The sequence below is a fragment of the Phocoena sinus genome, chromosome X, assembly GCF_008692025.1.
Source record: "Phocoena sinus isolate mPhoSin1 chromosome X, mPhoSin1.pri, whole genome shotgun sequence".
Classification (NCBI taxonomy): domain Eukaryota; kingdom Metazoa; phylum Chordata; class Mammalia; order Artiodactyla; family Phocoenidae; genus Phocoena; species Phocoena sinus.
Window position 1 is genome coordinate 30,942,722 of NC_045784.1, and position 72,089 is coordinate 31,014,810.

At 37.6% G+C, this 72,089-nt stretch overlaps 1 protein-coding gene across 2 annotated transcripts; it reads right to left on the minus strand.

Moving 5' to 3' along the window:
• Positions 1-8,009: 8,009 nt before the first annotated feature.
• Positions 8,010-37,435, minus strand: TMEM47 (transmembrane protein 47). Of its 2 annotated transcripts, none has more exons than XM_032619839.1 (3): positions 36,914-37,435; positions 21,406-21,546; positions 8,010-11,393 (listed from the first exon to the last, which is right to left on the minus strand). In XM_032619839.1, the coding sequence occupies exons 1-3, from the start codon at positions 37,137-37,139 to the stop codon at positions 11,215-11,217; spliced, it is 546 nt and encodes a 181-aa protein (XP_032475730.1). In that variant the 5' UTR covers positions 37,140-37,435; the 3' UTR covers positions 8,010-11,214. The 2 variants fall into 2 exon arrangements, with proteins under 2 accessions (XP_032475730.1, XP_032475731.1); XM_032619840.1 differs by having other exon boundaries at positions 21,277-21,546; positions 36,914-37,384.
• Between the last annotated feature and the right edge of the window lie 34,654 nt (positions 37,436-72,089).

Genomic DNA, 72,089 nt, shown 5'->3' on the forward strand with positions numbered 1-72,089 from the left:
CTTTTAATCACAAATAAGTAATAACCATATTTCCTTAATCCTAAAACATATTTTGTCACACCTGTGAAATCAAGGTCCATCTTATAATCAACTGCATCCTCAATCTTTGTCAGCCTGGATCAAAGTTAAGGTCTTCCAGAGAGAATTTTCACTTACTTTTGCCAGCCAACTTCCGGCACTACCCACCTGAGACCATTTTAAATTAAATTCTCTGCTTGAAGTTCTTTGGACCACACTGGAATTGTGAATTCAGACCTCAAACTTGCATGAGTACCAACTAGTTGTTCAAATTCTCCACCCAGTGCCAAGATTGAGATATTAAGCTTCCCTTGCTGTTCTTTTCTCTGTGGCCACTGTATTGAGTAGCCTAGTTTTAAACTGAAACTAATATAGCCTTTGGTGACCCAGTTTTATTCAAAGGACTCCTGTTAGACCATGCCTCCACCCAAACTTGGTTGTGTTTTTTCCTTTCTTATTAAAGTACATAAATTCTTACAATCCCTGGTATTTTAGATTATACAGGTAGAGAGATTTTCTTTTTTTCCAAAAGAAAATATTTAGTCTACAAGTGCACAGAAAAACCCAGACTGATTCTTCCATGTATCATTCTGTTTAACCACATTTTAATTTTGGTCAAAATCTTGCTACATACTCTATATTGTTAGTAAAATATTAGGTTGCAATTAAAATTAATGAACTTACTTTGAGAACTGTAAATCATATCACCATGTGAGGCAGAATTATTGTTTCTATGTGCACACTTTGTGTTCCCTACTTGAATTATAAGACCCATGAAGTCTCAAATTATACCTTTAGTAATGTCCCATTGCCTTGTACGTTTTGGGCCCATATTAAAGATGCAATAAAACTTAGTTTGGAGGGCTGAAAAACAACATGAGGTTAGCAAGAAACAAACAAAACTTCCATAAATAGGGTGTGTGTGTGTGTCTGTGTCCATGTGTCTGTGTGTGTATGTGTGTGTGTCTGTGTGCACCTGAATGCAAAGTAAAAGTAAACATCTGGGCACAGAATCAAAGAAAGCTTCTTTGTTGGTCTTCATTATGAAAATATTTCAGCTTTGTCAGGATTAGATATTATGGAAGAGTGCTTGGGAGGGGATTGGGACTCCTATCTACAATACTTGCTCCAACAGATTCAATTCATAGCCTTAGCAGGTAATAAAAGAACTTTGCCTCTGGACCATGTAAGGGATTGCCCAGGCATAGCTAGGTGCACTGGCCATTTTATGTATTAATGCCAATCTCAAATAAATCACTTTTCTGGTCTGCTGTGGAAGGAAAGAGGATATTTCTGTCAGTAAGTGAATGGAGGATTACTGACTTGCCGACCTTTCCTGACTGTGATAAAAGATGACTTCTTTCCTTTTAGCAATACTTCAAAAATGGAAATTGCTCTTTTAAACGTACAATGTGAGAATGAAGTAGGGAGCCCGCTATTATTCCATAAATAGATCGTGGCAGAGGGCACCCCTTGGGAAAGGGAGAAATTCTCATTAGGGCTATTTTTCTGAGAGCTGTCAATATGCATGCGTTTGCATTTAAAGAATGGAGAAAGGAGGAAGCAAGTCCTGACCGGATGTATTTTTAAGACTCTATTCTTATTCCTGCAGCATTTAAATATAGTGTGTAAAATACAGCACTCCTAAATGCCTCATGCTATGTTTGTTCTGCAGATTCTTATGTCACTTTCCTGATGAAGGAGTCAGGAATGCAAAATTATTTTGCCTTGCATTGTTAGATCCAAATAAGAATGGAAATAACAAGGCATGCACTTTCCCTTGACCCAGGTTATGTGACAGTTGCCTGGTATTTCAAAAACAAATGGCTTTTGCCGCTCAGGCCACAGGAAAAAAGGATGTGCTAAAGGACTGGACTTTTTGTTAAATGTGTTTGAGGGTCTTTAAAGGCCTGAGAAAATTAAACAAGTGAGAAAATAATGATGCAGAATATTTAGTGATATCAAATACTAAAACAACTCAAATGGTCTAGAAGTCACACCGTATCTCTGGAGTGTTCTATCAATTAAGTCTTAAGTGACCTTTCTTTCAGTAGTACCAGTTGTCAGAACCACTCTTTTGTTTTATGTTCTGTGTGCATGTGGCTTCTCTGGACAATTTGAAGGTATTGTTCACAAAAAGCAAGGATCCTGTGTTATACCAGTGGATGCTTCTGGTGATGAATCAGTTTGTCTTAAGGGCTCGAGGCCACCTGCTGTCATACAAAATCACAGAAAAATGTGAAAGCTAAAATCCACATCAATCAATAGAACTTTGTTTTGAAATTAAGTAGGGAAAAAAAAAACTCTGAAAGTGGATGACTTAGCCCCTGGATGAAAACTGTGGAGATGACAGATAATTTGACTGCCTATAACACTTTGCTCTAAGAACTAAGAAAAAATCATGCTAGCATATTATTTAAACACCTAAATATTTTGGTCTCATCACAAGAAAGAATAATCCTCTTTTTGAAGATATTTATCTGTCACAGTGCATCTGATATTGAAATACATATTACATCAGTGAATTTTCATGAACAAGTAATGATCTTTTCTTAAAACACACACACACACACACACACACACACACACACACATTTGCCTTTAGGAGGATGCAATAGCAAGAAGCAGGAGGGAGGGTTTCTTCCCACCTCTTGTTTAATCCTAGGTTGAGTTGGAACACAAATGTGGAGGAGATTAAGTCCTTGACCTTGGGCTCAGTTGTCTGTGCTTGTGTATAACTGCTTTTTCATATGTGGAGCCACCATTTTAGCCAAAGGATGATCCAAAAATAACTGGAACTGTTAGGTTGACTTGCTTAAGCAGCCATACAGATCAGGTGTCCAGAAGAGTTGGATGAGTAGACTCTTCTACCAAATACAATTAATGTGTACACTCCAGCATGCTTGATTCTAATTGGTCCTGATTCACCTGAGCCAAAAAAGCACCAGAGCGGAGGCAATAGAAACCTTGGTTGATAGTATTGTGTGTGTGAGATATTACTCTGAAATGCTCAAGAGAAGCCGTAAGTGCAAAGAAACAGGCAAAATCAGCAGGACCAGCATTCTTGGAGAATGCATGTGAATGGTGCTGTCTGGAGTTGTGCAGCACGACAGCTCTTATGGGCTAAGGTAGATTGCCAGTGCATTTGTGATGTAAGATGGGGGAGAAATTACCATGAGTGGCTTCAGAGATTCCAGGACAGTTTTCATGCCATCTAATAATTATTGATCTTTCCCCCTTAGCATATGACTTTGATCCTGGGAAAAATATACACACAGAAGGGAGTGTTTACACTAAAATATTTTCACTTCGTTATATTTTACTGTGAATGAGAGAACTGGGAGCAATTCTGATGGGGAAATAGGAGTGTTAGGCACGCTGGGGTGGGATAGGAAGTATGTCAAGAAATCTTCATGTACTTCCCAATTCTTTTTTGGAGATTTAGCACAACCTGAATATTGAATCCTCTAACAAAGGGTGCTTTGTCTAACAAAAGGTTCTATTGGCTCCAACTAAAACTAGTTTAATCAAAACAGGAAATTATTGGAAGGACACAGGAGTATTTCAGGGAACACAAGGAAGCTTGACCTTACTAAGAACTGGGACCACCCACTGTTATTCTCTCTGCGTCTTACAGGGTCCCTCTTGACTGCTTCTCTCTGCATATCTATTTCATTCCTTTATTCTCTGCAGTTTTTCTTTGCCTCCCTGCACGTACCCCCAAACTCCATAGTTTATGCATTTTATTACTAGCTACATGCAGAGACCAATTCCAAATCAATAGGCAAGGGAAACAGAGGGGACTAGCTTAAGGCAGGAACCATCTCTGCTGTATGTAATCACCTCTGACCAGGGGTGCAGGGTCATGTGGTGCAAATATGGCTGCCTGCCAAGTCCTCTACTGTTCTCAGAAAAATCATTATGGGTGAAGCCTAGACTCCAGAGCTAATCAATTACATCAACCTGTCAGGTTTCTACTCTCATAACTGCACAGTCTTATACCACATAGTTATGACTAAATGATAAAACTTGGAAGATCCAACTGTTAGATCTCCTTGTCCTGTATATATTTTTCTCCAATCTTTATGCTCACTTTAACTTTGTATTACATAGATTGTAAATAATTCTAAAAATGCTCTGGTTCCAAAATAAAAAACATATATGCAAACCATTCTAAATATAAAAATGCACAAAATTTGTACATATTTATACTCGTAAATCAATACGAGCCTCACTTTAGGAAGAGCATGTCACATGTGTTTTCCCCATCCAGAGAGCATAGTAGTCCAACAAGCCTAACTGAAGTCAAACACTGCTTTTGATTTGAATGGGCGTAAGAAGTCTTAATTGTTGCCTCAACTTTTAGAGCATTTGTGATTCAAACATGTCATGCAGTTAGCAGCAGCAGGAGGATGTTGATGTGTTTAGGCTCATACTTGAACTTCCTAAAGTTCAAATACCTGCCCAAATATGTACTAATATTTATTGACTTTCTGATACAAATGGGGAAAAATAATTTTATCCATGCCTGAAAAGAATGCGGGAAAGAAACTCACAGCATTCCATGTCTTTAAAGTTGTCTGGAAGGATATGCTAAATATTGAGGTTTGCAAAGAAATATTCCAAGAATGGATTTTCCAGAATTCTGCTTCATTAAGAAGCATTTAAAAATATCAAGGTCTTCAGAAAATATAACTGGAAATTTTATATGAAACATTATGCCTCCATATAGATTTCTGTATTATATCAAATTTATGCCAAATTTGTTCCAACAGTGAACAGCACCCATAGCTTGGAGTTGAATGAGAAACATACTTTTCATTCCTACTGTACAGCACAGGGAACTATATACAATATCCTATGATAAACCATAATGGAAAAGAATATGAAAAAGAATGTATATATGTATAACTGAATCACTTTGCTGTACAGTAGAAATTAACACATTATAAATCAACTATACGTCAGTAAATTTTTTAAAAAATATACTTTACATGATCATTAGTGTTAAATGTTTTATTACAATATCTCATTTTGCTTCTTTCAGACACACCATGGCTCAAATAAATGACACAACCATAATGGCTAGATAATGTTTAAGATGAATCACCTACAAGTTAAAAATGGTAAAACTTGTTCTTGATGTCAGGAATTGCCACATTACCACTGAGCAGTGAAATGGCCACAAAGGGGAACTTACTCTCCAAAAATGCTTTGATCCACAAGTTTCCCAGAGAGAGGCTGCCAAGCATGATAGCATTATCTGTATTTTCAGTTAACACACAGTATCAGAGGCCAGCGAAGCAGTGTTTCTCCTCCATTTAACCCTTAATAATTTAATTCCCCATTCATAATCATCTTTTGTTGTTGTTGGATTTTTTTTAACATCTTTGTTGGACTATAATTGCTTTACAATGTTGTGCTAGTTTCTGCTTTATAACAAAGTGAATCAGCTATATGTATACATGTATCCCCATATCCCCTCCCTCTTGCATCTCCCTCCCTCCCACCCTCCCTATCCCACCCCTCTAGGTGGTCACAGAGCACTGAGCTGATCTCCCTGTGTTATGCGGCTGCTTCCCACTAGCTATCTATTTTACATTTGGTAGTGTATATATGTCGATGCCACTCTCTCACTTTGTCCCAGCTTATCCTTCCTTAATAATCTTAACAGAAATGTCTTCTGTTCAGTTTTAAAACAATTTCTTTGAACTCTTCCTTGTGAACTACATTTTTATCAAAAAACTAAATAGGTTGTATGATATTAATTTCTTATTTTACCTTTCTGATGATAAAGTCAAAGCAACCAAGGGTCCGTCTTCAGTACCATCATGTATATGCAGTGTTTGAAGTTAAAGTCTATGCCTGTCTCTCTTCTGTGTATAAGAAATGCCTTCCGGTCACACAGAACATCCTCACCCATGCCAAAATTAGTATATAAATTATATATATAGTTTAGATACTATTTTCTTCATTAATCCACGTCACACGCAGAAATTGAAGTATTCAAGGTTTTTGCTGGTTTGATGACATGATTTTCCAGTATTTGTTCCAAGCTTCTTTTATAATCATTATTTCTATGAAGTCATTCAACTTGGAAATAATTGCTTGCCAAAACTGAGTTTCTCTGGTGAACCACTCAACACAGCTTTAGTTTTACAAAGAACACCATTCTTTGTATGCTGTTAATCTTGGCTTACAAACACCACATATTATCCTTCCCACTTGAACAGTTCAGCTCCTGTTCTCTTAGTTATACTTTGGAACCATTAGACTTACGGCTGGAATATAAATGTGTGAGTCACCTAGCTGGTGAGTCTTTGAAAACAGATTTTCCAAGTATGGATATATGGACCGTCTGCTCGTGGCAACATCTAGTAGTTATTAAAAATGTGAGGACTTCCCAGTCTGCAAACCTGCCTTATATCAGAAAAATTGTTGGCATTTTATCTCATAGAGTTTTGTTACTTAGTCTGATTTTAACTTTGACATTAAGTATCTCTGACATTGTGTTCCCAATACTTGACACAGAAGTTATTCAAGTTAAATTATTCAAATAAATTAGTGCTTCCTGTGAAAATACTAAGCGCTTAATTCTCATTTTTATTTGCTCCTTTAATCTTATCTCATTTAAGGTTGCACTTCTGAAAAGCTATTAACAGAAGGTCGTAACATGAAAATTTGACCAATAAATTAAAAATCCAGGTATTCAGTGGATTATTCTACAGAATACAAAATAATTTCGCTATCAGTTAATTTTCTAACCAAAATGACTTAAAGACCACCAAAATGGAACATTGTGTTGACAAAGCATGGGCCTGACTTAATAAAACAAACCACAAACTGACTATATGGCCACTATGGCAAAGCAAATTAAAATTGTTTTCCTATTTCCTGTTCACAATGAAATATCTGAAGGCAATGGATTTTCCCTTGTCTAATCCTAGTGAAGTTATCTCTCCATGTCTTCCAAATTCAGAGAAACTGGGTCATGGATAATTACCAGGCAGGACATGACTGTAAAGGTGTTTTGCCTGTGAGAATTCTGTATGAAAATGAAAGTACCTTATACTGAAAATATAATACATCAAATGAATGATGCTGCTCCATCGAATTAGAATAAGGTCATCGAAAAGGAAAATTTCTACGATAGAAAATTTGTGAAAATGTTAGAATTCATAACTTAAATGTGCATACTTTTGAACATCTGATATTAAATACCTCATGGATTTATGAATGATTTACAATATTTTTTTCAGCAGAAAAATATACTGTGAACCTGTCAAGATTTGAGCGTTCATGAGAAATGAAAGACATGACAAAAAATATATATTTTATATTCAAACTGATTTTATCAACACAAGAAAATTTGCTCAATTATATATGGCTCTATTTCTACCTTCCAGAAAATTTTCTGACAATCATACAAGTACATTTTTTGCTCTAATATATATTTCTTTCCAAGTATACTTAACATTTATCTAATACACAAAGGGTGATGGGAAATTTGGACTTTATGAATTTCTACACATATGCACACTGAAAATTTAGTGTCTAATTAAAAAATAGAAATAATGCAGGAAAGCCTGCTTTAACATACCTTGCAACTACTGAAAACTAAACAAAAACCAAATTAGAGTATCAAACCCTTCACTACTCCTCTTTCTACTTGTGTGATTAGACAATAGGAAAAAGGAGAGCCTACACTCTATCTCCTTCTCTGTGCCTTTTAAGATAGAAAGTTAAAAAAGACACTTAATAGTCTTTCTTTTATTGTTCATATAACTCAGCTGCAGAAGATAGAAAGGATTTGGGAGATAATTTGAAACAAAATATAGTTTAAAAATATTTTACACAAAATGAACATGTCATATCAAGCTATGTTTTCTAAATAACATATACTTTATAAAAGAGAAAATGAACTGAAGACATGTAATTTAGAAACCTGTTAAAGAGTCCACACAGTAGAGAAGACACAAAGTCAAACCACATCAGTGAAGCCACTTTTATTTTTATTTTTTCCACATAGATAACTTCATGTCAGCTACAAAAATCATGAAATTAAGAACTGATCGTGAAACTGCAAACTCAAAACCACTGGAGTGATAAACAGGTTCCCCCCAGAGGACTGTTAAAAAAACAATAACCAGAATAGCATGAATTCATATTTAAGTATTAAACATGTCATATATTTTAAAATAATAAATATATAACAGCAGTAGAGAAACTAATAGCATAAACAGCATGGAGTATATTTTATTTTTTAAGACAGATGAAATTTCTAGGCACAGTTTTAGGCATTAAAGAGGACACAGAGGCATAGGTTTGTGTGCGCTGCTCTGTACAAAAATACAGTCTGAATAAATTACATTGCTAGCCATACAATTAGACGTCACTTACCAGTCAGTTCATTGCATGTTTAATAATATACAGGTACATGCTAATCCATATATATCATTTATATTTCAAACACATAGGTCTCTCTATATTTATGTCTTTAAAATTTACATGTTGAACTTACAAAAAGCTAAATTGTTGTGCAAGAAATCCAAATAACTAGCCCTGCTGAGTACTTTATGCTATATGTATGTATGTATATCTCTCTCTCTCTCTCTAAGATAAACAATGGGATTGTAGTTAATAGTTTGGCTTGTAAGAAAACATTAAACAAACCTAAAGCTGCAAAGACATAATGTTACTGTGGGTGAAAAATTCACTTGTGTTGATTCTGATAGACAAAACAGTATTTTGGATGAGCAATGACAACTTTCATGTTATATTGAACTTGTTAGTAATGAAACACTTTCAAATATTAGTGATGGTAGAAATATAGCATAGGGCTCTTCACTGGGAAGGGGAAAAAAGTTATATAAGAAATCTACTTCTCAGTAAACAGCAAATATGTGTGCCTTAGCTTATACTATATTCTGTCACTTTCCAGCTTTTCATATTGACAGAGAATGAAAACTTTGTAAGACTCAAGATATGATATTGTTCTAACAGCACACTGCATCCTCTACTAGGACTAAGAAAAGTGCCTCATTGATGTCAGCACCAAAGTACTGTTTGTCCATTATTCAGGAATAAAGAGATTCTCTCCCAGTAAAGAGTGTTTAGTAGCTGAAATCCCTTTCCAACAAATACCGTTATTTCTCATGCTGCTCTGATAATACGCAATTAACAGCAAGATAGTCTGGCCCAGATTTTACTATTTCTCAAGAAAATTGCTTCAAAAGATTCTATAATAGTAATATCTTTCTGGAAAATTTCCACTCATAGTTTCTTATGATTCTATACAGAATTATATACTTTTATAAAGGTTTCTCTCTAGGATGCATTTAATCATTTTTGTCTGTCATCGCTAAAATAAGAATAAGCCTGGTTCTTCAAATTTACTTTGTGATTCCATAGAAAAGTCACAAGATAAGAGGGTTTTTTTTAAGCCTTTGAATAATAAAACAGTTTTGTTTTTTTCCTGTTGTTTTGGCAACAGTTCTTAAGACAAGCTGAAAGCAGAACTCTGCTTTGGGAGGTAAAGCAAATTATTAAATACTATTGATGTGGTCCTGCTCTTAACAGATTTTGCAATATAACAGAACACAGGTACATTTTAAATGATTTCTCCAATGCTTCTTTCTGCAAGAGGGCCAAATAGTGTCTTTGTTAACAAAAATAATTATTTATATTAGAACTGTATATTTGATATAAAAATATGTTTACAATTAAACTAACCAAATTTGTATATTAAACAGGATTAACACAAGTTTGCAGTGTAAGACTCGTTGCAAGCTTACTCCCTATTATTGATAGTTCCTTCCATTTGACCAGTCAATAAATGATTCCCTTACTATAAATCCATCATAATTGTGTGCACAAATCAGTTAGCCCATTAGTTAACTTCAGAGGACCAGGTGATAACCAGATGAATTCTACTCCTCTATTGACATTTAGACATTTATATAAATCACTATTCCTTTATTTTTTAATGAAGACATTTAAAATACTTGGAAAAAAAGCAGCCTTCTATTTTAATGAATTTTAAACAAAATGATCATCCTAATTGCTACTCTCTTTTGAACTACAGGGCTTACAGAAGAATCATTAATTTTCAGATTAACACCATTTCAGTTTTTCTTCTTATACAATTCTATTAACACTTTCCAGTGAAACAGTAGAGAACATAGAGCAAAAGCTTTAGGGTATATGCACTTTTGTATGGTAAATAAGTGTGAATACCAATCTAAGCCTCTTAAAAACGTGTACAAGGTTAGTGTTCAAATCACTTCACTAGAGCAAACATTTATTTTATGTGCAAAAGGCAAATGCATGTGTAGGGCTAGGGAAAAACTTATTACCATTTATACTAATGGTTCACCTTCTATAAAAATATTTAAGCTTGTTACATATGCACAACTGTTTGCTGTAATGTTTGGTAAGTGATTTAAAGGGTACTTAGGACAAAAGCAACTCATGCATATTTCTTTCTAGTTGCCCCAAGGAAAGTAGAGACTCAATTTTTCCTCATTCTAGATATGGCTGAGGCAAAATTTCTAACCACATAATGAAAAGCACATGTCTCCAAGTCTTGACTTCCTTCCCAGGGAGACGCTGATTGCCAAAGCATAACCTCCCTTTAAAACAAGTATTCTTGAAGGTGGAATATGTATCATTAACCAGTTACATTCAGAACCCCCATTAGATGCTGAAGGGAAGTTCACTTTTCAAGAGTTCACTCAAGCAAATAACCAACGGCCAATGTAGTCACTGGGTGGGATAAGCAGGCGATAAGGACTCTAACAGAGGAATCCTTGTCAGCACAATGGAGCTTCTAAACGTTGCTTATGCCAGCTGCTCCCCTGCAGGCAATAGAAGATTCAGGCATTTCTCATTCCAACTAGTTTCTCACAATGGTTGCTGTCATATAGACCCTTCACTTCTCAAGAAAAGTGACATGAACATATTGGAAGTTTGCAGCATTTGCCTATGTCTAATCAGCTCTCTTAATTTGTGCAGGTCCCTAAAATGGATGTAAAAGCTGGTTATGATGTTGACAGCCAAAAGGCAAAAGATATTAAATCAATTGAGCAAACTGCTTGATGCTCCACAAGTGTTTTAGAAAATAGTGACTTAGAAAAGATGCAGATGTAATCCTTTTGTTGGATGGTTGATTTTTTTTTAAATTTTAGACTATTGGTTCTAGTAGTAGTCTTCGTAGTTCTTAGGGTTCAGGCAATAAAGGATGGCACCCCCAAACGAAAATATAGTTGCACCCCAGGCCAAGCCATAACCCCAATTGAACTCATGGTAAATTTTCAAGCTCACAGTTTCAATGAACTTGATTGGGTAAAGGACCAGGCTGCAAACCTGTAAAACAACTAAAAAAAAAGCAAATCAAAATTAGGAAAATGTTATTTACAGGAAATAAAATGATATACAAATATACATATGTATGAGAATTACACTTTAATCAAATAAACAAAAAAGCCAAAAAATTTGAAGCATTGCTTATTCTAGATGGTACACTTTAAAATATTGACAACTTTTTCTGTTTAACACTATTTCACAGTACAGTAAGAATTACTCTATTAATAATTAGCAAATCACGATAATAGTATTTGATGAAATAATTAGTGTAATATAATTTATATGAGCATACAAAATAATGGTTCTCACTTTACAAACACATATATAATTATCACTATTATGGCAAGTAGTACTAGTTTAGCTAAACTGTTTCACTATACAACACCTGTAAATAGCTTCCCAAGAATAGTGACCCCAGATAGCAGCTAAAAACCCTTGTTATTTATTTATACTCTTGAGAAATTGGGGACTTTGAATTCATCTGTACTGATGAAACTGGTGTACCTGTGATTCAAGATGTGCTTTTGTTGCTGTCACTTCTCAATATCATCTAACTCAGCCCAATATTCCAAGTCCTACCTTGATGTCCTTACTCTGATCAAAAACTATTTTTATTCTTTTCTTTTCATCCAGTCCATACCTCTCATCTTTTAAAATGGGTTCAAAAGTCATCTTTGTTAAGAAGCCACACCAACTTACACCCTTATTAGATATAACAGATATAAATATATTATATATTCATTCCTCACCTACTTTCAAAAAAGAATTAAGTCTATGAAGGCATGGGAGGTAATCGTACTAGAAAACCTAAGTTAATGATGTCTACCACAATAGGGCACAAAACTTAGCTCTTACTTCTTAGTTAAACCTTAGTTCTTAGGCAGGGCTAAAGGGGAAATGTGATGAGTTATACTTAATAAAATAAAAGAAACCAGTTAATCGGGAAGGGGGAGGTGCTTTTTAAAAAAATATCTAAAATGCAGTCGGTATTTATCCAGTGGATATTTTTATATGGGAGACACTGGATTATATATGAGGTGATGTCTTCCATTCAAAATCATAACTTTCTATTGGATCAACTATTATATAATTTCTTTTTTTTTTTTTTTGCCCACGCCGCACGGTTTGTGGGATCCCCGACCAGGAATTGAACCCATGCCCCCTGCAGTGGAAGCACAGAGTCCTAACCACTGGACCACCAGGGAATTCCCTTCTATTTTATTTAAATCAATTTAATGAGAATTTATGGGATGCATCTGCCTTATTCTCTACTATATGATGGCTTCCACCCTCAAGAGACAATCTTCACCCTGAAAAATCTGAGATATAGTAATATGTGACAGGGATTGGCAAACTACCAAATCTGGCCTGCTTTTTGTTTTTGAAAAAAAGTTATACTGGAACACAGCCAGGCTCATTCATTTATGTACTGTTCACACTACCATGGCACAGTTGAGTAGCTGCAACAGAAACCATGTGGCCCACAAAGCCAGAAGTATTTACTATCTGGCCTTTTATAAAAAAAAAAGTTTACCAACCCCTGATATATAATGTAAATTTTGGGTTAAAATAATTATTATTTAACTCATCTTAAAAATACCATAAATTCCAAAAATGCAACAACGAAAATGTGAATGATTAAGGTGTAGGAGACAAGAATAAACTTTGACACAGTAAAAATGATACAGCTTATTACATTTTTTGAAAACAGCAAGAGGATGGATAGTGTGTTTAATTAAACTGGAATTTCGTGCTTTAAAATCTACTCTCATCTATTCTCAGTACCTGTAAAATATCATTAATACCAATATGACTAATGTTCCTAGAAAGTCTACATTAACAGTCATCTATCTCTGGCATAAGACTGATGAACTACAGAAAACTCATGAGGGGGCATGATTCCTAAAAATTATTACTTCCGATAACGCTCAGACTAGGCGTGAAATGACCTTTCTGGAAGCAGATATAAGAATTCCAAACATTTTTGCCATGTAGCTCAACACTGCTCTGGGCCAGCACTAGCCTACCATACTTCCACATTACTACTGACAGTGGATGGATAAGTAGGTCCATATAACAGGAGAATCTCTCAACATTCAAAACAGAAATCACACCTTGTTTATAGTTTAAAAATCTCAGAAAAAGTTTTAAGTCGTTGTTAGAACAATTAACAGCATATTATATAATCCACACTTCTATTTCCAGCCAGTAAGTGCTAAATGTGTATTAATTTAAAAACTGGCTGGCTCTGTGCCTTTGTGATGGAAAGGGTGCTTTCATGTTTTAAATGTCTTAAAACTAACAAGAAGTCAATTACTATCAACCATGAACTACAGAAAAAAAAATTCCAAAGTTACTAAGTAAATTAAAAAGAAAAGCATTTTTCTCCTTTGGTTTCTATACTCTGGTCACTAGATCCTGCCAGGATATGATTGAAATATGAATGTGAATTAGAAACAGTAAAATTCATTTACTCATTCAACAAATACTTGAATGTTTCTAAAGTGACACAGTTTAAGGCACTGGTAACACAAGTTGCTACCCTCATGGCTAGGCACACCATTATCAGTAAATAAATATAGAATACGGCAGGTATTGCTAAGAGACGTGAAAATACAAGAAAACAAGACAGAGGGATGCAGGCTGCTCTTTTAGATGAGAGCTGAAGAAGGCCTCTCTGGGGAGGAGTCATTAAAGCACAGACCTGAATGAAGTGAGGGGTGCAGGTCAATGTAGTGGGAAGTGAGCAATCTTGGGTAGAGGGCACGGGCAGTGCAAAACTGATGCAGGAGCACACTGGGTACAGTGGAACATCAGTAAGGATGCTGTGGATGCAGTACAGTGGTACAGAGAGCAAGGAAGGGAAACAGCATGAGATGAGATAGAAAAGACAGCCAGAGGCTCATTCAGGAATGGCCTTGTGAACCATGATCAGGGGTCTGGATTTCATTCTAAATGTGATGAGCAACTGCAAGAGGAATGTGAACAGAGAAGTAAAAACTGATCCGAATTATATTCTAAAAGGATTATACTGCTTCTTTTGTGAATCAGCCAGTTCCTGGAGTGAGGTGTTCACCTAGCCTGCTTTTAATATTCATTTCAATGTGTTCTATTTAGCAAATATTTGGTCTTCATGGTATAATATAATGATATAGTTTCCCTCTAGTGGGAAAAGTAGAAACACAACTCCATTAGGCTCCACTGGCTTCCTTCTCTCTCTTGAGCAGCTTTCTTAGAGATGGAACTTTATTGTGTTGTTTGCCAGATGAAAATAACCCTAAAACGCTTTATGCTTCTGAATTATTTTACTCTCTTTGGAATCACTGAGAAAAATGCATGTAATAGCAAAATTGAGAAAAAAATATAATCTTGCATTTGTAAATAATTTTCTTCATTTAGTATAATATATAGATGCAGGTTAAAATGTCTCCTTGCCTTTCACAGATGCTGCAAAGGAAACTAACAAACACACCTAGAGTCCAGAACTCAAGAAAATAACACCATACTATGTTTCTACTTTATCACCAATCGATGAAACATAACAGGCATTGGCTGTGGTATTTTCTATGCTCTATCTCAGAGGCATAAGTAAAGTTGTATAGCGTTTTAGAATTTGAAGGGAATTTGAGGTTCATTTTATTCCCCCTCCCTACTTTTTGGAAAAGAGGCAACAAAACTACCAGCCATGAAATTGTGCAGACAGAAACATGACAAGAACTTAGAGGTTCTTGTGTTATTTCTAGTTTTCTTTAAGGGGATCTTTTTCAATGTTTTCAATATTGAAATATTCAAATTATTCAATAGTCAAATAGTCAATATTTTCTAACATGGGGATATTTCAATATTTCAACAAACATTTATTGGATGCCCACTGCATTCTAGGTGAAAGAGGTAAGACAGATAGGACACGGCCCTTGTCCTTTGATATTTCATACTCTATCGTGGAGACAGACACACAGATACAAACAAATGTGTTCAACAGTAGTAGTAGAGGCATGTTCACTTATAATCCATTCATCATGTTTATTGAGCTCTAATGATATTCCAAGTACCACTTCTGCCTGCAGAAAGAAGGGAGGGCTTCAGAGACGAAGCACTATTTGAACTGGTTCTTGAAGGATGGACAGTACTCGGTCAGAAGAGAAACATGAAAACACCTCTAGGAAGAAGAAGCAGTTTCCATAAAGCTTAGAGATATAAGAGGCTGTGCCCATAGAAAATTCACATGGGTAGAATGAAGGGCACAGTCACATGGAGATGTTTGGTTTAGACTATAAAAGACTTATTAGCATGTCATAAAAATACAGACTGGTTTCTATAGGGAGACATTTCAGAGGTTATTTGAATTGTAGATGCTGTTGGTACCCTATCCATATACTCTCATCCTCATAATTCCAGTATATGTCAGCCTGACTTTCGATTGTCAGCACCTGCACTTCTTTGCCTGACTTTTCCTCTGGCCACAAAAGCTACTTTGCCTGACTCCGAGGCAGGTACAGTGTTCTGGGAAATTACCATTGCTGTTTCCCCATCATCACCAACAGCCCTTACCAATGACTATCAGCATTTGGTTTATAAATACTCCAATTCCCTAGTCCTTCCAGTGAGGTAACTCTGAGGGGTGTGTTCTGCACTGGTTTCCAAAATTTTTCCAGGAAGATTAAGCTCCAGATGCTTACAGTGACCACTGGTTTGATAATGTACTCTTTATTGGCTGCCTTCTCTTCCCTGTCTCACTTTCTTTCCATATCCCTTCTTTTACCTCCCAGATTAAGTACTTGCACTTGATTCCTTGCTTCAGATTCTGCCTCTGGGGAAACCAAAGGAACAAGTGACAAGACCAGATTTGTATTTCAGAACTACATCTCATGTGTTTGTATGCAAGACAGCCTAAAAGGGAGGAGACTGGAGGAGGACAGACCCCTAGGAGGTTAGTCAGTGCATGGATACCTACCTGTGCACAGTGATGACTAAGGTAACATCAGTGGGAAAGGTCAGGGAAAGTAAAGACTATAAAAGAAAAACTGAGTAACTGGATTCCAGGAAAGGCAAAGGAAGGAGTCACATAGACAGTTTAACTCAGACATTACCACAGAAAAATAAATTAGGGGGAAGTTCAAATTTGGGAACTGAGATGTTGCACTTGAGGAAGAGTTATATCCTCAACTAACTCAGTAATGGTGGTGTATAAAAAGAAGCTACAGACTTAGAAGATAATTTAAAGACAGAATTGATAGGACTATCCAGCCAAGTCCCCTAAATATCAAATTTACATAAAGGAAACAATATTTGTAGAATAAAAATCATTTGCCCATGAAAGGTTAACATGAAGCTATCAATTTCTCTCCTTTTTAATTTAATCTATAACTACTTAAAATTAAGCAGTACATATGAAATGAATTCTTGATGGCGATACTGTAAACTGTTCTAACCAAAGGGTAGTTTGATATGGATAAAGATCTGTGAATAGAACTCCTTTTTAGTTTGAAATATAAGCTGGACACTGATTTTTCTGTCAAAATCTAGACTTGAAATACCTCCAGCCATCTCCTTGTGCCTGACAGGATGGAGAGGAGGGCTGCAATACACAAGCCTCTAATCAGAGATGGAAAGCAGGTGCAGGACCCCCTCCCAAAATATCCCCATTCTGCATAAATAATCATTTAGAGGAGGCTTTCTGCAGATATAACTGAAAGGAACATCCTCAATAATACAATTAGTGGGGATTCTGTCATTTAAAATCTGTATTATGAGAGACTCAGATTTTTCTGCAACTTGTCTTAAAGGCCATGGGGGAGAAAAAGGAAACAATCATCCTAAGTCCCAGTGGGGCACAAAAAGATCTGCAAAACCATACAATAAGAGAAAAGGACCCAGAAAAAGGCAACCCCTCTAATTTCACCAAGTCTTTAGTGAGAACTAGATGTCAGGTATCAGAATCTCCTCATGCATTATCTGTCATTGTCAGTTACACAATAAAAAACATGCTATAGTCAACTGTACTGGACATGTGCACAGTTTTCATGATGTGCTATGTTTCAGTCATGCTGTACTGATCAGTTTGTGACACCTTGAGTTGCTGCCATCCTTCAGGTGTTGCTCCCAAGAGATGGAGTAACTGGAGTTACAGGATGGACTCCAACTGCAGTACACAGTTGGCAGCTGAATTAAAAATTCAAGGCTGGGGCTTCCCTGGTGGCGCCGTGTTTGGGAGTCTGCCTGCTGCTTCAGGGGACACGGGTTTGTGCCCCGGTCCAGGAAGATCCCACATGCCGCGGAGCGGCTGAGCCCGTGAGCCATGGCCGCTGGGCCTGAGTGCTCGGAGCCTATGCTCTGCAACGGGAGAGTCCACAACAGTGAGAGGCCCGCGTACCGCAAAAAAAAAAAAAAAATTCAAGGCTGATTCGGCTTTTATTTTTCTATGTGTTATATGTACCCAAGTACAGATAACTCGTGAAACCTCACTTGGGCTCTCAAATTAGAGAGCTGCCCTGAATTGAAACCCTGGCTCTGCAACTTACTAGCTGGACAACAGCAGACAATTACTTAACCTTTCTGAGGCTGCTTCTTCACTGATAATATGAGGAAAATAAATACCTAATCTTACGACTGTTATAGCAGAGATAGCAGTGTGCTACAGGTCTAGCAGTATGACACATGGTAGGTGCTCAGTTAATTATTATTATCATCAACAGTATCATTATAGATAACATCTTATTCTGAAGTCTAAATTTGTAGGACCGAAGGTAGAAGAGTTGTGGAACATAGGACAATGTTTTAGATGGGTTGCAGCGATGGCTACCTCTTAGATCTTCTAGCAATTATTCAAGCAGGTAGCAAACCCACCCTAAATCAAGGACCTCAGAGAAAAAGAGAAGACAAGAAAACCTCTAAAATTTGTCTGGCTGTGTTTATAAGACTTAATCATCAGCTTTTAGTAAAAACCCTTTAAGAGTATATTATCTAACACCAAGATAGTGAAGTTGCATACTATAGGCACCCAACATACATTTGTTAAATAAATGAATGAAAATATGGATATATGAAAAATAATCTCTACAACTGTTACTTTTTGAGCTGTTTTGGTCTTAGATTTGTGGTCACAGGGAATTTGCTGCTTCATAAATTGCCAACAGAGAAATGGTTTAAGAAAAAACAAATTACAGTTAGCTAGCTGTTTTCATGCCTGTTTTTCCCTATCAGATTATAAGCCACATTCCTCAGTCTTCTTTCCGTCATTCACTCAGCTATTTACTGAGTGCCCCAGAGTACCAGGCACTGCATATGGTACTGAATTAATGATGTAGTTCTGCGTAGAAATGTTTCCAAGTGGTAGTGCTATGTCTGTTTTGATTTTATGTACTGCAAGTTTCAGCAGAAGCAAAAAAAACAAAAGAATATTTCTTAGTTGAGATAAGTATCATTCCCTATGTGTGTGAATACCAAGATAAAGCTTAATATTATTTGAAGAAGAAAATATTGTGAGAAAAGTGGAGAAATACAGACCATTTTCAAGCAGACCAGGATGAGTAAAAAGGGAAAATAGTCCCAAATACACATTTACAAAGAATCACTAAACTGGTGAGACAAGCCAACCACTCGAATAAGTATGTTTCCTAAGAAGCAAGCAAGATAAACAACCATGATTTTTAGCTAGCATTGTTTCAAGTAGGCAGATTTTCCAACTTTGTTAATCTTACACCCAAATCATAAATGGATTATTATGTTTAATAAATATCTTTTCCAGAAGTCAGCTACAGGCAACTCTTTAATGGCTTTTGCAGATGGGAGAGAGAAACTTTTTCATGACATGTTTCAAATAACCAGTAAGTTTTACCTTGCTTATATGCAAAGTGAATGCTAAACTAATGGTTATTTCAAGAAAAGCTTCCATAAGCAGTCTCAAAAGAGAATGAGTAAAATTAAATCTCAGCACATGTACAGTTTTAAAATGTAGCAGTATAATGCTCATTTTCGGTCTCAGCAGGTAGAATAATACTGTATGAATGTTGCTTTAGGGATTCATCTCGTTATTTTATAATTTACTAATATTTGTGGCAGCGAGAGTTAAATCAAAATCTTTTTTTGAACAAATCCATTACCTTTAACTTATACTCATTTACAATATGTTTTCTGTTACAACAAGTGCTTATTTTCACATTTTCACAAATTTTGCTATACTTGGGAAAAACTATAGAACTTTTTAAGAAAAAACTGGAACTTCCAGTTATTTCTGTAAGAATGTTTATAATAGGTGCTTTAAACAACAGATTTCTTTATAGATTCTGCATATGCCATTATAGAGTAAGTTAAAGGCTAAATGGGATAGTAACTAGGTAGCACAATAATACTGGGCATTTATAAGAGAATGTCTAGACTGTCTCTATATCTTCATAAATCAGAAATATGAGTATTCTAAAAATTATTCAAAACATAATTCCAGTTTTAAAGAACTGTATATCATTTCAGAACAATTTATCAAGAAATTCTATTATAATTGACTCTAATCACTATGTTAATAAATCCTAGCTGCAAAGATAAACATACTATAATTAAAATATCTAAGTTATTTCATTGTAAAAATAGGAAAAGAGCCGTGGCAAATCCATGAACTGAGAAATAAACTGCAGAATGATGGAATCTTTAGGAGAATCTTCATGTTATACTAAATGATTCACAATAGAGACCTTTTTTATTACACGAGATCAACAATATAATGATATTGTCGCCACCGCCTAAGACTTCAAAATATTTTTTGTAATAGTGTTTTCTACTCTATTAGAAAGTATCTGTCATGCTATTTAGCCAGTTTTATAGGTGTCTCAATATAATGTCCAGTCCATAATAGGTACCCAATAAAGAGTGAATGAATGAATGAGGGATCCAGTAGTGAATGAACCACCCGTTTAGGATTCAGTAGCCTCCTAGCCCCAGGTCCACCAGTAACTACTATGTGATCTTGAGCACATCACTTAAGAGATTTTAATTAGATCTATTTCTACATTCTTTCAGCCCTGTGGACCGTTGTTTTCATGACCCTTGCATTCTGACCAGTCTTCATGGGTATAAGAAGATGAACACAAACAGCAGGGGGCAGCAGAACACTTCTGATTGTATAATTATAGACCAAATGACCCTTCAAATCCTGAGAAATTTCATCTATCCCCATCTTTAAACAGCTTTAAAAAATCCATCTAACAGGCTAGATGGTTCTCTCAGTGTCTTCATTGTTGACAGTCACAGGGGCTTATTTTGCAGTCTTCAAATCAGATATGACTGACAGGATAAGTTGAAGGCACCAACAAGAATATTTCAGTTTCAGTCATTTATAAGAATATTTAAGGAGATCCTTATAAATGAAACTTAAACTCATATCAAATAATATACTGGGCTTTTAGTCTTATAAGCCCCTTTTCTAAATAGCTCCCTGACTTTTAGTAAAAGTTCCATTTTACCTGGGTTGATATTTTAATCCAAGCTGTGCTTCATAGAAAGATGGGTTGCTAAATTAATGAATATGCCATTGAACTCAAACGATTGAGTTGTCTGACGGGTCATGTTAAACATTATGATTTTTCAGTATAACCATGTTTATTTCAAAACAGATTTATACCTTTAAGAGTACACATATTGGAATTTTTTTTTCAGTTTTATGTCAGAAAAAAACAATTTTGCCTTAAGATCACCAAGGGGGCAGTAAAAGGAGGAAAAAAATACTGGATGTGAAGAAAGACTGTTGGTAAACACATCTGCTGCAATTCCTAAGGCAACAGCCCTTGTCAAGAGCCATTATTTATTCGTGTTTTAGTTTGAAGTTTAGAAATTGCCACTGTGCTCTGTGAAATGCTTAACACGTTGAAAACGGATACTATGATAAACCTGTAGCCAATTTACCTTAAAATATAACAAATGCCTCTTGATCTGTAGGTAATACAGCAACCACATTACTGTTTCTGCATGAGAAGGGAGGATGGTAGAAAGGTTCATGAAACTTTAATGTTTGAAAGTAATGAATATATTTACCTGCTGCAAAAAGCATGACAGCAACAGGTCTGTAGAAGCGCCTTCGAGATCCCACGCAGATGGAAATCAAACCCACCAGGAATGCAATGAGAATGATGGCAGCACCGCCCAAGAGTAAAGCCAGAGTAGCAATCTGCCAATCTGGAAAGAAAAAAGAAAGGCATTGCTTTTTTCAAGCAGTACACTATGCTCAGCAGCAGTCACCTTGCTGCAGCTAAATAGACGTGATTTTACTGCATACCAAGCATCCTTTGGGATTTGAGATGTTTTGCAACAAAAATTACTACAAATGTCCTTATTCAGAAAAGTCTCCTACATTAAGCTAAACACAGTTGGTTTTTTTTTTAAATCTTTTTTATCCATGTACCCAAATCTCACTTATCCTTCCAGACCCACCTTGAAATCTTCGCTAAGCACAGTTTTTAGACCACAGGTTTGCCATGCTTTTCTTCCAAGGACTCTATTAAGCATTCATGCTAAATTGGTGCCCCCTTGCACAACCTATTGTCATTATTATTTAATTTTCTATTGAACTATAAAGTTCACAAATCATAAGTATAGAAAGTAGAGAACTTGATGAATTTCATGTATATTTACACACCCACGTAACCACCACCCAGATTAAGATAGAGAACATTTCTATCACCCAGAAAGTTCCCTCGTGCCCCTCCCGAGTCAATTATCACCCTCCTACCCAGGCTCCAAACCAACATTATTTACGTTATTATATTTGCCTTTTCTTAAACTTTATATAAATGGTATCAATTCATTGATCTCTGGCTTTTAAGTCTGTATTTATTTTCTGGCTTTTATGTCTCTGATATTCAACCACGTTGTTGCATGTGGCTGTAGTACATACTCTGTTTTTTTTATTGCTGTGCTTTCTTAGAAAGCCTTCCTTTGCACACACACACACAAAACCCAACTTTTTAATTGCCTTTCTCTCCCTCCCCCGCCCCAACTAAAACAACTCCCCCAGCAAATTAGCATCAGGAAGATTTGTTGTTTTTTCCTCTTCTCTTTCCTTTCATTCTAATCTTACTGTTGTATTTACCACCATAGGGATGGTTTCTGAAAGTAAGTATTCCCAGGGTGCCAGAATGGACTCTAAGTGGCTCCTTGGCTCCTTTCTTCATTCACACGCGTTAACAGTAAGCATATACTGACCACTTACTATGTGTAGGCCTCTGTACAGATACTTTGAGTCTCCCATGCCCTGAATGAAACCGAAACCTCACTGAAATGTATTTGTTATTTCTTATAAAATAAAGATTTAGAAAGAGTATGACACAAAACTGGCCCATTTTCCATTTTATAAGAGTAGAATGTTCTCTAAGAAGTAAAGTGAATATATAAAAGCACTATCCAGCTTAGGAAGCATCACAGAAAATGACACTGTGGAGAACATTCTTTCATGGGTTTTGTTTCAAAGTCCCAGGCTGCCTCTTCTGGTCCTCACTTTAATGTATGTGCAAGAAATAAAAATAGACTTTAACCCATGGTTAAATTGCAATGCAGTCTATCCAAAGTGAAGAACTCATGATATTTTGATGCTGCACTCTGAAATTATCCCTCCAGACAGCTCCCAAAGTGCACTCTTTACCACTGCAGGATAAGGGACAAGTAGAGGAACCTACAATGCCCTAAGATTTTCTTCTCTTATTTACACTTGTATAACCCTGCCTCAAGCATCCTCTTCCACATCCTCTCCTCCTAATAAATTCTGGAAATACAGCTGGCACTGAACTAGAACTCGCACAGCATTCAATAAACAAACAAACAAGGGAGAAAACAGAACAAGTCCATACTCCTTAAAATATAAAGATGAATCACAAGAAAGTGGAGAGCATTTTTTTTATGCCATCTATTTGTAACAAAGCAATATAACTTCAAACAAAAGTATAACTGGCTTTCAACTAGAGTTTAAAAGGATAGCCATACTATGGGTTTTTTGTTGTTGTTCCATAAAAGCATGTAGCTTTGAATTAAAAAAACAAAAGAACAATCCTTACATTTGGAAGTCTCTAAATTTTTTTGAAAAAGTTTATGCATAGCACAATTTTATTGCACTTTAACATAATAAAAATCCTTCTGAAAAGTTGTAAGTTGAAATTTCTGAATAATAAATCAAATTTTCATTATATCTAAATATTTGAGGTACAAAAAAAAAATAATAAAATCAATCCATCCAGACATCAATCAAATTCCTGGAGGCTTTAAGAGCCAATGCCGAACATTTTCTTGTTGGAGTATTACTTTCATAAAATGAGTATTGCTTTTAGCAACTTACTCCAATTTATTTTAAATAAATAAGAATTTTGAAAGTATCAATTTTGTTTAAATCAAGATACAACTTATTCACTCACTTTAAAAATATCTTAAAAATAAAAGCACAAGATTGCTTTTTTCCAATAAGCTCTTTCACATAGCCCAAAAGGCATAAAATGCCATACATTTGACTATTTCTACTTTTCAATCCAAAATAAAACAGGAATTTTGATCAATTTTCTCTACTTTAAATATCCTCAAAGAATAGCTAAAATATATGTATTTATTTGCATTTTGTAAAGAACAAGACTAAGAAAGAAATTGGCAAACTTTCCCTCTAAAGGGCCAGATACTAAATATTTTCGGCTTTGTGAGTCATGGTCTCTGTTGCAACTAACTACTCAAGTCAGCCGTGTTGTGTGAAAACAGCCCTAGGCAGTATGTAAATAAAAGGAGCATGGTTGTGTCCCAATAAAACTTTATCTACAAAAACAAGTGGTGGTCTGTCAGGCAATAGTTTGCTGACCCCTGGTCTATACCTCATGTACTATCTATCTATCTATCATCTATCTATTGATTGATTGATAGAATGTGTTTTTTTTTAATTTATTTATTTATTTTTGGCTGCATTGGGTCTTCGTTGCTGTGAGCGGGGGCTACTCTTCATTGCAGTGCGCAGGCTTCTCATTGCAGTGGCTTCTCTTGTTGCAGAGCATGAGCTCTAGGCACATGGGCTTCAGTAGTTGTGGCACATGGGCTCAGTAGTTGTGGCTTGCGGGCTCTAGAGCACAGGCTCAGTAGTTGTGGCACACAGGCTTAGTTGCTCCGCGGCATGTGGGATCTTCCCAAACCAGGGATCAAACCTGTGTCCCCTGCACTGGCAGGGGGATTCTTAACTACTGCGCCCCGCAAGGAAGTCCTTATGTACCATTTTAAAATGTTGAATTTTCTTTTAGGTAAAGGCCTCTCAGACAATAATAATTTCATAATGAAGTCAATTAGATTAATGAGTAATACAGGAGTGGAAAGTGATGCATATCCAGCATAACAATAGAAAACTGCAAAAAAAATCCTAATTTCACATGTTGAATTTCCTTAAAATAGTAATACGTTATTTCATACCGAAAGCCAATAAAATGCAATAGAAGCTACAGGAGAATAACAAGTATTAAAAGGGACTAGAACCTAATTAGGAGGGGAACCTCTTGTAGCAAAGGAAATAGTTCTAAAAAGTAGATGAATACAACCAGTTCTGATTTTCTTCTATATGTCCTGTATTTAATTTTAAGTATTGAGGCTGTGGCTAATGAGAAAGTCACTTTAGACATAAAGTCAAAAAGGAGCACCAGTCACCAGCATCTCCACAGTTATGATATTGCTACCCTTCCCTTTGGTCCACAACCATAGCTAAGCCTGCTCAAACAGAAAAGCCATTTTATTTTCCAAGAGACTAGAATTGGGCCACATATGTCTGCCGCTGTCCTGGCCAGAAGCTGGGGCTTAGACTGAAGTATTGAGGCTATATCTCTGGTGGACGGTGCCAAGTTTCGGGATCGCTGTCATTATACCCATTTGGAATGATTCACTTGGGCAGGTTGCCCAGGACCAAAGCTTTAACTTGCTGACTAGTTGAACATCAATAAGTAAGCTGAAAAAGCAGTTTGAAATGGCTACCATAGTCAAGGAGGATCAGGGTAGTTTTCAAGGTTCAGCACTAGGCATATTGGAGCTGAGAACAGTGCACGTGGCACTGTGTCTCTTTCAGTAAACAGCAACAGAATCCACTGTCCAAATATTAGGACCTGCCTCACAGATGAGTTAAAGCCAGGGACTATGCAGATCGGTCTGATACCATTTTCCTCTTTCTTACTGAACAAGACTAGGAGATGGGGAATAAAACAAGTCAAAAATACTTTTATAGATACCTACTAATGGCCATTAAAATAATAGGCTGGGATTCATGTTTACAAAGACATGTATTTACTTATCTACCAAATGTAGATTTAACAAGAATATATACATATAAAATATTTTGCTATATACTACAGGACTCGGGCAATTTTACATTAATACTATAATAAATGACTGGAAAACTATACATGAATCATTTTTTCCATTAGAAGGTTTGCATGCCACAAATACTTGCTATCCCATATTCAGTGTTTGCAAAACAAAATGTCATAAAATTCTCAATTTTCAGCTCCATTTCTTCAAAAAAAATCATCTAAGTTCTCATAATTGGTTAATTTCTATATCAATCTTAGTCCCCCAATTTTATAGCCCTCACAGTATTTAATCAGATGAAGTGTTAAGAGTCCTTAGAGATTTATTACTCGGCATTAGTTTTATACATTTCTATAAATGATATACTGATACTGTAGTGGAGCAGTGAACGTAAACCAGCTCTGCAGAACATCAGTGGCCATGGTTCTGTTTTACACATTGCAGTGCTCTGCACAAGTAAAATTGCTCATTATTCAATGTTGGGCCACCTGATTTGAAATCTGAGTTTGGTTTCTAAGACCTGAGAGAACAAGTGATAGTAGGTTTGGAGGAAATAATGTACAACCTTGGTCCATAAACTGGTTAGGTCTCAAGTGGGCTGGGAGGGATGTTTTGGATCCGGAAATGAAACTTGAAATGAGGCTGGCATAGTATATGTCAGGTTCCACTTAAGAGTATTTTGGCAAAACTGACACAGTGACACGCCGGATGCGTTGGAACTGTACCTACAAAAGCCAAAGCTAAAGATAAGTATGTGCTTCCCTATGACAGCTTTCTCTAACAGAAAAAAGATAAAAGAAAAAAGGAAAAAAATAATTAAAATAAATAAATATATATAGATAAAAGACAAACACACAATGTTATACTTTCCCCCGCAGCTACAGAACAAAAATTGGGCAGTCCATACATCAAAACATTAAGTCCAACATTAATGTGCAACTCAGGAACTAAATTCAAATCCTCTTTCTAAGTATTTTTATTAGCGGGTGCCAGAGTTTCCAATGTCTATAAATGCTTTAGTATTCTGCAGAATTGTGCTGACTTACTTTACAATCTAATACATGAGACTGGCCTGAAATTGCTACTGCACTATGAAAATTCTATGGGCCACATTATAACTGCCAAATTGGAGAATTCACATTCCCTTGGGGAATTCACGGTCAAAATTTACTTCCGATTTTCAGGAAAAGCAAAATCTAAATGATGATACATTTTCCACACTTTTGAGCCAAGGTCAGTGTACCACACCAGTGCCTAAAGCTTTCCTCCACCTGTCTCATTTCAAAACCTTTAACTCATCAGACACTGGCTAATTTATTTACCTCTGCAGGTATTGTTTATACGCTGAGATTAGTTCTACTGTATGTAAATCCTTGAGCACACAATTGTCACTTCTTCTAGGAAATTAGATATAATTAAAAAGCAATGAAGAAACACATTTTTAACCTTATAAATTCAAGTCCCACAGCAGGAGTGGGTGGTACTTCCCCAAGTGTATTCTAATATTTTAATGCACGATTCTCACTATTCCTAAAATTCTCATCAGAAAGTAAAATATTGATTTTAATAACTTTTATAATCACACTGAAATGTGCCAGAAAGGCACTTATATTTTTACCTTTGGATTCTCCAAAAGAATATTCACCAAAATGATATCCATAACTGCAATCAAAATCATTCACTACTCAACCTAGAAGAGTAATCTTTTCTGTCATCTTGACACTATCTCACAAGCCATCCACAAGTTCTCCTTAAAGTTACTCTGCATGTGGCAGATGAAGTGGAAAATCGGAACCATTTGTGAGTGAGTTTAAACTTAGTTTTCTTGGCTAAGTTGCATCCTGACCTAAATCCGTCAGCATTGCATTAATTTTCCACTGTTCCATGGGATACAGACACAAGCAAAGGCAGCCAAAAGAAGAATCCGGATTCTAATTTCAATAATTAAAATGACCATCTCCTTTTTCAAACAACTAATATCAAAACTAACATTCACATGCAAACAAATATTTATGGCAAACAACTACGTCTTTCATAAAATGACAAACAGTATAGACACTGTGTGCACCGAGCTGCACACAGTCAAGTGGAATGTCAGAGAAGCACCTACTTTAAAACCCATGTTAAGTTGGCAACAATATGATTTAAGTCTCACTCTTTAGGCCCATTTATGGATAAAAAAAATGTGTCAGAAATACAGCGCCAACCTGATTTTAAGCACATAAATTACCCCAGGTAACCATCCAAATACATAATGCAACAATTTTAATGACCAAAGTGCAGGTCAATTTTACCAAAATTTTGGAAAATTCTGGGGGTCCAAGAGTGCCAAACAGGTTATTAATTTTCAATCCATGACAATTTCATTCAAGACTTCTGAGTTGTTTTGTGTTGATGTTTGAAGAACACACATACTTTTTTCTTTACAAATAAAGGGGCACTTTAGCTGCTTCACAGAATTCTATCACAGAAAATTTGGGGAAATGTAATTTATCATCTAAACACCATAACATAGTGTTTTTTTTTTCCCAAATAAAACCATTGTATACACTGCTTAGCCAAAGCCCTGCTATTAAAGTATGTTTCAGTATTTAGACAAAAAAGAAAGACACCATCACTGCTAATGGCTGCTGTTTCTTACCAAGTATTATATTAAAGATTTCGTTAGCATTTGATGGTAACTAGTATTATCTAATGGGTACTGGTATTTCTCAATAGTAATTCCTAATCATAGTACATATATAAACTTGTGATGTGTTTGTTACATCAAACATTGTTCTTCTCTACTCTTTGGAAAAAACCTAAGAAGGTTACAATTTGGAAAACTTGGTTATTTGGAAAAACGAGAAGAAAACCCATGCCAAGACTAGGAGTGGGTGACCTGCCTCTAAGCAACTAAAAAGCTTTTGTGATGGGTTTAGCGTAGCTAATAATAAAGAGCAGATGGAAGGCAGCCAGCCAGTCACCCACAATCAGTATTAAAACACCCCCCAGTAAATATGGAGGGATAAATTTGGCAAGCTAGTGCCCCCACCAGTTCCCTGTTAGCAAGCTTCTTTAGATGAGAGCCCTTCTTCTACCCCCCTGCAGAAGGTGAATTTATATTTATTTCCTCCTTTATAGTACTTCGTACATTTGTATTATTTCATTAATTTGTTTAAAAGAAACTTTCATTCATCACCTTGCTCTCACCACCAGAACGACTAGCTGATTTTGTACCAGGACAATGCTTACTCCCTGCTAGGAAATCAATGAATATGTTTCAATTAAGTTAACTACTTGGATACATACGAGAAGATAGAAAAGGGCCTCCTGGGACATTTCTTAGAAAAGGGCCTCCTAGGACATTTCTATCTCTCTTTAAGTCACCTACTAGTGCTAGGAAAAGACTCCAGGTTGCCTTCACAAAGCACTATGCATTATGATGAACATTTGGTTTCAGGACCATAAAACATGACAGAAATAAAACTCCTTCTGATGGAAATTTGAGTCCTTTTGTGGATGTGCCTTTTCATGCATAGAGAATATGTGACTCGGAGTCCCAACTTCTATTTTTTTAACATCTTTTTGCCTAATACGCATATATTTTGAAAAGACAATCAATATTTGTGACCTTATCTTGAAACATGGCTCATTAAAACTATCATTTTAAATCTCACAACAGTTAATAAGCTGGTAGAGATAAAAATGATCTAGATATTTTTTTCCTGGTTTTCTGGAAACCATGGATGCTTCATTTTTGTAGGGGTTACTGTTTGTTTAGTTTTTTGTTTGTTTGTTTAGTTTTGTTTTGTTTTATTAATGGGAGTCTTTGGTGCCAAAGGCAAGACTACAATAGAACAGAAAATTGATGGTCTACTTATGTCTCAAAATCCCAAACAAATATAGGAGCAAAAAAGGGTAAGGAAGGTGTCCTTATCTAATTTTCAAGGGAGATGATTCAATACTTTAAAAAGACTGGTAAGATTTAACTGTCCATGCCTTTGACACGTGAGGATGAAATTCTGCTTAAGGAAAAATCTGTCTCATAAATAAGTGTATCTTTAAAAAAAAAAAAAAAGCCAGAACGTAATAATAAGTGTTTCTTGTTTTTGTTTTAATCTTTATTTATTTTTTGGCTGTGTTGGGAATCCACTGCTGCGTGTGGGCTTTCTCTAGTTGCGGCGAGCGGGGGCTACTCTTCATTGCAGTGCGCGGGCTTCTCATTGTGGTGGCTTCTCTTGTTGTGAAGCATGGGCTCTAGGCGCGCAGGCTTCAGTAGTTGCAGCACACGGGCTCAGTAGTTGTGGCATGTGGGCTCTAGGGTGCATGGGCTTCAGTAGTTTTGGTGCGCAGGCTCAGTAATTGTGGCGCATGGGCTTAGTTGCTCCGCAGCATGTGGGATCTTCCCGGACCAGGGAGCGAACCTGTGTCCCCTGCATAGGCAGGCGGATTCTTAACCACTGTGTCACCAGGGACGTCCCCCAGAATGCAGTAATAAGTTGATAGGAAAAATCAGTCTCTTGATAAATAAATGTATCTTTAAAAAAATAAAGTCAGAATGCAGTAATAAGTTGATCCAGTGAAATTTATATGCATATAATCAAGTTAAGAAACTTACATGGCTGGCTTCCACAGACTTTTGGAAGTGTTTTTCAACTTAAAGTCAAGCAGTTGTTTTAAAGAACCCTATCATAGAGAAACTTAAAGAAAAAGAAGTTTTCATTGATTTTTAAGGACTAGCCACGGTAACAATGTAAAATTTGATGATAAAAAACATCTAAAACTTAATGGACTTGTCAACATAAATGAGTCTATTTGAAGACTCTTTAAATTCTATGGGAAATCAAATCTTGGATGATAAATAATCTTCTAAAAAGTAGACAGCTGTTTCACATGCAGTCCTTAACTTCTTCATCGAAAATTCCATACATGATAGTATTCAACAATCCTTCAAATACCAAGAGATAGTTATCTGCAATATTACTGGAAATTCTGAAAACCCACCCTGCAAAAATACTATGGCTAAGTACAATCTCTCTATTGAGTCTTTAATATTCTGTCTTGCCTTATTTTTCTTGTCCATGCAATCAATTTAATCGGGCAGGATTATTTTTTAAAATCTTTTCTACTCCAAATGTGCTGTGATTCTGTGACTCAACATATGGGCAATTATCAAGAGAAGAATCATGTTATTAAAATAATGAAAAAACAAGCAAACAAAAAACATCCCTGCAATTCTCATACCTTTCTAGCACTACAAAACTTGGCTCCTGTATGGAATTGTTACATTTTAGTGTTCATGTACAAACCATCTTGTCAGACTCATACAAAACCTTCTAAGAAAGGCTAAAATTTTATCATGAAGCATGAAGTAGCAAATTAAGAGTTCAGATTCTTAATCAGTTTGATCCTTGATCATTTGAGACTATAATCCAAAAATGACCTAAGGTTGAATATATAGAGAGAAAAACGTTCTCTATTTGTAGACAGGTTAAGTTTTTGAGGTCATTTGATTCCAAATCTAGAGTAATCCCATACAAGTGACTAATCATTAAAGCCATGTGTTGGTTGAGGGCAGTTTTTGCCCCAGCCAAATGTTATTTATACAATTGATTCAAAGTTCTTAAAGAAAGAAGCTATGTAGTTGTCTTGGTTCTTCAGAGGCAATAAAGAAAGAATGCAGATTTCCGGCTAGACTCCAGTGTCAGACTATATACTTGCACATGTGGCCCAAGAGCATTTCCTATCCTACATGCTCTTCTACAATGTGACCTTGCCACTGCTCCATCAAGAAGTAGAGCCCAATTCTCCTCCCCTGGAATCTGGACTATACATATGGCTCCTCTGTGATTTCCCAGGCTGGTTCAGACAGAGACTGGTTCTCTTTGAACCCTTGCTCTCAGCAAAACTACTCATCCTGTAAGAAAAGAAGTCCAACTATGCTGAGACCACCATGCTAGAAAGGCCAGTCCCAGCCGAGTCCAGCCTCCCAGCCATTCCCAACAATAAGTCAAACCCTGTGAAACCATTTGGAAGAAGATCCTGCAGTTCCAGATGTTCTAGTTTCCAGCCATTCAACTCACCCTCAGCTCCAGCTCCAGACATCCTGGAGCAGAGACAAGCCATCCTCATTATGCCCTATCTGAATTCCTGACCCACAAAAGTCATGAGCATAAAAAAATAACTGTCATTTGACACCACTAACTTTGGGGTTGGTTTGTTTTCCAGCATTAATAACTGGAACACTCTTGGAGAAAACCTGTCCCTACCACTGATTGAGAACTTGGTAAACTTACAAAAATACCTGGTCTCCTCAATAATATATGGAGATAACATTAGCTAAACTGCAAGTTTATTCAACACTGGGAATAATAGAGATGTCTGGCCTGGAGTAGTACTGAATAAAAGGTAGCTATTAGACAATAAATTTGTGATCATGATTTACCAAGAGCACTGTTAAATGCTGGGAAGTACATATCAAAATTTAAATTTGAGACTAACAACACACTTCATCACTCAATGCAAAAAAAGTTTACCACTTAAGGAGGAAAAAGTCCTCAATTATTGAAAAAAATTATCACTTTGGGTTTGCTTCTCTGAATATATAAGGAAGAAATGCAACCCTAATGAGCAGGTATGTTTGCATATTTAATCTTCATGACAAATCATCTGATGACAGTAAGCTGTATGAGGTCATATGATTGGTAAGTGGTCAAGTTCAGGGCAGTTTGAATCCAAAGCCTCATATATTCTTCACAACACTACTCTGCCCTCCTAGAGGATTATGTTATAATTTATCAGCGTTCATAAAGAAGTTTACTGTGATATTTAGGTAATATAATCCAGGGACTTATTTTGGAGCACCTAAAATCCTTTTCACTGATATATCCAGCAGTACTTTGCGGTCTCACTAAGTGGGCTTAGTATTAAGCAGAAACCTGAAAGTGATTCTTCAAATTTATTCCTGACAGCGGGCAAAATCTATTGCTTGAGATATGCTTTTGTTTGTTTTGGTTTTGTTTTGAAAGGTTTTATGAAAGGCCAGGCTTCTCACATATTCATCAAATCCCTTAGCTGACAAAGATTGATCTAAATGGCTCCCTGGAGATTACAATCATTCTACAAATGTGAACAAAAGAGGAATTATATCTGCCCACAGATTAAAATGTCCTTTGTAAAAATCAATCTGGGGAACTTCAGAGTCTTAGGAGACCTTAAAAGGAAATCATCATCAAGATCTTGAAATGTTATACTGGGTTTTCTCTGGATTATTAATCAAGAAAGTTTTGGTGCTAAGTGCTGCTCTTTGAATAATTTTCCACCAGTCTACGCTGTATAGGTTAAAAAAAATTCCATTTGTTCTACTTCTGTTCTTTCTTAGGAAGCCAGAATAGAGTATAACTGTTGTGACCTCCAGGCTTGCTGAGCTATTTGTAAACATGCATCAATATCAACTCATTTCAAGCAACAAGCTGAACTTTCCCTGGAGTAAATCACATTGCAAAGTTTTCCAATGAAATTACATTTCCCAATTAAGATATGGATTCAAAATATGCACAGATGATACACATCTGAACTCAGAATCACTGTATCTCAGATTTTCTAAGATTTGCAGGTGTTTAGGCAGTTCCGTTTATCTTAAACTACCACCTAAGACAGGTTTTCTTATAATGCCTTTTAAAGTGGATTTTTATATCACAGTTTTTAAAAAATGAGCTACATACAAAGCACTCTTAAAAGAACCCCTTGTCAACTGAAAATAATAATATTCACCTGTTATTAGCCTACAGCGCACTGCCATTTCAAAACTGCCAGTGACTCGTTACAAATGCAGCTATTTTTAGGACAGTGCGCTAATGTTAATATTCCTTGAAAAAGGAACCAACTATTTAATCAAGTATTTTGTGGATGGAAAGCTGGATAAATGCCACTTGTTATATCCCAAAATTGCTCTCAGTAAATTGTGTTCATTTGGCCATCTGCACACCCTTACATTTTGCTTAGTCAGTAAATAACACAGACGTCAAAAAAGCAATCTGATTTATATGAAATAGCTACGTATTTATAAATTTTAAAGAAGTATAAAATTACCCTAGAGGTTATACAGTACGTTTGAAGTCAAGTTTAAGGTGTCAGCTTTCTGTATACACTTGAGTAATCCTATTTGTACTAAGGATTCTCTTATAATTGCTATGGCTGTGAAACCCTATAATTATATTCTAGGAAAAAAGTTATCAAAACTAAATGCGACTAAGCAAAAGTCTAAAACATTACTATCATTTAAAAATAATATTTAAGATGTATTAAAAGGCTGCCAAAATCATCCTTAGAAATTCTGTGGCCAGCAGCCATGTGAGTACCACCTATTCTAAACTTCCTAACAAGCATACTTAATTAATTTATTTTTTTCCTGTTTCCACCGCGAATGACAGTCTATTAGCCATTTTCTCATTTGTCTTTTTGGGAAATTTACAGCTTAAGGATGAATGCCTGGATAGTCCCCCATACACTGAATTGGGACACCGGAGAAAAGCATTACAGTTGACTGACACCCGGATTACTGGTTCCTACTTAGAAGTGCTGACGCAACCTACAATACACCAGGACACAAAAGGAATGGTTCTGCTGCTTTTGCTTAAAACCATAAAACAGGTTATAAGCGGCAAACGATGCACATTTGGTACCAAAATTAAAATGCGGCTTTAAAAATAATGGCTGAGGGGAAAGTTTCCCTAGGAACTGGGCCTAAGTAGGACATATTGTCATCGGTAGAAACATTCCTGAAATTTCCCTTCTGTATTTACAAGCTTGCCTCTTCACAGCAGTTTCAATTCTAATTAAGACAAAGGTTTTTAATTAAGCCCTGAAGATGCTGGTAAAGGGCCTTCAGTAAAACTGTCCTTGGTGGTTCCTCCTGAGGTAATTCATTTCGAGACAAAGAAGTGGATCTCTTAAAATCTTCAGAGAAGACATTTCCCTCCCTGCTTTCTGCTATTCAACACAGCAAACAGACTGAGAAAAGCTGCCTGCCCTTTGGAACGGGCAAGGAAAACATTGCTCGTTTCACTTCAAGCTTCCCCCTTGTTTCAGAATACTGGTGCACAGAAGCTTCAAGTGCACCGAACACTGTAAGAAAATAGACTTTGTAAAGTGGGGAGATGAGCGATTTTCCAGATTTTGTTTCCTTTCCTCCTGCATCCTCCCCGTCCACCACCACCTTGGGGAGGAAAAATGAACTGCTACTACATAAAGAAAGTCAATAACTTGTTCCAGATAGCCTCCAACAAAACCATTTCCACCAGCCCAATTTGCTTCTGAAGTATACTTTTTCTAGGATGAAAGCTATTTTATTTTCAGGAACGCAACAAGAAATAAATGCTGCAGTATGAGTTTCAGCAAGAGGGTAGAATAACGGGTTTAGAAGAAAAAATCAGAAGCTGTACCAGCCTCCGATTTTCACCTTGCAGAGTCCTATTACAACTATATTTGCATTAAGCTTGTGTCTCCCTATTTCCTTGCTTAGAGAGGAAAAAAGCAAAGATAAATGGGTATGGAGGCAATGAAGGAAAGATTAGCAAACACTGCAGACGCGCCACAAACTCGAGCTGGCTTCTCCCCATTCCCCACATTCCTGGCCGAGAGAAAAGGATACGGGCCTGAAAAGAAAATGGGAGTTGAAGCTTGTTTCTCCTACCTATCTGAAAAGTCTTTATGCAATCAGGGGGCTATTATTTCAGGAGACAGAGAGAAAGGGGCAAAAGATTCACGTTGCTAAGGAGACGTGCTGGAGCTGGCATTCCTACATAAATTTCCATTTCTATTGGAGAGGGGAAAGAAAGCATATTTTCTCCAAAGTTTATTTGGATCCCCTGGTTACTGAAGAAAGGCATTTTACCAATTTATTTTATCTTTAGTTGTAAACAACCAACCCTGAAAGAATTAAAAGACCTAAATGTTGACCTCCCGCTGCCAACCAGTCCCCTCCACAGTAAATTAAGCAACAAAGACGAAATCCTTCAATGGAAATTTTGAGGTAATATCAAAGAAAAAGCCTTTTGTAAACAGACAAATTTATGGAAGAAACTAAACCAAGTGCACTAATTTCTTTTATAACAAGAAACCAAAGACAAAAGCAAATCTGATTTTTGTGGCTCTTTGTCCTATTTCAACTTGCCTGGAACTTGACACGTTTCCAGTAAGGCTTTATAAATAGTCCCAGAGAAGACAGGGAACTGTCACGAAGGAATTTAATGAGTTTCTCAGGGGTGCGCGTTTAAGTGTATAAAATCACAGCCTGGTCTTCTGCCTTTTATTCCCCTTTCTCTGCACTGACACCAGCAGCTGAAGAATCAAGATTAGCGAGGAATAGGGGTTTGCAGCAAGAAATCGGAAGTTGTCAGATTTCTGCTAAGGGCGTACACATTGGGAGGGCAGGGGAAGGCAACCGGAGCTCAAGGAGAGAGTAAAGCGGTAAAGGCCCTCCGTGACTACCTAATTCTCCGTCGTCCACCCCATCCCTTTGCTGTTTCCAGGGCTGGCTGAATAAGCCACAACTTTCCAGGCATCTGTGAGTACCTCATGCAGAAGAGCAAAAAAGATCTGGAGGACTGAAGAGGCATCTGGAGTGGGAAAGAAAGAAGAGCAACTCTCAACCAAGGACGGTGTCACCAAAAAAGGCAAGGAAATTAAAGCCTGTCCCTCTCCCAACTCTTCACATCGCTCAAAAATTTAAGGAACTAAAATCCAAACCGAAACTCACGGGAAAACCCAGGTAAAGTGGAGTAGAACAGGCAGAAACGGGGGCACTCAGAGGTAAACTCAGGCACATTCCTCCTTGAGAGAGAAGTGGGGAAGGCAGACAGAACCCACAGCATCCTGGTGGGAGTTGGGGCGCTTTTGCTTGTGTCTTTTTTAACGCGGGTGTGGAAGGCGTTGCATTTTCAACACAGCCACATGGTTCTCGCCTTAAATGATAACAATTACCCAAAATAGCATACGTGTTACTCCAGAGCCCGAGGAATGGCCACGGTTGGAGAGGGCGTGGGACATTGTACTGGGTTTGGCGACCAGGATTGGGGAGAGGTGAGGGGTGGAGATCAGGGAGTTGGCTGGAGCCCGAGGATCCGCGAAGGGCCAGGATGGAGGGGGCGGACTAGGGTGGGGGACACAGAAGGAGAGGCGGTAGCTGTCCAGGCAGCGGGGCGCGGGGAGGTCCGGGGCGGGAGGCAGGGGTCGCGGCGCGCCGGGCCCTCACCGCTGCTGAGTGTGGACTCGCAGTGCCAGATGTCCAAGCTGGCGGGTTTCCGGCAGGACTCCCACAGGGACAGGTAGTACTGGTGGTCGGCCGTGACCCAGGCCGGGCTCAGCACGGCCCCCAGGTCCAGACACAGTGCCAGGAAGATGCACACCAGCCCGACCAGCTTCAGCGGGGTCAGCACCGACACGCGCACCTCCTCCATGCCGCTGCCCGCCGAAGCCATGTCCCGGGCGCCGCAGCCGGCCCGCCCCGCCGGAGACTAGGATGCCAGGCGGGTCCGGAGAGCCGGGAGCCCGACCTCCCACGGAGGGAAGCAGCCGAGCCGCCGCGCGCGTGGACTCGCTCCCTCGGGGATCCGCGCGCTATCCGCCGCGCCACGAAGGTGGATCTGAAGGGCGGCCGGCCGGGGACCGGGTCGTAGGTAGCCGCAGCGACGCCGTTCCCGCCGTGGACCTTCGCCGCCGGCCCAGCGCAGCGCTCTGCCCGCGCCCGCTCCGCCCGGGCGCTGCCCCGCTCGCTCGCTCCGCCCCGGCCCCTCCCCGGCTGCGGGAGGCGGTGCCGAGCGGGGAGGGGCAGCGGTCAGCACGCGGGCAGACGTCAGGCTCCGGCTCCTGGCTCCAGGCTCCCGGCGCGAGAGGCTTGCGCCCGCCCCACCCCTGCCCGGTGCGCGCGGAATGGGTCCGCTCTCTCTCTGCCCACCGTGCGCTGTGCGCGCGCATTGAGTCCTCTACCCTAGTGTGCTGCGCGCACATAGCCCCATGCGAGCCCTCCGCCCCAGAACCGCTGCGCTGGGCAATTCCTCGAAGCTGCCCGGCCCCCGGCCCCGCCCCTGGCCGCGCTCGCTCCGGGGTCGCCTGGCTTCCCGCCCCCACCCCCTCCCGTCACGTGGATTTCCTTTTCTTAGCGAGCTGGGGTGGGTCCTTTTCTAGAAGGCGTCAGCTGTAGATTCCTAGGTTTCTTGGGCTGTGGCCATTGGAGCAAAGAGAGGTTCTCTCTCAGCGATGTAACACACCCCCTCCCGCCCCGCCAATTTCTCATCCCGGGGGGATTTGGAAGAAGGTGGAGAAAAGTGACAAAAGGCATTTTGTTCTCTTTTCAAACTCAGGATGGACCCAGTCTTGGACGCGATCTCTTCCCCCCCCCCCCCGCCCCCTCCCGCCCCCTCCCGCCAGTTTTCCCTATTTCCTAACTTTCCCCGCCGGCCTACTGCGGCTTCTATTCTCTGGGCTCGCCTCCTTTCGCGCCCCCTAGGAAGGGCGGCGTGAAACGAAAGAACGCAGGAGCTAAAATGGGAATGAGAGCTCCCACAAAATGTGATGTAAACCGTACTTGCTTCCCCGCTGCTGTGTTCTTTGTACGTTATTTAAAACCTTTATTCATTCGGCTTTACATTATGCCAAGTGGGATCTGAATCCCTCCATTGCATTAACCTTTTCCTGTGCCCCGAAGACCTAGCCCAGGGCCTGGCATAGGAAAAGTGGCATATCTTTAAGTAATGAATCTACGCATATTTACTGTGTGCTTGGGGCTAAGGATTCAGCCCAGTTCAACCTTGTCTCTGTTTTTAAGGAGACGCTCTATTTTTTCCCCCTGTACATGAGGAATAAACTCCCATTGAAACGGACTTTGCAATTTGTAACTGACTATAGTTCAGCTTGTGATTGGTAGGTTATCTGTCTCCTGTATCTCTGACTACTTGCCCTTTTTCCTATAAAAGAAAGAACTTATTGATAGTTCATTGGGGGTAGGGGTGTTCCCAGATCTTTCACTGTCTGAAAAAGTTGGGAAGAAACCCGAAAATAGTGGTTAAGATCTGAAGAATGGAAGAAATGCCTTCTCTCTTTTAATGAAACACCATCCTCAACGCTGCAGGAGTTCATACTTTTTGCGGATAACAGTTTCTTTTCTTCTAATCACCTTTCCATAGAGCTGACTACATTTTGACTGAAGCAACATTTTGAATGCAAGAAACAGTTGAGTTAGTGTCAAATGACGAGAATAAGAACCAACTCAATGTGAAATAAAAACCCATTGTTTTGTTACATTTGTTCCCCTACCTCTCCATCGTGATATTTACCGCACTTAACAAAGAATGCTAGAGCACTCTGAGCTCCGGAACCTCTAACTTCCAACAGGATTCTTGGCCTCCCAACCTTCCAAGGAGAAAGAAGCTTACATGCTTATCCTTGAAAACAGTTCCTAATGGAACACTGCAAAGTTATAAACCAGGACGATTAATAGGGAGGACCAGGCTTGGGATATCTTTCTTTTACCTGGATATATGTTCATGGATTTATAAGGTACATTTGAAAATAATTTTTAAGAATATTTCTTGACTATGCCCTCAAAGTTATCTTTTTGTTCTCCAAGTTCTATCACTTGCCCTTTAATAAGTTCCAGTCCCAGTCTGCCAGTATTTTCTTTATCTTGGTTCCATCTAGTTTGGGCTTCCTTCCTCCTCCGGCCCCACCCTCCCCTTGCTTCATTTTTCCGGCTTGTACTAAACTGCTTACTTGAACAACTCCATCCTTCATTGTACCACCTATAAAATTGTCTCTGTACTGTCTCAAAAATTAGAAAAATAAGGCATTTTTAACAACAAAAAAGCCAAATTCTCCTAAAATACTCCATTCCTCTTTTAATATGTCTAGAATTTGCACAGCATAATACAGATCACCAATCCTTAATCCTCATTTTAAAAATACAAAAAGCTCTCAAGACAGAAGGGTTTTTTTTTTTCCTTTTCATAAGTTTGTAGCAAACTCATTTGGTAAAAACAAACAAATAAAAAAACAAAAAACAATTACAAACTGATGTGAGGCTATGTATGGTTTTGGTTTATCCCACTTAGTGTGAAAAAATATGGAGCCACAAACCCTGTTGGGTGTTGTCTAATTTACAACATATGAACCATAGCATCATTCAACAATCTGAAAAAGTTCCTCAATACAGCTGGCCCCAGAGGTTTCATATAAGGGATAGTGGACCTGCATTTACTCTAAAAAGGGAAACGGTGGAGCAGAGATTCATAGTTAATATTGAATGAAAACCTACCAAAAAACAAAAAAGGTATCTGGCTGGAAGTAGGATGGGAGGTGACAGCTAAGGTGTGTGTGTGTGTGTGTGTGTGTGTGTGTGTGTGTAGGAGGGGAGTAGAAACAAGAATTGAAAAAGACCCATATCTGAGGGACTTCCCTGGTGGTCCAGTGGTTAAGACTCCGCACCTGAATGCAAGGGGCCCAGGTTGGTTCCCTGGTCAGGGAACTAGATTCCGCATGCCTCAACGAAGATCCCACACATGGCAATGAAGATCCTGCATGCCACAACTAAGACCAGCGCAGCCAAATAAATTAAAAAAAAAAAAAAAGACCCATAACTGAGAAATGATATGGGCCTACATTGAACTGTGAAGAAAGAGTCCCTTGCTTAGGCGAATTTACTAGAGATCTCTTAGAAGTGGTGACTTTTTGGCCCTTCATTATGGTGCCACACAAAAGCCAGACACCCCCTCTTTCACCTGAACCTAGCCTGGGCACCATATCACCATGGTCGCCCCTCTCCCTAGACCTCAGGGAGGCAAAGGCTAAGGGCCCAAATTCTATCCCATGGTATAGGAGCTCCATGAGAATTAGTCATAGAACTCTGACGTGGAACTCTGCCTGAGTTGTATAATCAGGGAAAGGCAGGAAGGAGTCATTCCCAGACTCTGAAGTAAAGGAAGAGATCTGCCTCAGGCTTGCATTCGTCAGACCAGAAAAACAGGGCAGCAATGTGAGAGGTGAAGTCAGATGGAAGAGACTGGGAAGTTCATTCAGAAAAGTAGGGAAGTGTCATGGTGGGAGGTAGAGGATATGGAAGAGATGGGGGGGTGAGGAGGGAGCACGTTCCAGACTTTGAATGTGTCTTGAGAGAATAAAGAGGAGTAAATGTCACATTGTCTGCTCACAGCCTGTTAGCAAGGGCACCATCTCTACATTTGCTTAGCAGTTGAAAGGTACAACTACTAAGGTTCAGTCCTTTGGGATCACTCAGAAGGGATGTAATCAGTTAGGAAGGGAGAAATGATGTACTGTTTTCAGGAATCATCCCAGAAAATCTCATACACTGTTCAAGTCACCAAACTTGTCACTGTCACAGCAGCCTCTGGTCAATGTCAATCCTGTGCCCCTTCTTTAGGTAGGCAGTGGGGAGGTGTCATCCAGTTTTTCTGAATCCAGGTCACTATGCATATAAAGTAAGCTTTATCCATCAGGGACAGGGCAATTTGGCTCTGCAATTTTAAGTCATGCTTCTCTTTCCAGCTGCTGGAAAGGTCTTCCTAGAGCAGGCACTAGTTTGCTATAGAGAGGAAGAAACAGAATGGAGGAGAAAATTATGAAGCAACCGTTAAAAGATTAGAAATATCCACCAGCTGTTTGTCCAGTGTAACAGATAATAATGTTAGCAAAATACTTTAGAAATTAGAAACAAAGACTACTTCAGTGGTTTACTCTCTTTACTATAATTCCATTCTCGAGGTCCATGCTAGAAGGATTCTGATGTGAGTGAAACCACGATACAGTAAGTCCTGCCTGCTATTTATGATAATTAATAAGGTCCAAGAGAGTTCCAGGTTATGGTGTGTTCTGTATTGCATTATTGAGATTTCTTCTGTTGTCACAAAATTCTTGGCTTAGAGTTATCACAAATAATTGTGACTAATAATTACAACTTCTGCTCTTTTAAGAAAAGAATATTGATGAAAATGAAGAATTCCACATCCAAATAACTATATTCAATCATTTTCTAATGTCTTTTATGATTTAAAAATGTATAATATTGAATCTGTTAGATTTAAGTCAATAAGAGCACATCCATTGTTTCACATTATGTGTGAGTTTTGACTTCAAGTTACTTCTTATTTCATAATAGTGCCTATGACCATAATAATTTACTTGCCCACAGAGAAAGGAAATAAATCATGAAAGGGAAAACACAAGAGGCCACTGGAGTTGAAGGATGATTAGTTTTAAAGTAAATATGTTTATTGTAATGAAAGAAGTGTGTCAGATGCCCGGGAACTAGAAATACAGGGAAAATCAGAATATTCCCAGTGGGATTAATTCTAAATGCCTCTTCCATCTCTTTTTCAAGCTTCTATTTTCTTAACAAAATCAATTATGGCACAAGTTTTATTCCACTTTTATATTTTATTTGTATTCACTTAGAGCTTTGTGGAGAAATGACCAAGTAAGTATAAGCACTTCTTGTACTTCATGACTGCATTTTTTTTTCTTTTTTTATGGTACGCGGGCCTCTCACTGTTGTGGTCTCTCCCATTGTGGCGGAGCACAGGCTCCGGACGCGCAGGCTCAGCGGCCATGGCTCACGGGCCCAGTCGCTCCGTGGCATGTGGGATCTTCCTGGACTGGGGCACGAACTCGTGTCCCCCGCATCGGCAGGCGGACTCTCAACCACTGCGCCACCAGGGAAGCCCCATGACTGCATTTTTAAAAAACATTTTATTGGAGTATATGCCTGCATTTTTAAACTTCTGGTTTCTTTGTTTCTACAACTATAAATTGAAACTTTCAGTTACCCTGAAGCAAATGCATGCCTACCCACATATTCTCATCCTAGTGGCATTTCAGTTATCCTTGGCCATCATCATCAGGATACATCATTTCTACATCTCTCCTGGTGTGCCCCACGCTTGAGGACTAAATCAAAATTGGAACAATGGAAGCCTCAAAAATAAAGGGGTAGGATGACCAGGTCTAGATTTTGCTTGGTGAAGCTCGAAGGGGACTAGTGTTGAATCATGACTTGGGTTTGACTTAAACACAAGTCAAGGGAAGTTAGAGTAGAGATGGATCATCATCATTAGGAATCATCATGGGAAGTTGTTCACATTTTCCATTGCTCTCTTTGGAACCCATTAGCTAAGCTTTCTCTGTGACTTTAGATTTCAGTTTAAAGCCATCTTTGTGCACTTCTTGCTGGGTTTTCAGAGAACTTTTACTCTTGGACATTTAAATGAAGACACCTGTGACTTGATGGAAAAATTCTAAGTGCCTGCTTAGAACCTCCCCTCCCAAATTAGACTGCAAGAGTGTCAGTTTTTCATCTCAAAAATAGTTTCATCCATGATGGTTGGCACTGTTTTATCCTCTCCCATGTGTTTATTTTTTGTAACATAGATGGTCTTAAAATTGTTGTAACTGGAAACCCTTACAAGCACTCTCCTAATAGGGACTCTGTAGTGTAAGAAAGTTCTCTTTCATTAGAAAGTGTGGATCCCTTCTCTGTTTTGTGGCCTGAAGCCCTCACTCACACTCACAATGGAAAAAAAATTAACCCCAATTCATACATCTCAAGTATAGCAATGGCTCAAAGTTAATTGAAGGAAAGGCTGAAATTAAAAAAGGATTAAGTAGAAAGGAGGGAACCTGGAGCAACTTATATTCACACTTCCAAGTAGAAGAAAGCAGCTAAGCGATTTCTCTCTGGAATTTCCAAAAGGTGGTCTTAAATGTCAGCAATGCTGGGGGATTGAGGCTAGTGGAAAAAAGATCCTCTTAGGAATTGTATTCCAGTGTAACTCTCAGCTCTAGATTTCACCTTTTAAAATTTGTCGGTAAAGTTAGTGAGTACTGCATGATTCATCAGTAGTTTGTCACAATTCAAAATGTCAGTTCATTCAGGTCCAAACAGATATTGGTAGAAATATCAGAACAATATGAAGATCAGAGCTTTTTGTCATTCCCTGAATCATTTTTTTCAACTTTACCTGTTTCACATTTTCCCCTCTTTCCTTTCAGGCTTTCTGGTCTTTGGTAAACAAGAATGGGGATTGTTTTATTCAGCCAGACCAATGTTAAGATAATCACTCTGGAACCTACTGAGTATATGGATTTGGGCTTGCCATTAACGTCAGATCCCTTCTTTATAAAATAGGGTGATACCTATGTCATCGAGTTGTTGTGAGGATTGATGAGGTAATCTATATAACGTGTAATGTCTGGCATATGGTAAGCACTAATCATAATTATTATATTAGCATAAGCCAGATGTCAGCTAAGGCCTTCTTGTCCCTAGGAGATTTAGGGAAACTTTGTTTAACTCTATAATTTCATGATCCTTCAGAATCCAAAATCCTTTCCCAAATCCTTGCTGCTTCTGTTCTTCTCTGTATCTGGTTCTGCATCTAGTCAAATGCTCAATTCTACCCCTAACCAACCTAGGTGCAAATGTCAGCCCTCACCAAATTTCCAGGAAAAACACATCAAGTAGCACCGTATAGTTTTGAATTTATGAAACTTTTCTGATGACTTAAGGAGTCATGAGGGAAGGGTGCTACACTGCAAAGAGGAAAGACTTCCACATCTTGCTTGTCTCATCAGAGCCCGCATCTGTCCTCTCTTCTCTCACTGTCAGTCCCAACCCTTCCTTCTCTATCCATCTGCTCATTCCTATGGCTCTAAATCCTTGCCCCTCGAACTGTGGTCCACAGATGCCAGCAGTACTGGAGTCACCTGAGAATTTGCTAGAAATGCAGATTCCTGACCTCTCCCTGGACTAACTGAGTCAGAATCTGTAGTTTAGTGGGATCCATAGTGATCAGTGTACAAATTAAAGTTTGGGAAGCGCCTGATCTACATCATCTTCTCAGGTCTCTCAGGGCTCAACCTCTACTGCAGGTAGCTGCATGAAAGCAGCTGCTAAGAGAATTTTTAAAAATCACCATTTTCTTCCTTACTCTTCAATGCATTATGTGGTGACCAGGAGAATGGAGTTTCTTTCATGTCCACTTCTCAGCAGGCTCTAATTGTCACTGATTTTGATCCCACTGGCAATGATTACTCCATAATGGTCATCAGGGTTTTCTTGATTCAATAGTTCTAAACCACCTTTTTTTGTTGTTTTTTCACCTGCTTCTGAGAGCTGTCATTCTCAGTGTAGTCCCAAGAGTCTGAAGATGTGTTAACTGACTGATGAAGACAAATGATGATGCTTCTTCAAGTGCACATTAAAAAGCAACTTTTAAGACTGAGGAACACTAAGAGTGACCCCTGGCTTTTTCTGAATTCATTTTGAGACATTTATTGCAACTTCACAGCACATAAATAAACTACTAAGGATCAAGAAGTAAAAGGCAAAAGTTCAATTAGCCTAGTCATCTGAAAGAGCATCGTAGAACAAAGTACAGCAGGACACTGATAAAGACCATCAAATACAGAGAGTCACAGGCCTGGAAATGATATGTGTAGGTAAAGTAAGAGGATGAAGCTGCATTGTTGTGCTTTCAAACTCAGGCCACTTTGACATTTGATCTCCAGACTCTTTCTAAATTCCTTATCTTTAGCCAACCCAGTTATTAGATTTGGGAAACTCACATATACTATTCTTAATTGATGAACTGACAAACAAAAAATGGTGTGCCAGTGAACAGTGTTGAGAACATAAGCAGCCTGTGGAGGCGAGAGTAAGCTAAAGATGTCATTTGGGAAAGTTTATCCAGGGGACATGATGTGTGGAGTGAACGGATACAGGATTTTTCAGTATGATGAAGAGAAAACTAAAGTGAAAGACAAATGAAATTTACTTTAAAAATTATAAAAGCTCAATTATATATAAATAGTTGGCAGGTCAGGGGAAAATATAGAAGATAAATAAAAGTTATTGATTATTAGAGTTGACAATTGAGACTGAAGGACAGGCTAGTAACCCTTGTAGGGACCAATTTTTCATAGCTGGCATAGAATTGGGGTGAATGACGCCACCATTCTATGTTTTGACACCATCACCCTACAGTGAACTAAGTGAAGCTGTGATTTCTGATAACCCTTTATTATTTCTTGACAAGATATCACCAATTTTGATAAAGCAAGACAGATAAAGCAGATTCTTAAACACATTCAGAGAAGTACATTTTTCTAATATATTCTATTCAATATCTTTTGCAATTTTTCTCAACATGTTTTGAACCTTTTTACCAATTCACTGTCACTTTCATATCAATTTCTGGACATTTCTTTGGTCATACATTTTAATACTTTGTGTGTGTCCAGGAGGGAGACCACATATTTTGTGTGTGTTTTTGTGCTTTGGGTTTTTTAATCTTTTTTAACATATTTTTTCATTGACTGAATTAGTGTGTGCTGCTGTTTCTCAGGCCTTTCCTGGAGTACATTTCTCTCTTAGAAACAGGCTTCTTTTTAGGAGAAAACCCAAATCTGGTTTTCATTCTTTGCGCAAGTGTCTGAGTACAGGGTCAAATAATGTAAGAAAAAGTAAATACATTAAAGTTGTTCTTTGGAGTCAGCAAAACTAAAATAGAAATTATTTTAAAGGGTGTGATTTTAAATATTGATAGACTTGCTGCAAAATCCCTTCAGTTACGCCATGCTTCTTAATTCTACTTTCATTTATCATATTCTTTTAAACTCATGGTGTTTTCCCGATGTTTTTTGCTGTTTACTCCCTTTCCCTAAGTCCAGTGAGAAAAACGGAGAGAGTGGTTAAAACAGTCAAAAGCCATTTCTAAAGTATATGTACATGATTTACCTTTTCCCATTTTAAAAATCTTATCTCTTTTTATTTCTTTTTCTGCTGTTGTCATATTTAGTCTCTCACATGATCCACGTTCTGGCTTATTATTTTTTTTAATAAGCAAGCAGTAAATCAAATTGAAACACACACACACACACAGAGCACCACACAGCACACACAGCCCATACTCAATTATTTGTATGACATCAAATACTGGTGAATATCCTTGTCTCTCCCCTGGAAATATGTAGAACCTTCTTTCCCTGATGTACAGTCAAATTTCACTTGGGTGTGAGCAATTTCCCCAAACTGAAAACTGTCTGTGTATTTTGGGATAATATTCCTACTGCTGTTTTACTGAATATGGGGCTGGTTTTGCCATTACCAAGCCAGATCCATTCCAATCAACATGTCATCAAACCAAAATTTAGTACACAAGGTCTGACCAACTAAGTGTTCTAAAGGAACAACAAGGCAAAATATTAAAAATCAAGAGTGCCCTGCAAAATCCAGACATAGGATTGCTGAATCTATAGTGCAAAACGTTCACTCTGTCTTTGATCCCTGCTCTCAGCCAGACTTCTTCACTATTGAAGTGGCTTTTTCACCACTCCATTTTCCCTTCACTCTTTCAAATGGTTTTCCAACTATGTCCAAGTTTCTCATCATATCTGCTAATGCTGCAATGTTTGGTCTTGTAATGGGTTTCTTGCCTTCCCATTATCCCTTCTGGGTAGTATCAGAACAAATGTTAAGATAGTAAATTGTGTACATAAACGAGGATAGTGTTGGTGGTAATCATTAATGGTGCTTTAAATGGAAAGAGATCAGAAATAGAGAAATTTCTCTAGATTTAGTTAGAGTTGACTATACTTTCAATAATTTATTTGACAACGACTCCATAAGAAGAAAAAGTTTGGAAAAGCATTGTATAGAAAAACATGCAAGGCCTGTTTGGAAACAACCAAGGTATGTGATACTAAAGAGTGAAGAGTTAAAAATGATTCCACAATTTAAGTCTGTTTGAAAAAAATATGATTCAAAAGGCAACTTACAGAAAGTAGAGTAGTGGTTGCCAGGGGCTGGGAGGAAGGCCGGCATGGGGAGTTACTGTTTAATGGATTTAGAGTTTCAGTTTTACAAGAGTTCTGGAGATTGATAGTGGTGATGGTAGCACATCATTATGAATGAATTTAATTCCACTGAACCATACACTTATAAATGGTTAAAATGGTAAATTTTATGTTATGTGTATTTTACCACTATAAAAACATTGGAAGGAATAAAAGGCAACAATTTTTTTCTTTCCTCCAACGTCCCTTTAAACATTTTTAGTGCCGAGTAATCTTCCTCCACTCTTTGTTGAAAACTCTTATAGAGCTCATAGGTGTCTGTTCACTTTCATGTAATAACGAGTCCCATGTCAGTTTAGGTGGCAAATATAATTTTGATTCAGCAATTAGAATGTCCAGCTGTGGGACTTCCCTGGTGATCCAGTGGTTAAGACTCCCAGTGCACGGTGCATGGGTTTGATCCCTGGTTGGGGAACTAAGATCCCGCATGCAGCACGGTGCGGCCTAAAAATAAGAATGTCCAGCTGCAATATATTAATCAAAGCTCCAAACTTCATTTAGCATTAATTCTTTGTAGGTTGGACGTATAAAGCCACTCTTTTTATAAAGGGGTGCTGCTTCTATTCTAGGTCTCTTTTTATGTTGCTGATCAGGCTGAGGGGTTCAAGAGATGGAACTGATCCTACTCTTTTCTTTGTAAACTCAGTAATTGGAAGAGGGAGTCTCTGTCACCTTCACTCTGGCATGTCAATAACTTTTCTATTTGGTATCTCATCTAAATTTGAGGGAAGGCGAGTTCCATTATAAGACTCTGTTATGATGTGCTGTCAAGTTTGGCTAGAAGGTTGGGAAAGAGAGAAAATGCTCTGGGCATCACTCAGATGACTGGTCAAGGACTGTCAGAGACTTAAAAGTTGTGACACATGAGTATTAATAACCTAGTGTGTGAGAAATGTAAGTAGCTCTAAATCAGATTTCATTGCACATCATTTTATTAATATTATTATTAATTATAATTTTTGAGCACCTATCAAATTCTAGCATTTTCTAGGTGCTTTACCCATGCTTTTTAAATTTCTTAAATGAATACAGCCACACAAAGAGGAAGGTGCCAGTGCTGCTTTTCGGGTGAGGTAATTGAGTTGCGTAAAGTTTGAGTTACTTACCTAAGGCCATGCAGTTAAGTAGTAAAGCTGAAATTTTTCTCTTCTGTCATCTGAAATTGATAGAACATCAAGATCACTGCATTATTCCTAACTAATGTTTTTTTACAAGGAGGCCTAAAGCTATGTTATACTGAAGGAACAAGAGTTGACAAGCACTGCTAATTGCCTTTTGTTCTATTCCTGCTAGTAGACTTCCACTCAGGACTGACACCCCCTCCCCCCCCCACCCCCGCCCCATCCTTTTTCTTGCTCTGGCATTGCTAGTCGCCTTTATCTCCACCTTGAATTTTAGTCTTTCAGACTAAGCAGTATTTATAAAAATCACACACCAAGGTCACTTTGTGCAAAGCATGATCTGAATACTAATACAGACCAAAAATTTGTAAGACTACTGTGTTAACCGGGGATGAGTGATGTCATCTTAAGTGAAAGATATTATATAGGGACCCAGTATGTCCTAGTTCAGATATCTTTTGTACTGTCATACTTTATATGTCTTTTTTGTTTTGTTTTGTTTTGTTTTTGTTTTGTTTTCTTTTGTTTTGTTTTGCAGTACGCGGGCCTCTAACTGTTGTGACCTCTCCCGTTGCGGAGCACAGGCTCCGGACGCGCAGGCTCAGTGGCCATGGCTCACGGGCCCAGCCGCTCCGCGGCATGTGGGATCTTCCCGGACCGGGGCACGAACCCGCGTTCCCTGCATCGTCAGGCGGACTCTCAACCACTGCGCCACCAGGGAAGCCCTTTTTTGTTTTTTGGTCACACCCTGCACAGCTTGTGGGATCTTGTTCTCTGACCAGGGATCAAACCCTGGCCCTCCGCTGTGAAAGCACTGAGTCCTAACCACTGGAACACCAGGGAATTTCCTGTATGTCATTTTAATGTATCATGATCTCATGTAAGAAACCTATTTCTATACAACCAACTAACTAACCAAATTAACTAACACTCTCCACTGTCTGGGTAAAGCAGGCCAACGGATGCCCAGGGCATACTTAAGACTCAGGGCTACTAGGCTAATCTATTGTAGCCCCACTCACTGTGGAGATGAGTGTTTACTAGGAATTATGTGTTTGTTATGATACCTGTTTATGGTGCTTGCCCATGTTTTAGTAATTGTCAAATTAACTGTGGGAGAAGCAATGGTGAAAAGTTCGAAATAATTACACAAAAATCTAGCTGCAGTCCAACTCTGGAACAAGTCCTAAGTGTCTAAGTTCTCTCTGTACTTAAAATAAAAGCAAAAACAAAACCCAGATAAGCATTTATTTATGAAAGATGTTAGGAGACTTCTAATAAGGAGTCACTCAAAGGAAATGTCTTGAACCTATATCACTAGATTCATAAATAGGTGCTCCTTTATGAGGAGGTACCATTCTACTTGGAAGAACAAGGGCTGAGAATGTGAGTGCAACATTAAAAATACATACACATGTGTACACACATACATACACACAGAATGATAAAGTTAGAACCATAGACCAGGATACTCCTTTGTCCCACAAAGGATCCAAACTACCAAAGGCCTCACCTCAGCAGTGGACAAGGAACCATCAGACCTCAGACAACCAAAGTCTAACTGTGACTCCATATGACAACACCATGGTATTAGAACCAGACTCTCTAGCCTTCTGTGTGCATAGATTCTGGAAGAAGAATTGACCAAGTAAATTTCTTTTCCTTGGTTAATGCAAGCTAAAGCCCTCAAAAAGGAAAAATTGGACATACTACTAGTAAGAACATGTGAGGTTTTAAGCAATCAATTTGAAAAATAAAAGAGATATGACCTTGTTTACATCCCAACCTATTGAAAAAGGTCATCAACATTAAACCCCATTTTAGGAAAAATTGTTAGATTGAATATAAAATGATCTAGTTATCTTTTCAAAACAAGAAATACATTTTTTTAATATCCACTTATTTCCAAATGTAAAAAGCTACAGATTTAGAGAAATTCTGATTTGTACAAAAAAGAATTATAATCTCCGCATTTAATTTAAAGTTATTTTCTTGCTTTTGTTTCATCCAATAATTTCACTTAGAGGTACATATCCTAGAAAAATTCTTTACAGCTTTAGTATTAACTTTATTGTTTTGATATTGCAGTTGGACCAATATTTGCACTCAGCTCCATCCAGGCTAGTTGTTTTTTGCATCACAAAAATGATGTGAATATACAGTTAAAAGAGCTAAGCTAAAGCCGGTACATATACCCCTTTCTCCCTCATGAAAGAGCAGGGCAGGTTCTGGCCCTGGGCTGGAGCATTACTTGTTCATGGGCCATGCAAGGAATGCAGATAAAGGATTAATATATGAACCTGCATCCTGGGGAGAAGCCAGGTAGACCACATAAACAGATTTTCAACCCTAAAAGTGCCAGACCAAGAAGTAAAATCCAGGGATGTGGCAGCCAGTGGAACTGAGGGAATAAGATGGTATTTAGGAGGTTCACAATGGAGAGAGGAGAGGTGCAAGGCATCCAAGGCCTCTCACTGTTTAGGAGGGAGCTTTCACAGGCTCTCCCATGGCCTGAAGGCCGTGGGTTATTTCTCAGCTAAAATCCTATTTTTCAGTTTCCACTGGGCTTGTGTATACTGTTTTAACTTTGTGAAGACACTACTGAGCGTGGGTGAGGCGGTGATGGGTATTGGAGCACAGTGTAGTTAGGTCCCTAGAAGGGGTTATGTCCAAATGACCATAAATATTGTTAATGATTTCCTCTACTCTAGAGAAGCAAGTCTATATCTGACCGAGTCTACCTCTGAGCAAACCGCCAACCTAAAGCTGTTTTTCTTCACAACCACATTTTTTATTATGAAATACAGCATATTTACAAAAGGGAGGTATATCAATTTAACCAATAAGAAATTAATGAGTGCTTGTTAACCATATTAGAATAGAATATTAGCAGCTCAGAACCCCATGTATGTGCCTCACTGATCTCCCCATCCTTTCTTCAACCTAGATATGCACATGGTCTAAAAATTTCTATTATTTATTCTCTTGCTTTTACTTTATACTTTTACCACATAAGCAATTTAGTATTTAGCTTTATCACATTTAGTGCTATATGAATAAAATCCTATAGCATGTCTTTTTCTGTGACTTTTTTGAACTTCATAAACACCAATGCATGCAGCTACTATACTTTCATTTTTTTCTCTTGCATAATGTTCCACTGCATATGTATACAATGAATGAATATTTGTTTGTTCTTCTGTGGAAGACCATTTGGACTGATTCATATGCCTTTAAGAACAGTGCTGCTCAAAATATTCTGGAAGCATTGCTTAAGGCCTATGTGCAAGTGTTACGTGCTATGGAGTGGAATTGTGGGTCATCAAGTATGCACTTGTTTACCGTTATTGGATTTATACTTCCACCAGCAGTGCATTAATGTCTGCATTAAAAACCGGACATGATCACCAGTTGACCTGCAAGCTGGACCCGGTTAATGAAAGGCTCCTCACCCACCCCCCTGTCCTTGGAATTACACCCACCATTCCCACACTAGGAGCTGTTCCAAGGATGCAGCCTTGAGAGAGTGATACGTTGTTGAGACCATCTGGATGGTATATGTGACTAAACCCTGTTAAGGCTTCTATATAGACTTTTAAGATTCTGGTGGTTGGGTGCAGAGATCTGCTCATCTTGCATCCACCCAAGACAAGCCACCTAACAATATGGAGTGGTCAACCCCTTTGGTCTCCCGTTGGCCCTTTGTGTACAGGGGCCAGTTTGCAAACTGAAAATGAAATATATTTTCTGTTGCTCCATCTCTTCATGAACATTTGAAATTTCTGAAGAGTTCTAGGAAAAACATCTCAAAACTGTTCAGCTGTGGGGAGAAGGAGGGAAGCACTGATTGATACTTTTTTTTTTTTACCCTGTTGTCCAAGATGGGACATTGGGTGTTACCTACTCTGTATTTTTAAGTTTTGCATGCATAAGTGCAAGTGGGCTCATGCAGGTAACCCTGGCCAGCATGGGTTCCAGGAAGGGAGAGGTAGAGGATGCAGCCCCAGGAGAGGGAGCTCCTGAAAGTAACTGTTAAACAAGTCATTAAAGGCAGCATGGAAGTGGTTGCTGCAGCAGGAGATAAAATAAGAGTTAACACACAAGAAGTTTTATAATTTTTGTCAGTTTTCATTTTTGTAGATGTCCTTTATCAAGTTAATAGTTCCTTTTCTAGTTTTGTCAGCTTTTTCAAGTAAAATATACATAAAGTAAATTCACCAATTTTAAGTGTGCAATTTAATGATTTTTTAAATTAATTTTTTATTGAAGTAACATTGGTTTATAACATTACATGTTTCATGTGTACAACATTATATTTCTACTTCTGTATATACTACAGTGTGCTCACCACCAAAAATTTAGTTTCCATCCTTCACCATACAGTTGACCCCCTTTATCCGTTTCACACTCTCTCTCTTCCCCTCTATCTACTACTCTATTCTCTGTATCTATGTGTTTGCTTTGTTCATTTATTTTATTTTTTTGGTTTATTTGTTTTTATATTTCACATATGAGTGAAATCATACACTATTTGTCTTTCTCAATCTGACATTTCACATAGCATAATACCCTCAAGGTCCATCCATGTTGTTGCAAATGGCAAAATTTCATCTTTTTTTATCCTTGAGAAGTATTCCATTGTGTATATATACTACATCTTCTTTATCCATTCATCTGTTGATGGGCAGTTAGGTTGTTTCCATACCTTGGCAATTGTAAATAATGCTGCAATGAACATAGGCATGCATATATCTCCAACTATCCCACTTCTGAATATTTATCCAAAGAACATGAAAACACTAATTTTATTTTTGACTAATGCATATAGTTGTGTAACCTCCACCACTATCATGATATAAAACACTTCCATCACCCCAGTATGTCCCTTCATGTTCCTTTGCAGTCAATCCCTCCTCACCCCAACCCCACCCCAACCCCTGTCACCTAGACCTTGGCAACTGCTGATCTGCCTTCCATAGTTAATGATAGAGGTTAATGATTTCCTATTATTTCTAGTTCTCTAAAAATTCTTATTAGGAAAGGATGTTGAATTCTATCAAATGTGTTTTATTGATCTATTAATACGATCATGTGTTTTTTCTCTCCTATAGTCTCTTAATGTAGTAAATTTTACTAGTATTTTTTGTAATATTAAAATAATTCCTGGATAATACCAATTTGGTAATGATGGGTTTTTTTCAACAAGACTATATTCAGGTTGTCGTTAGTTTGTTCATGAGTAGTGCATCTGTATTCACGATTTGTTCCTGTAACTTTTCATAGTATACTCTTTGGAAGGAAGTTATTATACACAGTTCACAATTAAGGAGTGGAGACTTACGCTCTCTCTCCTTAAGGGAGGAGGATTTACATAAATTATTTGGAATTCTTCTGCACAAGAGACTTGTTTCTTCTCCCTTTACTTTTTTTTTGGCCACACCGCAAGGCTTGCAGGATATTAGTTCCCCGACCAGGGACTGAACCCGGGCCCATGGCAATGAAAGTGCTGAGTCCTAACCACTGGACCACCAGGGAATTCCCTAATTATTTGTTCATTTAATTATTTATTTATTTATTAATATCACTATGGACTCATGGATACTTATTTTATATTTTGGGTTACAACTCAATGCTATGTTATTTATTTTGTTACTCAAATGTTGCCTCCTATGTTCCTTTGACATACCCAAACCATTGAAATATTTTGTTTTGTTTCGTTTTGTTTTTTTAAATGCTTTCTTTCTGGCACTAAAAGATGCTCCAGGCTTATTGTGTACATTTTCAGCCCCAGTCCTAGAATCAGCCATTTCTCCAAGGATACCAGTTCTGTAACTTTTTAATACACTATTTTAAAAATTGCTATAAAGGTTATTATGTCATCACCAAATAAGTTGGTGGAAATATTCCTTCTTTTTCTCTACTGGAAAATTTGATTTATTGTTGGAATTCTTTGTTATTTCACATTTTCTGGAACTTCCCTGCAAAGCCATCTGATTCTAGTGTGTTTTCTGGTAGGATAACTTAAACTATTGATTTTGTATTTTAATGGCTTTCTATTTGTCTAATTGAACGAGTTTAGGTAGGTTGCATATTTCTAAAAATTTTTTCCCATTTCATCTAATATTTTAAATTTATTAACAAAATTATTCAGAACATGATTTTATCTTTTTAATCTCTGTAGTATCTGTAGTTGTGTCATCTCTTTCACTCCTAATATTGTCCATTTTGCCTTCTCTATTTTATTTTATTTGTTAATATGATCAGAGATTTGTGCAAGTTATTAGTCTTTTCAAATAATTGTTTTGTGGGGCTTTGGTGGCCTCTTCCGTTCCTATTTTATTTATTTATGATATTTATTATTTATTCCCCGTTATTTTGGGGAGGTTTATTATGTTGTTCTTTTTTTATTCTTAGGTTGGATGCCTGGTTAGTTATTTTTAAATGATTCTTCTTTTTGAATATACATACTGAAGGCTATAAAGTTCCTCTAAGTACCACTTTGGCTATATTCTACAGTTTTGATATGTGTGATTTTGGTCATTTAGGTTGAAATATTTTATAATTTTTTTTCTGACTCAAAGGTTATATAAAAAAGTGCTTTTAAATCTCCAAATTCCTTCATTCTTTATTCATCCTACCAGTATTTGTCACAAAAATACCAGCAACTGCTCTAGTCATTAGTCATATAGCAATAAATAAAGCAGAATAAAAGCTATGCACTCTAGGAATTTACATTCTAGTGAAGGGAGACAGATAAAAAAATAAGTAATGTTTTAGATGGCATGAAATGATTTAGAGAAGAATAAAGTAGGGAAGAGGGAAAAAGAATGAGTTATGGATAGGGTGTTGGAGGCCTCAGTAAAAAAGGAATATTTGTAAAATAACCTAAAGGAGATGAAGGAGTGAGTGTTCAGATATCTGCAGGAAGGATCCTGACAGAAGAAACAACCAGTGTACAGTTCAGAGGTTGAATCAGGCTTACTGTATTAATGGAACAGCCAGTGTACCTGGAGCACACTGAGGGAGAGGGGAGGTTATGGGATTGGAGAAACAAAGCCAGCTTGGAAGGGTAGGTGTGTAGGCCTTGTGGACTACTGTAATGACTATGGATTTCAGCTTTCACTTGTAGCATGATGTGAAGCCATTGGAGAAATTTGAACAGAGGTATGACTCATCCAGGTTAGGTTTTCCCAGGATCATTGGGGTAGAGTTGAGAATAGATTGGATAGGAACAAAAGGGAAGCAAGAAGACAAAAAAAATGTATTGCCATTCACTTCGTAGATTAGAATGTGGCCACTTTTCATAATGTTCCTCAAGTTCTTGCAGAAAACATATATTTTTCTGTCATTGTATACAATGTTACATATACATTCTTTAGGTCAAACTTATTTATTGTGATATGCAAATCTTCTGTATTCTTGCTAAGTTGTTATCTCTTTAATCCATTAGTTACTACAGATGTGTCAAAGTCTCTCAATGTGATAGAGGTTTTGTAATTTTCCATTTAATTCTGTCAATTTGTGCTTTGAGGCTATATATGTTTGAGGCTATATTATGAAGCCCATGTGAGTTAAAAATCATTATTATTGGGACTTCCCTGGCGGTCCAGTGGTTAACACTTCATCTTCTAATACAGGGGGTGCAGGTCGGATCCGTGGTTGGGGAGCTAAGATCCCACGTGCCTCGTGGCCAAAAAACTAAAACAAAACAGAAGCAATATTGTAACAAATTCAATCAAGACTTTAAAAATGGTCCACATCAAAAAAAAAATCATTATTATCTTCTGGCAAATTGAAACTCTTGATCACTATGTAGGCCTCTCTTTATCTTCAATAATGCATTGGTCTTAAAATCTACTTGGTTTGCTTTCAAATACATTGAGACCACCTTTGTTTTGATTAGTGTGTGCCTGGTGTATCTTTCCATCATTTGACTTTCAATCTTTCTGAATTTTGATAATTTAGGTAGGTCTCATGTAAACAATATATGGCTAGATTTTTCTTTATTTTGTTTACAGTCTGGAAAATCATTATCTTTCAAATCTAGAGTTTAGTCCATTTACATTGTTATAGGATTATGGATATATTAGAATTAATTTCTGCTATCTCCAGGCATTCATTTTGTACTGTTTAGCCCTTTCATTGCCATTGCTAGTTTTTCTTCTTTTTTATTATATTTTCGATTAAGTTATTTTAGATATTATACTCTAAATATTTCTTTTGGTATTTATTCTAGCTATTTATACATGCATACTTTATTTAGTCTCTTTTACATTTTCCAAATCTTTGTCTCTCTGAGCTGCTTTCAAGAGAGTTCTTATGGATCCATCTTTCATTTATTCTTCTCTCTTCAGCTGTCTAATTTGCTGTTTAACCCACCATCAAAATTTTCATTTTAATTATTTTGGTTTTAGTTTCTACAAATTCTTTTGATTCTATTTTAGATCTGCATTCTTATTTTTTATTCGTTATTTCTTGTTTAAATATTTAAACCTCTATTTCATGTTTTGAAATATATGACCATAGTTATTTTATGTTCTGGTTCTGAGGATTGCAACATTGGATTTCTTTGCACATTGGGTTCTTCCTCTTAGTTGTGGTAACTGGTTTCTGTGGCCTTTGTATTTTTTTTCTGTGATCTCATGTCCCTTAGATTGTTATCTGTGGGAATTATTTGAGGGCTGGGTTGCAATTGTTTCCCCCAGAAGGGTTTGTTTGATTCTGCCAGTCATCTAGGGGTCCAGAGCACTTATCTTAAATGCTTCTCTTGAAGTTTCTGCTTATGTAAATTTGGGCTACAGACATACGTGAGAACTGCTTTTGTTTAAATATTCTCAGGGCAGATTGTACTCTCCTTCCATACAAGGTGAATGTCAAGACAGGCAATTTCACTTGCTGTCCCCATGGTGTGCCAGGTTTATTTCTCATTACCATTACATGGAAGGTCTATCCTTTCTGGATCCTAGCTTTAACCTGAGAGTTGTATTAGACTCCAGCCTTGGGCAAGCCTTAGGCTCTGCTCCTGTCCCTGTGACTTTCAAAGCAGCAGAGAATGCTCTGTTCAAGGTCATCAATGCTCTGTTCAAGGTCACCAAGCAGATGCCCTGAGGATAAAGCCTACCTTTATTTCTCTTACATCTTGGGATTTCTATTTTCATTTTATTTTTTGTTATTCGCCTGTTCTTTATTTCTTGCCAGATCAGTGGTAACATTAAAAAAAGATGTTTATATTCTATGCAAATTTTTCTTATTTTCCTTAGAAGGGGTGTTCAAGGTCTCAAGTCTGCCATACTGCTTCAAATAAAAGCCACTTCACACATGCTCTCCTTCCTTACATGTAAATATATTATTTTTCTCTTTTATGTATTTCATATGTAAATATGAAATATATTGTTTCATTTTGACTCTCTCCCAAAAGATTATATACTGTGAAGAAAGAGGTAACTGTGATAATAAGCTAAACCTGATAATTTGATAATTGTTGGTAAAAATTGGAGATAAACAATAATTTAGTATGTCACAGGAAAATATCCAATTATATTATCACCTACGTCTACTAGAAATCAGCAAAATGTAAACCATAGTTTTTAGTATAAAGTGTGGACAACCATTTTCCAAATTGGTAGTCTGAAAACTAGAGGTAAAAACCACTCAATTTAATCTCTATTTCAATGTTATATTTCTTCTCACTATCTCCAAAAATACTAGGAAATTGACAAGTGATGTGACAGAGAGATGGATAAAACACTATCCTGAGCTTCTTTCTGATTTCTCCCTAGTCATTAATTTCCATTTTGACAACTATGGAATATATACTTAAAAGCTTTTGGAATTTGATTATCAAAAATCAGAATCTTTTAAAATACTGACTATAAGCTCCTTGACAAGAGAAGCTTATTTTCTATTAAGAGTTTGGATTAAAGGAAAAGTGAGATATTATCTCTATATTCAAGGAAATCACTGTGTGCTAGTTTAGCCTAACCAACAAATACATGTTATATTGGTATAATGAATAGAGATTTATAAAAAGCATTAAGATATCACATAGGAAAGCTCTATGATCTAATATCAGAGGGATGAGATGTTGAACCATGATGCACAATCTAGAACAATTGGAGAATTGAGTAGGGAAGAAACAGTTGGTGCTCACCAGTTATCCCATCTATAATTTACAATCTGCTTTGCAGTTAAGTTAGGCTATATGACAGGTTCTGGTCAATGGACAATGCATGAAAGTAGCATAAGTCACTTCTTAGCTAAGGCAGTTAAAAGTGGGGGTACCTCTTTCATCCTGCTTTGCCTGCTGACATGACCTGTGTGTTCCAGATGGTATGGCAACAATATGGAGAAGAACTGACCAGTCTTCATTAGACTTCACAAAAGTGAGAAAAGATATTAATTGTGTTTAGTTATGAGATGTCTGGCTATAGCTGCAGGTAATGTTAATTACCTAGATTAATACAGTAAGGTCTTAGTTTGGGATCCACCCAAAACAGACCCCAACACTGGCATTTGAGAATGAGTGGTGTATTTGGGAGGTGACACCAGGACACACCAGTGGGAAGTAAGATGGCGAAGAGCTGATGGTGAATAAAACATTTGTTTTCAAGCAGTTGCTATGGGTAACTTGAGCTTCATCCTGCTGCGGAATTCTGAAGGACAGTATAGACTATACACTTCAGAGTTATTCCTAAGTGATTACTAAGGGATGATGGGAGTGTGAGTTTTTATGCACCAGCTTCTGTTAGCCATTGATTATAGGCTTCTCCTGGGAGGTGTTGATTCCCCAGCACTTTTTGCCTGATATACAAGTGAGAAAATGGGCCTTGATGGCCAGAGAAAGCTCTCAAAGAAATGCAGGTGTGCACAGCGTGGTTTCACTTGTATGAAGGCACAAGACAACATGATATATCATAGGAAGTATAATGTGAGAGGCTGCATGGCATGAGATAGCACTGAAGAGATAATATGGCATCCAATCATGGAGGCTCTTTTTTGCCATATGAGGACCTTTTGTCTTTTGGTCTTGTTAGTGGCAGAAAGCTGTGGATAGATTATAAGTGTAGGAGTGATGTGGTCAGATTTGTACTCTAGATTGGTCACTCTAGAAGGTATTTGGAGAATGGAATTGAAGTGGACCAATTCAGTGATTGTTACAGTTCTCCAGTGATGAGATCACAGGGCTCGAAACTATGACAATGATAATAGAGACAATACTGATAAAAGCTAATATTATTTAGCAGTCAGTATGTGCCAAATACATAATTTTAACATGAGTCATTTAATACAACAACCATATCAATAGAAATTATTATTATATGTATTTTTAGGAAACTGTAGTGGAGAAAGTTTGAGTACTTTATTGAAGATCAGAGTTAAGAGGTAGATGAGCTTGGATGTAAACCCAGGATATGTTGTTCCAGAGTCTACACTCTTAACAAGCTCAAAACTGGCTGTTGGTAAAAAAGAATAGATTTGTTTACGTTATTTGGTGAAATGAGCAAATCATGGTGATTTTTTCTAAGGAAGAGGAAAATGTAAAGGATGACTCCAACATTTCTACCACGGATAAAAGGTTAGATGTACATTTATAAGAAATATTTTTAAAACAAGAGAAAATTCTTCATTGCATATAATGTTGCTAAGAGGCATTTATTTTAACAACAGCAAAAAAGCTTCTGAAGTTTATTTTATCCCTATGGTTGCAATAAAAGAAATGAGCCCTGAATTGCACTAATTTCTTCCAAGAAACTGGTACACTAATTTGGGGCCAAAGAGCTAAAGTATGAAATAGCTCAATGACAGGGAGTATAGTACTTTGTTTACTGGCAATTTGGCAGGTAGTGTCTTCTGACCTGGGAAAATGGTCCTGTAGGCAGGAGGGGCTTATTTTCGTCATGATGTGAAAAGCAAACCTAACATGGATAAGATTAGTAGCCTTACTTGTAGTGGCCACTTCATATAGATTTGAATTTTTAAATATTTTTTCTTAAAGACAAAGATGTGCTACACTTCAAATATTCTTTCTCTAAAGATGGCTGAAATTGTATGGAAATGAGCTTGAATATTAATTTTGGTGGTACTGACAGCCAAATAATCACCATGAGTGTTGTGGTTCTACTGTATAGACTGAAGGTGATTGTCATTCAGTCTTCATTTGAAAGTACATTTCCTCAGATCAGTGCTCTAAAAATATATTTCATAGGCTAGGTGAGTGCTGTAGGAGAAACTTATTAAATGTTGGTAGGAACTACAGTTGACCCTTGAACGACATGAGTTTGAACTGTGAGGGTCCACTTATACATGGAATTTTTTCACCAAGTGCATACTATAGCACTACACGATCCATGGTTGATTGAACCCAAGGATGCAGAACCGTGGATACAGAGGGCCGACTGTTCAGTTATACATGGATTTTGAACTGCAGGGGTCAGCACCCCTAACTCCTGTGTTGTTCAAGAAGATGAGCCAACCATCCATTGAGTTCCACAAACACTCAACAAAGTAACACCTTCCAGAGAAGCACAGCAGGAAAATAGGTAGCAGGTGCCACACCCTTGGCATCTGCTCAGAGTAAAACAATCTCTGGTTCCACTGAGGCAGAAGGAGGGTGTTCTTTCTTGTAGCTGTTATTTTTCTGTTCTCTAGCAATGAGAGTTATATTTATAGTTTATTTATAAATGGATTAAAAATATCTCCACGTTTCTTAACTGACACATTTTGAATACTTACCAGTCTTTCAAATTTGCTAAAATTGTTGCTTACTGGCTGACTGATTGCTTCTGAAACTTTTTTTTTCAGTCATTTAAGCTTTCAGTTTATTTTAGAAAAATCATAATAAAAAGAAGGTAATATTTACAGAATGATAGGATTCAAATTCAAAATGACCATTTCAAGCTATGACTCTTCTTCTGCCTGTAAGATCTTGAGTTATAGACTTAACCTCACAGTCTTGTTTCTTATCTACAAAATAGGGTTGCTATGATTATTAAATGCATATGGCCCAAGGTAGAATTGCTGAATATATATTAGGTGCTATTTTATGCTAAAAATGTCTTAGGAATACCATGATACAATAATTGAATTTGAAGTGTTCCTTAAGGATCACCTATCCCAATCCTACGTTAGCTGGTAAGGAAACTGAGTAAATTGTTGGTGATTACAAAATTATTAGTGGCAGAATTAAGGTTTGTATCTAGATTTCTTAATTCATGTTCTAATTTTCATGGACATTTCTTAATTAGAGTTCTTAAAGATAATTTTTATTACTTAAAAAAGGAAAAGAAACAGTTAAAAGCAGTTGCTGACTACTCATGGCAATTTACAGTTGTAATATCACTTTCATGAATAAAGAATCCAATAAATAAATATTGTAGCGACTCTGGATGTTAGATGTAGAATAGGATAAAATGACCAGATGGTTGATTTCAATGTAAAATACTTTTCTTGCCTATTTCAAGATTTTTCAAAATCTAAAAGAAAGCATTTTCTTCTCTGATTTAGAAGGAGAAAAACCAGCACAGCAAAAGTGCAACTGTTGAGAGTGGGCAGGGTTGTGTTGGGGTAAGGTTGAAATTACAACCTCACAAAATTTTATCTTGTAACAAAGAGGGCATGAATCCATCCTGATTTTGCCATCGAAAAAGTAAATTCAAACAAAATAAAATGAAAGAAGTTATTTCAAATTATTTTGAAAAGTAATGATTTCTGTATTGGTATATAAAGTATATACTTGCTCATATTATTACAAATTCAAAGCACTGATATATATATATATATATATATATATATATATATATATATATACATATATATATCCACACACATACGTATGTATGTTTGTCACTTTGCCTCACTTAGATCATAGACTGGTTGCTCCAGTGCCATCCTTAAACTAGGTGTCATTCACATTACTGAGCATATTACACATGCTGAGTTCATTTACCTTTAGAGTTATCCAATGAGGTATGTATCATCTTCACTTTTGGTTGAAGAAATTGAGGCTCAAAGTAGGTAAGATGTTTGTTGAAACTACAGAAACAAGGTTTTGTTCTAGTTCTCTTTAAAAAAATATTGGGTTATAATTCTGTGAGGTCAGTGTGCCCCGTTTAAGCCACAGGGTAGTCTAGCAGAAGTCTCACACTCACTCCCACAGGGAGGGCCATGGATTAGAGAAGAACAAGGGCTGATGTTCAGCCAGTAAGAACGGATTTAACTAAAATGATTGTTAACATTTGGAAATAGTACTCTCCCACCTGCCTTGCACCAGCCTGCCTGACATCACCTTACCTGGAATCTAGGAAATTCCTAGATTTCTCCACAATCCAGTAGGAAAGAAAGCATAGCTGGCAAAGCAAAAGCTTCCTGTATCCTGCTCAGGGCTTTGCCCAGCAGCAAAAAAGTGAGAGTGGGGAATTGGCTACCGCCTGCTTTCTCATTTCAAGCCCCAAGAACAAGGGAGTATGGGATATGCAGCCTGTAGATGTCAGCCTTCTGGGGCACAGAACCAAGCAGGGGAGAGGTAAGAATGGGTATGGTGGGGGGCTTCCCTGGTGGCGCAGTGGTTGAGAGTCCGCATGCCGATGCAGGGGACACGGGTTCGCGCCCCGGTCCGGGAAGATCCCACATGCCGCGGAGCGGCTGGGCCCGTGAGCCATGGCCGCTGAGCCTACGCGTCCGGAGCCTGTGCTCCGCAACGGGAGAGGCCACAGCAGTGAGAGGCCCGCGTACCTTAAAAAAAAAAAAAAAAGAATGGGTATGGTGGGGCAGATGGAGTATAACCAGCATGGCTGTGGAATGAAAGATCATTACAGGAATTAAAATGAGCCCTAAAGAAATACATAAATCTGCAATTCTAGCACAGCTGAGTTTATGACCCTACGTTCATGTCTGATATAGGAACCGTAGATTAAGAGAAGGAAAGCAGAGGATTTGGGTTTCAACTCTTTCAAGGGCTAGTAGGTTTATGTTGTAGTTGCTTCCTCTTCTGATCTAGAGGCCTCTGTAATAACCCCCCTGGCGTCTATGTAGATGCAGGGCCCTGAATTTGTCTGTCATTCTCCAACTGTTGGAAAATGTCAATATTCACTTCACATTTACTAACAGTCAGGTTGTTGAAGTGGGAACATCAGCTGAAGAGGATTTATGACAACAGTTCTTGGAGTTAGACTGTGGGGCTAATGGCTTTCAAGAACCCTGGGATGCTGAGTCATGTGTATTTTTTAGGGAGCCTTTCTTAGGCAGACCTTACTTCCTCTTGCTGCATAAGTATCATGAACATGCTCTCGTTCAGTTTTGTTCAAGAGGCAAAATATCTAGAATTTATAAACATCTTTTAAATGGAAACATATAGATCCTTACGTTAAGTCTTCTAGGAGGATGATGTAAGTCTGATTATAAAAGAGCAGTAATATAAAAGCCAGAGTATAGAAAAAGGAATTTGAATGTTTTTAAATTCTGACAGGAATTTACTTGCATGAGAGTATCATAGGAAGCTGTGTGTGATGGAGGAAGGTGGAATCCAGTGAAAAGCCACGTAAATCTGTGATACCCCTAAATGAGCTCTGTGTTACTGTGTTATCACTGTACTCACTGTACTTCCATTAAGTTCTACATAGCTGTCTAATTAATTTGGAAATTATGTTATCTCTATGTATTAATTTTCTAGGGCTGCTATAACAAAATTCCACAGACTGGGTGGCTGAAATGACAGAAATATATTTTCTCACAGTTCTGGGTATCATTGGGTTTGTATCTTCTGAGGTCTCTCTCCTTGGTTTGCAGATGGACAACTTCTTGCTGTGAACTCACATGGCTATCCCTCTGTCTGTATTGTTCGTGTCCTAATCTCCTCTTCTTATAAGGACACCAGTCATATTGGATCAGAACCTGCCCTAATGGCCCCACATAATTACCTTTTTAAAGACCCTATCTCCAAATACAATCACATTCTGAGTTACTGGAGGGTTAAGGCTTCAACATATAATTTTGGGGGAAGGGGACACAATTGAGTCCATAACACTCCATGAGGTCCATTATCACTTTTCTGTAACCCTCTTAATGAGCTGTATCCCAGTATGTCCTGCACAGTTATATAGCATCAGTATGGCACATTTTAGTCTGTGTGATGTCTATTCAGTATCCATTTATCTCTTCCTTTTCTTTAGACTACCAAGATATTCCCTCAGGTATCCACCTGTTTATGAGATCATTAGCACCAAGTGGTAAGCCTGGATTGGCTTAGCTCAGTCAGCATATATGTTTCTCTTTGGCTACAGCCACTGGTGCAGTGCTGGACATATGATCTATGCCAGCCCAGTTACTGTGAACCTGTAGACTTCTTTCTTTTACTGTGGCAGATATTTTTTCTTCTGAATATGGACAAGAAAGCATGTAACCTTTGGAGTTTTTGGCAGCCATCTTGTGACCATGGATGAGAGCCAAGTCTAAGATGATGCTGCAGAAGGAGAGAGATGAAAGGGATAAGGATTCTTGAAGATTCTATTGATTATTGAATCAAACCATCCTTGAAATTCATCCCACATCAGGACTTTCCAACTATGTAAACCAATACATTTCCTTTACAGTTTGAGCTGTATTTAGCTCTTCTTTTCTGCAGCTGAATGTATTCTGATACAAGGCAGTGATGCTTTGTGCTTTCTGACTTTACAGAGCTAACCTCCCATCAAGTCAACAAATGTTTTTTGTTCATCTGCTATGTATGCACCAGTCACTTTATTAGGTGCAGGGGAGAAAATTTTGTGCAAATTAGATAATCCTAGCTTTCTTAGCTTATAGTCTAGTTTGGGACACAAACTTTCATTAAATAATCACAAAAAAAGGTATAATCGTAACTTTGAAAGCACAAAAAAAGAGATATACTCAAGGTTATAAAAGACTATAAAAGGAGGAGCTCACCTAGTACTTGTTCTAGTCAAATTTTCCACAAGGAAGGCCTATTAACCTGGAATTTGGAAGAAGAGTACCAGTTAACTAGGTGACAGAAAGGAACAAGGACAAAGTCTTGAATCAGGAAAGAAGAAGGCACAGCATTTAAGAAATTAAATGAATGCCAGTGTGTGTGGCTCACATAGATTAAGTGGGAGAGGACATGGCATGGCGTTCTTTTAAAACAATACTTGTTGCAGGATCTGAGGTCTGGAGCTTCTCGCATGCTATTTATTTATTTATTTAAATCCATTTATTTATTTATTTACGGCTGAGTTGGGTCTTCGTTGCTGCGCGCGGGCTTTGTCTAGTTGCAGTGAGCGGGGGCGACTCTTTGTTGCGGCGCGTGGGGTTCTCATTGCGGTGGCTTCTCTTGTTGCAGAGCATGGGCTCTAGGCGTGCGGGCTTCAGTAGTTGTGGCTCATGGGCTCTAGAGCACAGGCTCAGTAGTTGTGGCGCACGAGCTTAACTGCTCCACAGCATGTGGGATCTTCCCAGCTCAGGGCTCGAACCCGTGTCCCCTGCATTGGCAGGAGGATTCTTAACCACTGCGCCACCAGGAAAGCCCTCCCATGCTATTTAAAAACAAATTAGCTGTCATTATTTCATTGTGCTCCTTATCTCAATGGTGAGACAATAGAAACTCCTAATTATAAATTTTATGCTGAAACCATCACGGACATTTCTTTCTCCATTTTACCTGGAAGATTTGGAATATTCAAGATATGTAAAGATTAGTGCAGGGTTTTAGTGTGTGCATGCACGTCTGTGTGTGTGTGTCTATGAATGTGTGTGTGTTTATGAATGTCTGTGTGTCTATATGTGCATATTTATGAATGTGTGTGTGTTTGATATGTGTACATATTTATGAATGGGTATGTATGTGTAGCAAAGTCGCTAAGTAGAGGCTTGGCTCTGCCCATGCTATGGGGCCAGGCCTAGGCAAACATATATAATTACCTTCAGAATCCATTATTATAAAGAGATTTTCTCTAAGATTGTCAGAAGGTTAGCTTAGGATAAATGGAACATTTACCAAATTCTTCAAAGTTTATTGCAAACATCAGCATCAGCCCTTTCTGGCTCCTTCTCTCTAATTCCCAAAAGAACATTTTAGGCCTATTTTTATGCCAAGAGTCGAGTTCCAAGAGCAGAGAGAAGTTATGGTTTGAACAAAGAACAAACTCTGAACTGACCCTTTGAGTCCCAGACACTTAATTTTTAAATTTCTTCTCTCAAAGAAATCGATTTATAGACTTAGTCTTCCTTATAGAAAATATCTGAAATATTTGCCCCCAGGTTCATTATGCACGAGGATGTCAGCAGCACAGTCTGATGAATATTGCAGAAGATTCAGCAAAAAGAACTGAGAAGACAACACCTTTACAGATAGTTACAAGTCCCGGATTTAATAACACAGTGGGCATGTTTTGATAAAATATTTTCAGTTATTATATGCTATGATGTAGAAGGAAATATAAGAAGTCTTTCCCTTAAGTATGTTATATTTGTGAGTCATATAATACAACTATGTTTGGAGTTATGCAGCTACAAGGCAAGGAATGCCAAGAAATGCTGGCAACCACCGGAAGCCAAGAAGAGGTATGGAAAGAGACTGGAGACTTCAGAGAGAGCATGGCCCTGCTGACACCTTGATTTTGAACGTCAAGCATTAAGAGCTATGAGAGAAGACTTTTCTATTGTTTTAAGCCTCCCAATTTATCGTACTTTGTTATGGCAGCTCTAGTAAACTAATACAAGCTCCTATTATGAAGTTCATGGAACATCAGGTTTAGAATTGATCCATTATACTGTCGACCAGTATCTCAAAAGTGTTCTTAAATCTCCTTTGAGATGTTGGAAGATGTTCTGCAAAAAGGGATTCTGATGGACCAATAAATTTGGGAAGTATTTCATATCTTAGCTCTAACTTAAAAATTCACACTGAGTTTTGGGGATATCAAAGATTACGAGAAGTAGAGAAACTGACTTTGTTTACCCTGAATTTCTCAAGTATATTTGATCAAAGATTCCTCTTTTCATCAGACACCATGTAACATGTCCACAGACAAATGTGTTCTGAGGGACTTGGGTCAGACATGCTAATGTAAGGAAATACAGGCCCTTGAAGGAGCGCTATGACCAGAGTTATGTTGAGGAAAAGGATCCTGCAGCAGCAAGTAAGATAAAGAGGAGAGAAGAGGAGATAGAGGCAGGGAAGGCAGACCTGAACAGGGAGGAGGGTGGTGAGGAGAGAAAGACGAAGGTTGAAGAGAAAACCAAGGGAGAAGGCACGAGGGCTGGAGATATTGGCTGGACAGCTCTCTCCTATTTACAACACAACAACTACAGAGTTCAAAACATCTTTTACATGTGAAATGGCTTTTGTTAAATTTTGGATTAGTGTTCACTATAGTACTGTAGGAGTTTCCTTATTATTTTTAAAATTTTCTTTGGTTTGTTTATTTTACCCATATATATATATAAAATTTTTTTTTTACATGACTGTGGTATTGCTGATTGCACATGCTCAAGAATTTAACCAATGGTTTAGTCCCTAAAGAAAGCAGATGAAGGGCATGAAGGAGAAGAGGTACAATGAAAGTATTCTTAAATTCCTTAAATCTCATTTGTGACCAGTGGCTAAGGAGGAACCAACCTCTAAGGAATCCCCCCACCCCACCCAAGTGAGACAGGACTGCTTGACTCCTCACCCCCAGGGGAAACCAGGGAGAAGTTTTCTCCTCAACCAGTTTCTGGAAGGCTTATTATGTACCATGGATCTGCAACGGCAGAATTAAGATGAAATTTCCATGAAGAAGCCAGAGAGGAGGAAAATGCCACATATGGTTGGAAATTTCCCATATTCCAATGATAGGTGACATTCATTTCTAAGTTAGGTTTAGTATCAGTAAATTAGTTAGAAAGGTTTGTGTAAAAATCTGTCATAAACTCCTGCCTACTACATCTCTTACTGAAAAATCTATCTACAATTAGTAACAGAATATTCTAGGCTTGGATGACAGGTAATGCTCTAGAACTTTTGTTACCACTCCACCTAACAATTCTATGCCTGGTGCTTACTCCGGGTTGAGTGCTGTAGATTTCTTCTATTCCTACTTGATGGCAAAACTGAATAAGAAATGGAAGTTGCATTTTGAATTGAGGTAACATTTAGGAATGATTTAAGAAACTTGATTAATGAGAACACAGACTTTTATGATTCAGTCATTAGGAGGCTTGTTTTTACCATTTTCATGTTTGAAACAGGTTCTAAATAATGTTCTATCAAACCGTTATAAAGTGTTTATAAATGGCATTGCATAGAATTATTTACATGTCTCTTGAACATGATAAAACTCTTCTATAATAAATTATTATGGAAAAGTCACTGCTATTAATCATTCATTAAACATTAATAACATTTATCCACGTTTATTTCCTTTAAAGTGAAAAGAAAAATAGTATTTCATATTGAAAAATATCAACTGAATTAAGGATTTTATTTTTTTCCAGATTTGACTCTAGACTGAAACAAATTTTTACCTTTTAAAAATTCTAGTTATTAATATTAATGTAGATAAAAAGAATATATTTGCGTTTTTATAAGACACCCAGTCTCTACAGTAAAGAAGAGCTCTGTGAGAATATAAGGAAAAAAATTAAAATTGGATTGTGCACTATAATTTAAAAATATTTTTTGTATCCCTCAACAAGGAAAGTGTCTCTAAATACTCATGTTCTTATTTAGTATATTTATGTCATCTTCTGGTGATGGTCAGTTAAGTTGGAAATATTAAAATTAATAGGTCCTTGTAGCATCAAAATAATTTGGTATTTCCAAACAGAATCAGTAGCTGACATTCTTTAGGTTGTATGGAGTGACCATTCTGTTAGTCTGCTAGTCCTAATATACCAGAATGGGTTCTAAATAAAATCAGGACTTAGACTTTTGAGGGGATAGGGAATACCGTGTTATGAAACTGTACCTGATATGGTAGGTGTGGATCTATTGTATATGTCCGAGTATGGCAATGTAGTTTGATAAACTTTTCCTGCAGTCTTCCTTCAAAAAGTGGGCTTTTCTTGTGTTAATGCTTGGGAAGAGTTAAGTCCCTAGACTAGAAAGTAGAACCTAGAAAGTCAAACTTGGGCCAGAGAAGAACCCATTTTGGACTTTGCTTTGTTGAATTTAAACCTCCTAAAATCTAGAATCACGTATAAGCTCTTTTTCATGACAGGTATGAGAGATTTTGCTTCATGGACACACTATGATAAATTGAAAGCATTATGTTAACCTTTAATAAAGACAACAATGCTGTAATATATTCAGAGATGAGTACTGTGGCTCTTAGAGAGTTTCTCTACTTGTCTCCCCTCCAATCTCCGTTTCCACCCCTGGCCAATATAGTAGTCTCTATAGTACCTAGGAAGAAACACAAAGAGAAAATAAATTTCAGGAAATATTTTGGAGCTTTGATGTACAATGATGATTGTCCTCTGAGAAATTCTCACTTTATTATTATTGGATGTTTCATTTTAATAAGAAGGTCATGGTTTTCTTCCCTAACCTAATTGTTTTTCTAAGAGTTGCAGACATGGCTGGACAAATAAGTTGGAGGTATGGAGAGGTGAGGTGAGGTTTACAATACTTTAATTCTGGATTAATTTTGAACTGTAAATTTAGTTCCTTAAATAGAAATCTATGAATCGGAAAAGCTGTTATTTGAAATACCTTTAGATGGGCATAGAACCCACTGATTGGTGAAATATGCATGGGATTTTGAAGTATCTGTAAGCAGAAGGTCTGCATGTTTCCAATATGATGTAATAAAGTCCTCAACTCTTGGTTTAACATTATTTAACTAATTTTGTCATAATTTTTAAGATGCATATGTTTGCTGATATGTCAGTAAAAACATCCAAAATAACATATTTTTATTAAGAAAAATTTAACTATTATTATTGAGTGCTGGCTAGTTTTTAGTCAGTACACTAGGTATTTTAATACATTATTGCATTTCATTCTTAAAACAATCCTGTTACCTATTATTATACCCAGTGCAGGCATAGGTTACATAGGTCTGTCAGAATAAGGATCTATCAATTCTATAGATATGACCATAGATTTTTTGATGGTAATGAAAGTGATCAAAGAACACATATTTGACCAATGTCATGCAATTAGCAAATATCCTGGCCTATTAGTAGTTTTATTTTTTTATTCAGTAGGCATAATGGAATATTTTCATATTGTATTATGAATAAATCTTCCAGAAAATATGAATACTCTGTATTAGAAAAAAGAACAATAACATAAAATGAACATACTAAAACACCAAAGTAATCCCGTTTAATTTATCAGAATAGTATTTCATAATGCCATGGTTCATAGCAATCACTGTTCTTATTTTACATTTGGAGGTATACCTTCTAAATATTAATATATAGATAAATAAATATATATTGGTAGCTACATATAATATGTATAGATTTTAACTAGGACCACATTAGTTGTATAATATGATATGCTTTAAAAAACAATATAACTACAATAAAAAACATATAACTAAAACTTAAAAAACCTTAATATAAGTTTAACTTTTCTTATACACTGAGAAATTGCTTGAAGCCATAATTTCTAATGGTCATTAATATTCCACCATATTAATTAAATGATCTATTTTTGAATATTTAATTTATTTTCTGATTTAAGAAACCTGAGTCTGTAAAGCCTGTGGTCATAATATCTAAAATTTCATGTCGGGCTTCCCTGGTGGCGCAGTGGTTGAGAGTCCACCTGCCGATGCAGGGGACGCAGGTTCGTGCCCCGGTCCGGGAGGATCCCACATGCCGCGAAGCGGCTGGGCCCGTGAGCCATGGCCACTGAACCTGCGTGTCCGGAGCCTGTGCTCCGCAACGGGAGAGGCCACGACAGTGAGAGGCCCGCGTACCACACAAAAAAATAAATAAATAAAATAAAATTTCATGTCTATATGGTGCTATGTATAATGCTATATGTGTGTATGTTTTACCATGTAAAAGGTGATGATTCAATCATAATATCTATAATTATGTAGGATGGTATAATTTTATTTGAAATAGAAATGTGATCAACAGTTTATAACGTATGGCTTGTTGACTAATCTTTATGGCAAAATGACCATGGCTTTCAGGTTAAAGATTGTTCTTAGGATTTCAGTCTGTTAAGATAAAGAAGAGAAAAGTTGAAAGGAAATTACCACCTACCACAAACCAACTCAAACAAAATATAATTCCTCCTTTGTCCTTTGATCCATAGTTAAACATACTTCTACTGATCCAGAATACTTTCTGAATGATGACAAACATATGTAGGTACTAGTAAGTCTGTTTTTACTATGAAGTTTCTTATTTTTGTATTGGGTTAGTCCTTCAGTTTTTTGAGCACTATTGTTTTTG

What these genes read in the sequence shown, in the direction of transcription:
- TMEM47 (XM_032619839.1), bottom strand. Translation starts at nt 37,139, where the DNA reads ATGGCTTCGGCGGGCAGCGGCATGGAGGAGGTGCGCGTGTCGGTGCTG. An exon ending in CGAGTCCACACTCAGCAGCG is followed by an intron (nt 21,547 to 36,913) that starts GTGAGGGCCCGG and finishes TTTTCTTTCCAG; the next exon opens with ATTGGCAGATTGCTACTCTG. An exon ending in TGTCATGCTTTTTGCAGCAG is followed by an intron (nt 11,394 to 21,405) that starts GTAAATATATTC and finishes CTTTTTTTTTAG; the next exon opens with TTGTTTTACAGGTTTGCAGC.